General features: G+C 39.8%; 5 protein-coding genes across 8 annotated transcripts in view; 2 read left to right on the plus strand and 3 right to left on the minus strand.

The window, feature by feature from the left end:
- Positions 1–5,865, minus strand: part of apmap (adipocyte plasma membrane associated protein) — a 9,971-nt gene extending 4,106 nt beyond the window's left edge. The window contains exons 1-7 of the mRNA XM_026937407.3: positions 5,627–5,865; positions 4,929–5,045; positions 3,772–3,887; positions 3,371–3,463; positions 2,049–2,165; positions 1,330–1,504; positions 1,014–1,148 (exon numbers count right to left, since the gene is read on the minus strand). Coding sequence (XP_026793208.1) covers positions 1,014–1,148; positions 1,330–1,504; positions 2,049–2,165; positions 3,371–3,463; positions 3,772–3,887; positions 4,929–5,045; positions 5,627–5,718 — 845 coding nt within the window. The 5' untranslated portion in view covers positions 5,719–5,865. The remainder of the gene's footprint in view (positions 1–1,013; positions 1,149–1,329; positions 1,505–2,048; positions 2,166–3,370; positions 3,464–3,771; positions 3,888–4,928; positions 5,046–5,626) is intronic.
- Positions 5,866–6,604: 739 nt separating this feature from the next.
- On the plus strand, positions 6,605–9,650 carry si:zfos-1056e6.1 (uncharacterized protein LOC107988029 homolog). The gene is made up of 9 exons (XM_034302932.2): positions 6,605–6,784; positions 7,258–7,325; positions 7,579–7,626; positions 7,766–7,830; positions 8,067–8,104; positions 8,200–8,279; positions 8,416–8,478; positions 8,583–8,633; positions 8,748–9,650. Exons 1-9 carry the CDS (start codon positions 6,709–6,711, stop codon positions 8,799–8,801), a joined length of 543 nt encoding a protein of 180 aa, XP_034158823.1. The 5' UTR covers positions 6,605–6,708; the 3' UTR covers positions 8,802–9,650.
- Positions 9,651–9,790: 140 nt separating this feature from the next.
- ppm1g (protein phosphatase, Mg2+/Mn2+ dependent, 1G) lies at positions 9,791–16,963 on the minus strand. Its single transcript, XM_026937357.3, has 10 exons — positions 16,363–16,963; positions 15,963–16,032; positions 15,620–15,705; positions 14,462–14,591; positions 13,913–14,370; positions 13,524–13,661; positions 12,120–12,354; positions 11,893–12,022; positions 11,291–11,387; positions 9,791–10,877 (listed from the first exon to the last, which is right to left on the minus strand). Exons 1-10 carry the CDS (start codon positions 16,471–16,473, stop codon positions 10,689–10,691), a joined length of 1,644 nt encoding a protein of 547 aa, XP_026793158.3. The 5' UTR covers positions 16,474–16,963; the 3' UTR covers positions 9,791–10,688.
- Positions 16,964–46,870: 29,907 nt separating this feature from the next.
- fam120b (family with sequence similarity 120B) lies at positions 46,871–59,912 on the minus strand. 4 transcript variants are annotated; one of them, XM_026937353.3, is made up of 11 exons: positions 59,720–59,847; positions 56,316–57,343; positions 56,072–56,183; positions 55,442–55,543; positions 54,321–54,493; positions 53,993–54,085; positions 51,134–51,340; positions 49,047–49,149; positions 47,580–47,687; positions 47,424–47,490; positions 46,871–47,324 (listed from the first exon to the last, which is right to left on the minus strand). In XM_026937353.3, exons 2-11 carry the CDS (start codon positions 57,309–57,311, stop codon positions 47,312–47,314), a joined length of 1,974 nt encoding a protein of 657 aa, XP_026793154.3. In that variant the 5' UTR covers positions 57,312–57,343; positions 59,720–59,847; the 3' UTR covers positions 46,871–47,311. The 4 variants fall into 4 exon arrangements, with proteins under 4 accessions (XP_026793154.3, XP_026793153.3, XP_053088787.1 ...); XM_026937352.3 differs by having other exon boundaries at positions 56,072–56,240; XM_053232812.1 differs by lacking the exon at positions 53,993–54,085 and having other exon boundaries at positions 56,072–56,240.
- A 3,827-nt stretch (positions 59,913–63,739) lies between these two features.
- Positions 63,740–68,936, plus strand: dld (deltaD). Its single transcript, XM_026937324.3, has 11 exons — positions 63,740–64,215; positions 64,320–64,619; positions 65,014–65,074; positions 65,166–65,423; positions 66,068–66,128; positions 66,213–66,343; positions 66,460–66,629; positions 66,767–66,983; positions 67,095–67,899; positions 68,007–68,109; positions 68,218–68,936. Exons 1-11 carry the CDS (start codon positions 64,168–64,170, stop codon positions 68,221–68,223), a joined length of 2,160 nt encoding a protein of 719 aa, XP_026793125.1. The 5' UTR covers positions 63,740–64,167; the 3' UTR covers positions 68,224–68,936.
- Positions 68,937–70,950: the final 2,014 nt, after the last annotated feature.

The following is a 70,950-nucleotide window of genomic DNA, read 5'->3' on the forward strand; positions in this document are numbered from 1 at the left end:
ATCATTCAAGCATTTGCCACAAACTGCAGATTAAAAAAAAAAAAAAAAAAAACATTTAAAATGTCCTGTTACTCCTGAGTGTTGATCACACATCAAGTGACTTAAGTGGCATCAGTGCCTTTTTTCTACCTTTCCAGCTCAAAGACAGTTTTCCATGACACTCCCCATTAATTAATGTTCATACAGCAGACCCCAAATGTTCATTAGTTTGCTTTGCATATTGCAAAGCATTCTGTATGTAAAACACTTAGAGATGCCTGTTTTGAAATCAGTACTTTGCGAACTGTTGCTGTATCAAACCTATGCAGGAATATAATGATTTATTCTTTAAGGTTATTAAGCCCCAAGCTAAGTCAGCTGTGTGCGGTCATACTGACCTGTAAGCTGTCCTGATTGAATTGAGCCGTGTTGTGAACATAAGGAGTTGGAAGAGCACTTGGTGAATAACTGAAAATTGATTTAACCCAATGGTAATTGAGGTTTGCATTTGGGAAGATTAATATGCTGCTTTGCAGGAGCAATGGTACATTTCTCCAGGCTTGTTTCACTCATCATTTGGAGATTTGGAGTGTAATTGCACACACTAATCACAGAGCAGGGTGTATTGTCCCAAATCACATGCTAGAATACTAAATACGATACTGAAATACTATATGTATCACCTGCTAGTGGAACAGCCTACTATTTAGTATTCGGTTTCAGGACATAATCTGTTTGTTGATTGCACTGTATATGTTGGTCAGGGATCAATTACAGCGAGTTATTCAAAAGTATCATGTGAAATATTTGCTTGCACTGTTCGTTAATTTCAGCCATTGGCTAATCACAGTTATTCAAATGAATCCCTTCACGTGACATAGATAAAGTCAGTGAGTTAAATGACATGGTAACATAGTGAGGCTTTTGTCACTGTTGAACAAAAGAAATGGCATTAAGTAGAGTTCGCATTTTCAGTGAAGTCCATTTTTACAATATAGCCCAGATACCTACCAAACAATAAGACTGAAACCTACCTCCTTATTCTTGCCATCGTAGTTTCAGCAACAAGAACAGACTCTTCATCGGGAAGGAGTTGAATACCGTTAGGAAAGCGCAAGTTCTCCATCATGACTGCAACCTCTTTAGTCTCAGTATCATACTCCAGAACCCTGAAATACCAAATCAGTATCAGCAGCCATAGCATTAAGTGAACTGCTTTAATACATAGACATTATTATTGTTGTTTATTGTTGCAGCAACCCGCATTTAAAACAATATTACCTGAAACTACAGTAAAAGCAAAACCATAAACTCACTGGAGTCAGTAGGGAATTTTTAAGCCCCACTTACCGGCCATCAGCTGTTGCCTCCATGATGAGTTTCATGAAGTCCCTACGCTGCCATCTGCTGCTAGAATCAGTGAAATACACCTTCTTCCCATCCTGTGTCACATCCAGGTCATTGACAAAGGAGAGACGTCGACCCCCGATCATCTTCTTTGTGCTCACTAGAAGTGTTGTCTCACCTGAAGGCCAAAGACAGAGGAGTGGGTCACTGAGACATTAATGCAGTATGACAATTTGAGAGAAGGGAGAAAGAAGTTTCTATTATATATTCTTCAGAATAAAGTGAGGCTCGGACAGAATGTTCTCTGTATATGGTTGGGCTCATATTAAAATGATGCGTGTCAGTGCACAGTGCGGCACCTATCCAGTTTGTGTGATATCGGCTATTAAGACTAAAAACTTAGGGGATTGTTTGCAGGTATAGATTAATATATACAGTATACTGTACATTTGTTAAAGTGCAATATAAACAGAATGTTGGCTGTCTCTTTAGGGGCGTTTGGCTGATATAATTGTCACATTTGAGTTTGTTTAGTGATGATCAGACTATGGCTATTATTTCCCCTGTAAAATATCAGTAGAAATGTCTTTCTTTGGCCTGGTTGGTAGTGGTCAGAATCAAAGAGCATTTAGATCCAAAATATTAAGCTTGATTAAAGCTCTAGGGAAATGGAATGGAAAAAGAGAAAGACTATGAAAGGAAGATGTTTTTCTTTATCTAACCTGTGACAGGATTAACCTCAAACAGCCCCAGGTAGGCATCAGCCACAAACAAGGTGCCATTCGGACCCACTCTGATTCCCAGCGGCCGTCCACAAACATGCTCCTGCTCAGGAGACCCTTTACAGAGAGGAAAGAAAAGTCAAACAACTGTTGGCACCCTGTTTACTGTATATCACATGCCAAAAATGTTTTCTAATGGATTTATTTGGTTTATTTCCTGTAACATAACCAAGCTAGTAGCCCAATTTAAACCACCATGACCCTGACCAGGCAGTTACCAAGGACCACTGGGTCTTAATTTGAGCTTCATACCAGACAGCCCACATGAAATTACACCAACACACCCATATGTGAGTCTTCCCCAAGCTGTTGCCACAAAGTTAGTAGCACACAATTGTACAGAATATCTTTGTGTGCTGTAGCGTTACACTTTCCCTTCACTGGAACTAAGGGGCCCAAACCTGTTCCAGTGTTTCAGGTGAGGTCCATAAAGACATGGTTTGCCAAGGTTGATGTGGATGAACTTGAGTGGCCTGAACTGACCTCAACCCCTCTGAACACCTTTGGGATGAATTTAAACGCCAACTGCACACCAGGCCTCCTCGCCTGACATCGGGGAGCAACCTCACTAATGCTTTTGTGGCAGAATGGGCAAATCCCCACAGCCATGCTCCAAAATCTAGTGGAAAGCCTTGGGACAAAATCTGGGATGGGATGTTCAAAAAGCACATATGGGGGTTATGATGAGGTGTCCACAAACTTTTGGACATATAGTGTATGTGTGATACACACCCCTGTGATCCTTTCTGTGACGCTTTGTACAAAAAAAAAAAAAAAAAAAAGCACTTCCTAATTATATCAGCATTTGTTTCTATTTAAAAACATTATCTGTTTAGTTTGTGTAATGTATTCATATTTGGTTATACTCCTTGTGTGTTGGTAAGGATCTCCTATCAGAGGGATCACAATATTTTAAAATATTTATAATAGTTTATAATAGCTCTCAATCTCACATGACATGACAGCTATGACTTGGCTGCTCACGCCACATTTCACATAAATATATGAGAAAACAGACATGCATCATCGGGTTCAGGACAAACCTAACAAACAACCTACAACCCTATTCACTCAAGAGCTCTTCAGTGATTCACTCTAGGAGAACGCTGAGTGAGAAATCTAATTATGACAGAGAATGACAAATCATTGTCCATTCTCTCATATCTCTCTGTCCTCAGATCTATTGACAAAGACTTGCGCCATGGCAAAATATTGCAACACGGTCAGTGAGGAAACAGTTAAGTTTTGTCCTTTTCGCTTACCACATGGAGGCTTGCCCAGAGTTGCCACAACACTGATTTTCCTCCCATCAATTTTCACAATCCTTCCATCTGCAGTACCTGTGTACAGAATATCTGCAAGGGGAAAAAAAACTGTTGTAACAAAGTTAAACACTAATAATGTCCATTTAGTAAAAAAAATATATATTTTTAAAGATATGATAAAGACAAAATAAAGACATGAACATATGACTGAATAGAGGCAGTAAAAATAAAGACGAAAGAGCCTGCCACAGACATTACAGTTTAACCAGAGAGATATGACAGGCACGTGACCTTTGTCCCACTTGGCTGTTACTACTAATGTAGCACTGCTTCTTACACAAGGACAAAATGGGTGTAAGAAATGAATGACAGAGATCACGCTGGCTGCATGTACTGACCTCCAATATTAGCGATGGATTCAGGCCCAACGAGCTGGTCCTCAAATAGTCTTTCTGCCTGTCTAAGCTTTAGGTTGGGTTCAAAGCAACCAGTCATGAGCGGTGGTTCATTGAGACTATTAACAAACAACAAGAAAAAAACAAAACTTAAACTGCATAAAAAGGAGATAACATTAGTTAAGGCTTGGGTTCTTGGGGAAAACTATTCCCAGCACAGGCAATAACATTGGTGGAGGCATACTGCAGTGTCCAACAGGAGCAGCAACGAGATCAATCATTAAGCATTGACACAGAACTGAGAAATGAATATAAATGAGATGTCTTAGCAGATCAGTTTGACATTAGTGCCAAGGGTACTTAAATATGCAGCAGTGCTTCTGGAGTTCACCCAGAAAAAAAGCAATATGAGGTAGTGAATGCAGGGAAAGCTACACTATCACAGAAAAAAGAAATAGACTCATCTACTACATTAACATCATCCATTAAAACAAAGATCTATACACCTAAGCTCTTAAATGCATGGGTAGGGAAAATGTGTACTCAGTACTTCAGTGATCTATAGAAAATCCTGTTAGACAACTTTACCAATGGTGGATAATAAAATAGAGGAAATACTATGAAACTGTACAGTTTGACATTTTGAAACGTCTATGACAGTGCACTAATGAAAACTTTAAACCATTGATTCAGTCTTTTGTAAAATGAGAAAAGCTCTACACTAAACGCCCACAAAGAACTGTTCAAAACTCAAGGAAAGATGGGAAGCTGTTGCTTACGTGACATTTCTGAACAAGACTGATCATGTCAAGTCCTACAGGTTGGAGCACATAACAGAACCAAATGACAGCATGATAAATAAGGCTGAGTACAGCACAATTTGATGATTTCTGTGCTTTATTTTTAACCTAATTCCTCCTCAATTTTTTTCATTTCACAATAATCTCCAATTAGCTAGCTCTTAACTACCATATGACAGCTAATGTCCAGCATGTCCTTCCATGTGAAGCCAAAAACATACATACAAATATACACACTTTTATGTGTATGTATGTATGTATGTATGTGTATTTATGTGTATATATATATATATATATATATATATATATATATATATGTGTGTGTTTTCTGATTTCATCTCTGTTAGCTTCACAGCATACCTGAATGCTTCTGGCTGAATGGGGGACTCCAGGAGAAAAGTGACCACCAGTACTGGGAGAATCAGGAACGCAGCCAGAGACAGCAGAGTGACCCGGAACACCTTCCCACTGTACGTGCTGAAAGTTACATGATGTATGCACTTAAACAATTACAATAATATAGAATATGATATATGACCTAGATTGAAAAAAAAACCACACAATCAGATCTCCTAGCAATGACCTAGCAGCTGACATGAGCTGCAGGAACAGCTTCAATGTGCCTTTGGCAAGATATTCTCTCAGTTTGTGTGTGATGATGGTGATGAAGAGAGGTAACACAGAGCTCCAAAATCTCAGCAGTAAGTGCAGTGTACCTCACTAATGATGGCAGATGCAGTAAAAGAAACAGGATAAGACAGTCAAGCAACTGGGAAAGAGATTTGCTAATGAGGTTAAATGATGTGAAACATTTTATATTCTGTATAAATACATGCAGGGGGTAAGTGCAGTGCACCTGTGCAATAATAAACATACACAGCTAGTAAATGCAGACTTTGAACTGTGTGTGTGTGTGTGTGTGTGTATGTCCAAGTTGCACATGTAAACATATAACATATGTACAATAATTCTTATCACCTTCAGGGTTTTAGGCTTATCCTAAGACAGAGGAGAAATAGATGGAACTAGTGGAGTGGTGGAGCTAGCAGATGGCTCACCTCGTGCTTTTGTATTGGGGTTCATGCGATTCGTCAGTTACAATCTGCGGTCTGTTGAGCTTCCTGAAGCGCAGTCCTTCTGGCTCATTCATACTGAAATGGCTGATCTTTCACTTCTTCCTGCTGTGCTGAAGAGCAGTGCAGTCTTTACATCACACACACCACAGCCGTGTGGAAGTGCTCCCTTTGCTTCTCCTTTTCACGTTACAGCACTGGGGTGTGTGTGTGTGTGTGTGTGTGTGTGTGTGTGTGTGAACAGTGAAGTCAGCAGCAAGCCACTGCATTCAGTCATTTAACGAAACCGTTATAAAATATTTTCTGAGTGACATTTTGTTGGTTATGAATTGTTCTAATTTGGACATATTAATATTTGGTACAATTATTCTACAATTATTCTGAAATGTAGCCAAACATTATGAGCTTACACTGGCCAAGGGCTTGTCCTTTCCTAATAAAATAAATTCCCTTTCAAGACATCTATCTATCTATCTATCTATCTTTTTTTAACCGACCCAATATCCTAATTTTTTTTTTGCTTAGTTTAAAAAGTCATTTTTACATTTTTTTTTTTTTTTTACATGAAGAGCACTGTGTAATATGATTATAGATGTTGTAAGTGAATGTCTAAAGACAGCAGAATGATGCCAGAGACATATCTAACTTACTGACAGTAGAGGATTTTTTTTTTTTTTTTTTTAACATTTTTTCTGAATTTCCGTATTTTCTAGGAGTCTGTAAATGAATTCCTTGGGCTTCCAGACCCTTTTCCAGAATTTTCGGAAGCTAAGTCTTTTTCTGTTTTCACTACATACTACATATATACATGTGCTACATATGCATTTCCCCCAATATAAACTGTATATATATATATATATATATATATATATATATATATATATATATATATATATATATATATATATATATATATATATATTTTTTTTTTTTTTTTTTTTTTTTTTTTTTTAAATATATATATTAGGCTTTTATTTGAGAGAACCTTTACTTCCGCCCCCGAGTTCTCGCGTGAAGTGGCTGAAATCACGCGCTGCTGCAGTCAGTGAGCTCAGGCTGCAGCAGAGATGAGTGGTCCAGTGGCTCATGCGGAAAATGCTCATGTGGCTGTATGGATTGCGTTGAAGAGGCTTGACCTTAATGGTTTGTAATGCTTTCCAGTAATTGTGCTATTTATTACTGTTATTATAATGTTTTTAAACATGTATCTCAGTTTGATTTATAAGGGAGGACGCTTGTGCCTGGGCATCTTGGTTACCATAGCAACAGCCTATGCATGGTACAAGTTCAGTATCTCTCTTTTGTTTCTGTCTCAGTGCTGTAATGACTCACTTCAATAAGTGGCTGAGCTATAAAAAAAAAATATATATATATATTCTTGGTGCTTGGACACTAGCAGTGGCTGAAAGAAGGCTGAAAGAGCACTCAGCTAGTGACAGGTGCAGCTGACAGAGAGGCATGAACACGAGTGAACTGTGCAGCTGCAGTTAGCTTCAGTTTCTTTTCTCTCTTCTTTTTCATCTAATGGCATTGAATTAATGCTACGCAGGAATCAGTGCAATGAAGGTAGATACTGAGTCTTCTGCAGTAGTGAGTGATGACTGGTTGTTTTGTAGATGACAGAGTGATAGCTCTGAGAGAAGTTCACATTCCCAGAGGGACAAAAATGACCACAGTGAGACAGGTATGCTTCTTCTTCTTATTATTATTCTTATTTGTCTTCTTCATCTTCTTTTTTCTCTGTCTTCTTCATCATCATCTTCTTCTTCTTTTTCATCTTCTTCTTCTTCTTCTTTTTCTTCTTCATCTTCTTCTGCTTCTTCTTTTCTTCTTCTTCTTTTTCTTCTTCTGCTTCATCATCATCATCTTCATCTTCTTTGTCTTCTTCTTCGGTGTCTGAGACTGCTGAGGTAATCCGTTTTTCCATTTCTTCACAGATTGTAGCTCATTCTTTCAGACTGGACGTTGCTAAAGTCACCTTCAAGGTATTTATAAAAATGTGTCTGATGAGCACTCATTAATATCAACTGGTTTAAATGCCTTTTTTTTTAAATTAGTATTGTTTTAGCTCACAAAGTAATTGTGTATGAAATTCTGCTGAAAGAATAAAATGTCTCATCACAGTTACGAAACAGTCAAGGCTTTTTAATCCCTTTGAATGGCTGTATACCAGTGAACACCAAACAAATGTAAGTTTTTTTCCATTTGCATTTTATCTATTAGGATTTAAACATTTATAGTCTTAAAGAATGTAGAATTTCTCTCATTCAGGTACACAACCCCATTGTACTAACAGTAACAGTGCTTAGTCTGTGTGCAAGGTAAAGAATATGACTTTTCCTGTTTTAAATGTTTTCCTGTATTAAATGACCAGTAATGTACAAGGTCATTTATCATTTTCATTTATTAAGATTTTGTCTCTTAGGCCTTATGTCTTGGAGGTGGCCAGATATTTTCAGCATGGTATGATTTCTCATAAAGGTTTTGCTGCATCTGAGTTATGATAAGTTACATCCTAAATGTTTTTGTAATACCTGTTTGTCTCTGTATAAATGAAGTTAATGCAAAACCCAGAAACATTGCCCTGACGGTCATAAACAGAAGCTTGAAGTCAAGACTACAGAGTATTGTGAGAAGGGTAAGAGTGCCATTGTCACATTTAATTAATAATAATTACCTCTTACTAACCCAATCTCCATTCAGTCTATGTAAGTACATATGGTGCAGTACAGATATTTTACAGCCTGATTATATCAAGCCTGCTTTCATTTTAGATTGAAAGACTAGAAGAGCTCCTGCCTCAAGTCAAGCAAAAGCAGAATGAGAAAATGGTCAAGGTAAAAGAGAAATTTAAAGAAGCTCAGCACTGGACATGTCTGAATTAACCTGCACTTGTTGATTTCAATGACTGTTTTAATACCAGTCTAACGTTTCTTTGCAGGACATTGAACTGTTAAACCAGAAGCTGATATTCCTACACAAAAGAATGCAGGTGAGGGGTTGGTTCCTGTACAAGCATACTAAACCTATTTTAATAGTTCACATGTGATTCAGCACATCTACACCAAACACCATTTTCTATGTAATGTCTTATATGTTTCAACAGATGGCAGAGTCATACTGCTGGGAGGGAATGTTTAAACGAGCACCACTCTGGTGATCTTTTTTTCTGTACTCCACTCCAACCTCCTGTGTAAAAGGAGGAAATTTGGGTGTTTTTAAAACAGCTAAACTATGTGCTCAACTAGTTTACCTAGTGAAATAGTAATGCCTAATAACACTTACCAAAGCATTGTACCACTGGCCATTCATCCGATTCATAAATTTATTCATTGTGTTACTGCATAATGAACAACCTCTCTATACTTTCAGAAATAAGCAAGTTCAATTCAAGTTGACAAGTGTTAATGATGACATTGACAAAATGACGTAATAAGGACTTTCTTTCACCTGTACTGAAAATGGGTTCACTGTGTAAGGTCTTTCAATACTTGGCACTTTCGTGGCACATAAGTGCATTACGATTTCTTAAAACAGATTCTAATATTAAAGTTTAAAAAAAAACAAAAAACAAAAAAAACTGCATCATAGTAAGGCGTTGGGCCACCAGACCACCTTGGCTTTACACCATTTCATACTCGTCAAACCATTCAGTGAGTCCTTGTGCCCTTGGCAGAGACCGTTCCCATCAGGATTGAAATGTTCAGCATAGGCCCGATCACTTTGTACTGATTTGCAGTGTCCCTTCCACCCAAGGGGAAAAGTGGACCATGTCAGCCAAATGACATTCACAACATAACCGCCACAATCTTTTCCTTTAATTTGTTTCCCGTTTATATACTGTGATAGTGGAGACTGAAGCAGGCTTTCTAGAGTAGCTTTTTCGGATTATAAAGTGTAACTGCTGAGACACACACACACACACACACACACACACACAGTCCTTCTTTTTCACCTGTTATATCATAAGGAAGAATTTTGTAGGTTCCATTATTTCCACTAGGAGGTTTGACCGTGTTTAAAACAAGAAACAGATCAGTAGAATACTATCTAGGTCTATATTCAGTAGTCTCACACCCGATTTTTTATTTTTTTTTAAACTTTAACATCTGCCCAGTCTTTTTGATAGAGTAAAGAAAAGCATGTGACTAGTTTGTCTCCACTTGTTTATTGGTTCAGGAAAATGTCATCCTAAGCAATGTTCACTGTTCTCAGAGAACTCCCAAAGATGCTAAAAAGTACCAAAATATATTTTCCAAAATACCTTGTATAGAAACCTTATTGAGCTGCATGAGGGAGACAGAAGACATATGTACAGATGACTGGCTCTCACTGAGGGCTCCCACCTTACAGCTGCACTACTGAACCTCTGCAGACATCAAGTCACTCTCATTCATGGCATGTAGTTTGCACGTCCACTCAGCAACCGAAGACCCACTCATTACACTTTGAGCCTCAAGAGGACGGAGAAAATACAGTGATTATTGTTGACACATAGCAAAAACAAAGGAATGATAGTAATGTTTCAAATTTAGATTGCGTTTCTTTGAATCAGGAAAGTTAAATGGATTTTGCACATCTGCTTGTTTTTACCTCCAAATTTAAAACAATTGCATCAATAACATAATTTACAAAAAAAATGTATTTGAATACAATTACATGGGTGTTCAGAGCGTCACAGATACTCACAATGAAAAAAAAAATTATGACAAATTCCTGGAAAAATTATGTACAGTACAAGGGAATGAGCACATAAAAGTTCACAAATTTTAATTGATGTAACTGCTGTCCTTTGAGTGACAGCTCCACTCGTTCATGTGGATATGTTGATAAGGGCCTCTAAACAAATTCTTTACAAAAAATGAGGACAAATGGCTGGTGTACAGTTCAATTTTCTTGCACCTTCAAATTATTTCAAACTAAAACATTTTCTTGGGGAGTCATCCATAAAAAAAAGTCCAGTAGAGTTGTGTTGCGAGAAAAACAGTGTCTGATTTGACTTCATCAGAAGAGCGTTAAGAGTGTATAGCGAGCACTGATGGTAGCTCTATTCCGTTTTGGATTTTTTGCTGTCGTTGCCATTCTCCTCAGATGCCTGCTCCTCTGGCTTGCGTTTCTTGGTGTTCTCATCCATGTTGGTACCGGTGTGGGGGCTGAATGTGACAATCATACAAGTCATGTTGTCACAGCCTGTGCCATCCCCAGATGTGTCTGGTGCCAAGCAGTGGTCAAGCAGCTGGAACACCAACACATTTCAGTCAGTTAATGTGTAATTTTGGACACTTGCAGTGGAAAAACATTCCCAAGCAAGTGTTTCAACCAGGTACGACTGCATGAACACAAAGTTTCTTGGTTGTACTGATGAATTAAAAGCATCATTTATATATGCATTTATTTCTAAATGTAATAGCTGACTTGAGTTCTAAATAAGATTGATTGATCCTATCACTTGAGTGATAAATAGGATGAAGCTGCAAATGATCGACAGCTTAAAAAATAGAATCCAATATCAACTGACCTGCAGAGAATTAATTTCTGAAAATAAATTTCATGACTTAGTTTCTCCAGCTGTAAAATTAGCTCTTCCAATTATTGTATTCTCTTCACTATTTTGAGAATAAGCTATACAATAAAGCAAATCATGCCCACCTCTTCAATAACAGCAGACAGCGGCTTGGTTTTATTTCCTTCTGCTTTCAATTTTTCGTTTACAAAGTCCACAACCTCCTGGCTACTCATTACATTCCTGTAATAAACAGATATATTAGTGGCAAATGATAGCATCCTGATTAGCACAAATACCATGTTTTACAGGGGAAGTAACATGCTTGCAGTATGACCCACTAACGTGACGTCACTGCCAGGACATCTGGCCTTCACTGTGGATGCCAACAAGTGTTGACCTTGAGTTTGACCCCATGCTTATTAATACTAAAAAGGCTTATATGTTTTAATAAGGGAAGGAATGAAGTGGAAGCTGCTGTCCATTTATAGCACTAGTGAGAGAAATAGTGAAAGGGATTGGTGCAGGTTTATCAGGTTGCAAATAATGGCAGACATTCAATCAAATTTCAGAACCGAAAAGCTAACTTGGCTTCTGTAACTTGCTTTAATGCACAGAATAGATCTCTTACATACCAGGGCATATTACACCCATGATAATCCAAGACCTGAAATAATTAAACAAAGAAAAACCTTTATGCAGAATGTGACCACTTAAAGGGCTATGAAGTTTCATTTGTTATCCTCACCAGATTCCATCACAAGCAACCACCATGAATTCATGCTCTTCATTGAGAGTCAGTACTTTGACATCTGGTAAAGCAGAAATCATCTGCTCCTCAGGCGGGAGGTTCTTATTCCTCTTGTAAAAGTGGTCCCCTAAACCAGAGAAAACAGTCACATGAGTCCTTTATTCCATACAGATATCTAAAATCGAAAAATCGAAAAAGAAAGAAGCAGTAGTGAGTGTACACACCAATGGCCCTGGAGAGGTTTAGACCTCCGTTGACACGGCCGTCCATGGTCACTTTGCCTCCTGCGTTCTTTATTCTGGCCAGCTCCAGTTCATCTTCTGGTTTGTGATCGTAGGACATGTCCACTGCTTTGCCCCTCTCTGAGACGACACAGCGAGAGTCTCCAGCATTAGCCACTATTAACTGTTTACCGCGGATCAGAGCCACTACAGCTGTAGTCCCGCTGTCTGAGCCAGGCTGAAAATCAAGCAAAAGAAAATTGAAAACTTAATGAGCCAATCCTGGTTTAGGTCCTATTTTCAATACAATGCAGGTATCAAAGCTCTATACATCTGTCAATACTACAATAAAACAGAACACCCTCACCATAATCAGGCCAAACTGCCCACGCACTCTGTCGTTCAGTCACATTTACAACCTTACATACGTCAGTGAATCGGATTGGGAAATCTAATCTGAGACTGATCCAGCATTCAGTTGGTGCAACCATATTTATAATCATACATCAATAAAAACAACTGCATTAATAATCAAAAAACCTCAAATGTTCAGATGGTTTCATTCACATAATAGCTATGAAATAAAGAAAGTACTTGTGCATTCCTTGCAACTTTTAACTTAAACTAGCTGCCTAGTAGTTACTCTGTGTGCCTAAAAGGGACATAGCCGACTTTTTAAAAAAACTGTCTGAAAAACTTCAAGCCTTTATCAGCTGAAGTCTGTCAAGAGGAAGAGTGACACTTCATTCACTACAGCAGGTAACCTCCCACTACTACACTGTGTGTCATGTACCAATACATGCTATCAGATTTTGCATTCCAGGCAACAGCCAGCGATTTCACAACATCCGTTTAAGTTAGCAATTTAGTATACAGCTACTGTCAACACTTTGCTATCACACTATCCTCTGCCAACTAGGCTGAATGCCACAGTAGCATTCTTTCAGTGATAATCATAGACCTCTGACAATGGGTTATAAAAATGATAGTAACCATGGTCGACAATTAAGAAGTTCTTACAATTAATAAGTAATTATAAGATAACTTGCTGTAGCCATACATGCAGTATTACTAGTACCAAATTCTTTGCAAACAGATCTGCTGAAAGAAAAACATACAACACCCTCAACCCCCACATGCTTTGATTAGCAGTTGAGTTCAATCAGATTAAAGAAGGCAGCACTGCCTTCTACAAACTGTACTTTTTAACCAGATAGGACCAAAACAAACAAACAAAAAAAACTAAAATGTCAAGATACCTAGACTAAGTCTTTGTGTCCCTATGCTAAGCTGGAAAGTAAAATATTTGGTTCCAACTTCGCATGTGCAGTTAGAAAAACTATTTTTTTTTTCTTACATCTGTATTAACATATAACATTAGATCCACCCAAACACTGGTGCACTTACCTCTTCTTTCCCATCCATCCCTGGCAAACACATTTCTTCTTCTTCATCAGTGTCCTCTTCCTCCTCCTCCTCTTCTTCTTCTTCTGTGTCATCCTCTTCATTTTCACTGCTGTCCTCACCGTCCTGCTCGCTGCAGTCCTAGCGGACCATGAATACAAAATAAAATTTTACTGATAACTTGTCCGTGTCTTTTTGTGCTCTGTTCTGGCATGTGGTAGACGCTGCTGAGTTCTTTTCAATTAATGCTGTCCAGCAGCAAAATGGGCACAGGAGTTCATAAAAAATTGAACTATTACTCCAACAAATTTATATCACACGCATCATCAAAGACTAGACAAAATAAATCTAGTTTCTTTTATGCATCCACTCAAACATACCCTCCTTCTCACCTCTTCATCACTGCCCTCCTCTTCTTCCTCCCCTTCATCTGACTCGTCACTGTCCTCAAAGAACTTGGATTTGGCACTTCCTGGTGCGGGTGCTGCAGAGGAGGAACAGGATGGCCCAGCGTCCGCTGTGGCTCCTGCTTTCTCCCCCTCAGGGGCGTCTCCGGCTGCAGAGCTCCCCCCACAGGAGGCTGCCGCTCTCCTGCATGCCCTCATTTTAGAGCCTCCAGCTGTCTCTTCCAACTTTGCTTTTCCATTGCTGTCTGCTTCTGATGCCCCGCATTCTGTCTCACCGTTGATGCCTTTATCTGTGTGAGTGTTGTCTCTGTCTTCCAGCTCTTTGGGGGCATCCTGTCCAAGCTTTTTGGCCGATTTATTCAGGTTCTGCCCATAGCGGACAAGCAGCTCCTCGATTGTCATTGTGGCCTCTTCATGCAGAAGAGCTGTTTCCTCATTATCCACTAAAGGGAGAGAAGAAACAAAGCACAATGAGCTACATCTCAAGCTTTAATCTTGCATTCAGTAAGGTGATTTATAAAACATTTCTCTCACCATCATCTTCATCTGCTACTTTTTCTGGTGCTACCTCCTCTTGTGGGCGGCCAGCTATCTGAACAAGTTCCTTGATAACCTCCTCTGAGGTGATGTGGCTGTCTATAGCCAGGAAAGCGTCTTCCAGAGCCTGCAACCATGCAATCCATGAGTACAGAAATTAGACAGGCAATGTATTTTTAAGGTTCGACATGACCATTTGATGACCTCTAGGAAGTGGTCGTTCACCCTTCTCCTGCAGCATGCAGTTCTCATCTCTTATAGCACTTTTCCATCAGACAATTACAAATCTGGATATAGAACTATCTGTACCCTAGTCAAGTAGCACCGTCTGATTGTGTAATTATACCAGGGCTTTGGAGGTTGTGGGGTGGTTAGTGATGCTCCTATTGAGCCTGAGAAGTCTGAAATCTGCAGTGCACCCAAACAAAGCCTTATGATAAAAATGTCATATTGCCCTGTGTCCTGTGAAAAAGCCGTGAGTTTTAACAGAAGTGGAACTTTTCCACAGGCATCATGATCTTAATGTTATAACTGAATGATACAATGCCACAACAACTCATGGTACATGAACCAATAACTAGGGTACATGAAATTACTGATGAATCTTTAAATTTTATAAATTAAACTGAGATGTCAGAAGACCTGATGTTCAACCCACTGCAATAGCCAAGCAAACACAAAAAGGTGAAAGTAGCGGTGTTAAAATGCACGAAATGTGGTGAGAGGGCTAGGGACTCCACAGCTGGAGGGCAAATTCTAAATTTCCAATAGGATGTCTGAATATATTTAACGCTTATGACAGAGAGTTTTGGGGTCCAAAGAAATCATCATAGGTGGCGTAGAATTCCTAGCTATATAGCTAGTTAGGATTATAGATCAGTCAGGTCTATAGTGGCTTTATTGTCTTTTGAAGCATATACAGCTGGTACAGTACAGAGTGAAACAAAACAACCTTCCTCCAGGACCATGGTGCTACATAAAACAATACAGACCTACGCGAGACCTACGCGGATCGACACGAGACCTAGCCGTGACCTACACAGAACTACACGAGACCTACACACGTCTACACAGAACTACATGAGGACTACAAAGACTATAGATGTAAAGAAGTTTGCTTAGTTGTTTGTGTGTGTAAAGTGCAGTCCTGCTTACCTTTTGCAGTTTGCCATCTTTATATGCTTTCTGCTCTTTTATGATGTCTGGTAGATATTTGGAGCAGTACAAAGCAACTTCTTCACCTGGCAGTAAACACACATTCACACTCACATTCTCAGTATGTATATATATACATATACATATATATATATATATACATATACATACATACATATATACACACACACACACACACTTCTCTGTTGTGTTTAATCTTTAAGTAAAGTCTCACTAATACAGAAGCTCTGAAAGATTTTAGACCAGTTTAGTGCCAGTTCTCCAGAAGCAAATGAAAGTGGCTATGGCTGCTGTTTAAAGCCTGTTTAACTGTCGGGTTTACCTCCATGGCCATCATAAACGGCGAACATTGCCGTCTCTTCATCCAGCTCCGGGATGCAGTTGTGAGCGTCCTGAAAACATAAGAGAAAAATAAGGAGGAGATGTCGAGCTAAAGGCCACAGAACACCGCCATGACCCCTGCCGTAAAGCAGCGAGCTAATGGCGCGAAAAGCTGCACACTGGTGGCGCAGACCTCCTGCCAACAACCTTCTGCTAAAACACATCCATCCTTCTCCTTTTCCCAAAGCACACAATCACTCACTCGCTTCACTCAACACAACACAACACAAAACAACAACACAACATTCACGTGGCATGTAAACGTCTGCGTGCTAAGGTTATCCAGCCAGCAGCAAGCGTCTGTGAACAGCTAGCAGCAGATAGCTAAGCTACAGCTTTACCTCCATTGAGACGCGCCATCCCTGCATGGCCGCTAGTCCATAGCTCAGCTTCTGGTTTCCCCCGTCGGCTGTGGTTTTCTCCGTATTGGGCTTGGATAGGTACGCCCCCATGCTGTCCTGTAGCCGCCGATCGGGTTAATGTTTAAAAAACAGCGAGCAGCACAAATAAAACCCGTTAATGGGTGATGAGAGAGTATTTAAAAAGTCTCAGAGGCGTGCTGGGTATCCGTGCACAGCGGATCTTTCACACATTTCACTCTGATCTCTGCTGCTCGCTAAGTGAAAGCAGCGAAACCTGGCTACAGAGCCGCGCTACTTGGCTACCCGGTACTTTTAGCCGGCTAGCTCACCGCTCGCTAACACAAGAGATGCTGCGGGACTTTTTAGCAAGAGAGCCCCGACCTGTAAACCGTCAGAAATGAGCTGTCCAACAACCGAGCAGAACCCAAACCGCGCTTCAGTTCAAACGCCGATGCAAATGAGCTCTCCCGTAAAATACGCAAGTACACTAACACGTGTGAGAGCTAACATAATCAACAGCCCATCAGATCCATTTTAGAGAGGGCTGACTGAGATTCTGCCCGGAAGCGGAAGCGCGAGCTTTTGCGCATGACACATAGGCTCAGGGGAGAGTCGCGCTCGTGAAAACACTGGCTGCGTCACATTTGCGCAGGACGGCAAGACTGGAGCAGTGAGAGAGAGAAGCACCAGGATACCTTATTGTGCGCGTGCGAACTCATGCCGAGTCCTTCCAACAACGTCACCAAGTGACGTAGACGCACTATTTGCAATAAATATTGCTGCTACACTGCCATCTTTCCCTTTCTTCTTACAGCCTCTTTTACATGTTAGAGGACATGTACACCACTATCTGTCTGGGTACTATGGAGGAATTTCCTGTTATCTATATCAATATCATTTGTTAGTCAGTATTATATCACTCAGTATCTTTGCAACAGTATTGAAAAGTGACCTTAAATCACCTCATGTATTAACTTTCAGAGCTTCATTTATATACTACACTGTACCATTTCAAGTACATTTAGAAGGGTGACTTTATGCCTATCATCCTACAAGGATGTTTCTGTGAGAACGGACTGGTGTAACCTTGTAGGTGGTGTTTTTAAGGTGAAGGCTAATGTTTTTGAAACATAAACTGACTGAACTCTCGCCACGGTTAAAACTAAGATAAGGGGAAAGTGAAATAATTAGGATGAGAAGCAGGTGTGTGATTAAAAGAAAGAAGAGAAAACTCCATCCAATGAGATTGTTGTTTTAGAATTGTATAAAAGCATGAGCCACGACTATATAAATCAGTTGCTCTGCAGACCATCTCGGTTTTGTTGTTTGATTCAATAAAGTCTATAGATTTTTGGCATCCAGATCCCCTTGACTTTGTAACTCATTTTCTTATTCTGATTTGCCACGACAGTACCAGCTTGTGACTAGTGAGGAACATCCACCATCATCAAAACTCCAACAGAGCGAATATGACTGTAGGAGAATGATGTTCTTTTTCTACAGTACAGGTCTAGATACTTGTAGAGTGTATGATAAGGAGCACTGAAGCTGTTCTTGGGGCTAATGGTGGTCCAACACTATGCTGTGTTCAACTAAAGCATGTAACTCTGAATTTCTGACCTTCCACCAGTCAGGCAGGTCGTTTTTTTTTTAATTCTTAAAAGATTAATCAGAAAGTTTTTTTCGGAAAGTAACAGCGTGGGGGCAATTCCAAAATAGATCTGAAACGGTTTCTCTATCAGCATCACAAACTGAACAATTGCTGTCAATAACTTTTAATTCTGTTCATTTTATTTGTAATCAAATATTTTAGAGGAATGGCCCAAACCTTTGTTTTTCATTTAATATTTGTAACAAAATTCTCACATCAGATAATAAAGATATTATATATGGAAGGGTTATAATTTCATTTTGAAAGAGATCGGATTTTTCTATTTCAGGCCATAGGATGAGAGAGGAAGCACAATTTCCCTACTACACTGTTGAGTGGTTCTAAAGAGCAAATATGAGTTGATATGAATAGTAAATACTACTATCTCTGAAAAGCATAATAACACCCTGAGAGATAATGCTTCCTTCAAGCAATACTCAGAATTAAATCAACCTCATCTGAAGAAGAAAAAAAAGGAGGGTGTGAGAAAATATCTTTTGCCTTCATTAGGTCCCAAGCACCAAGGGTACGAAGGGCACTATTGTTTCTGTTAGGATTATTATTATTATTATTATTATTATTATTAACTTTTTGGCATTTCTGAGGTGTTTGCCATGCTCAAAAACTCACAAAACTTGGCACACACATCAGAAATGCTGGTCATCAGGGCCTCACAAAAGTTCAATAATACTTTTTGCATCCACTTTTAATTACAGTCCCCAAAAGTATTGGAAGGGCAAGGGCAATTCTTTTGTTTTTGCTATACACTCAAGACATTTGGGTTTGAGATTAAAAGATGATTAGAATGAAAGACGATAGATCAGAATTTCAGCTTTTATTTCCTGTTTTACATCTAGATGTGTTAAACAACTTACAACATGGCATGTGATAAAAATATTGGAACATGTGAGTAACAGGTGTTTCTGGTTGCCCAGGTGTGCCCTGTTAGATTGACTGTTTAAACAGTTAATAGCTCTGAATGTCTATTCTTGGTTTGAGTCCTGGGTCAAATTGACTGTGACTTTTTTTGTTTTTTGTTTTTTTGGCATTTGTTGTTAAAAAGGATAAACCAATGTGAAGACCAGAGAGCTGTATATGGGAGAAAAGTAAGCCATTTTGAAGCTGAGAAAAGAAGGAGATCAGAGATGCATTGCATAAGCATTGGGGACATTGCACAACAATGTGGAAAAAACCCAAAAACAAGTGATTGGCCAAGCAAGTGATTGGCCAAGCCAATCACCAAATCTTAACCCAATTGAGCATGCATTTCACCTCCTGAAGAGGAGACTGAAGGAAGAACCCTCCAGAACAAACAACTGAAAGAAGCTGTGGAACAAGCCTGGAAAAGCATCACAAAAGAAGAATGCAACAGTTTGGTGATGTCAGTGGGTCGCTGGCTTGATGCAGTTATTGCAAGCAAGGAATATGCAACCAAATATTAAGTGTTATTTACTTTAATTTCCTTTAAGACTATCTGCTCATCTAAATATTGGGTGGGGTGCCACTGAAGGAAAGCTGAAATTATGATCTATCTTCTCATATTCATTTTTTTTATCTTAAACCCAAATGTCTTCGGTGTATAGCAATACAGATACAGTTTTATATCTGTGATACAGCATGTTTGATATCATGAATTGTGTTGCCATGGTGAGAGTGTCAAATAATGTAATGTCATGTAATCAAGGAGCGTGGCATAATTCCAAAATACAGCATTGAATATGTCAAAACTTCAGAGATATATTAAATCACAGGGTACATTCAAGTACACATATATATATAGTAAGTCATTGTCATAGTGCCCCCAACTGGCAACAGAAAGTAGGCTAATAAACATACCTTTTTAATACTTCTCTTACAGGATGGATAAGAGTAATAGCACATATAGTCATAATCTTCTCAATATATTCATGATACTAAATCGGTAACAATTGGGAATTGTTGAAATCTGGAACAGCATTGCCATGGTCAATTAACATGTCACTCAGTGCAAACAGGAAGTGTGGCATAATTGCACTGTACATCATGGAGCATAATGACATCCACATGCTAAAACTGGCTGTTGTAACAGACATTGCTGTGCCCTTGGTGCTTGGGCCTATCAATCTCTGCTTGCAGCTATATATATTTTTAATTTTTGTATCATTAACAACAAGAATTTTATTTTGCATTACTGAAACAAAATGAAGAACTGAACAGCTAACATGCAAAATTATCATTTAACTTCATTAATCTTACCATCTGCTGTAAGCATCACATTCATATTGGTGGTCACCTTGAATTTTTGTTACTGGCACACCCCCAACTTGGAAAGTCAGAACTCACAGAAGAATATGGGGGTTGTAATTACGATATTGTGTTGGCGTTCACATGTACTCAGCTCTGACAGAATCTCCAGCGCCATAAATCGGGAAGGTCACCTTAATCCCAAGTTCACCATATGACATCACGTCATCATGGCTATTCACACTGTAAATATCACTTTACTATTTTAAATGAGTTTAGTATTATTTACTTTAGATCAGGGGTGTCCAAAGTTTTCATAGGGGGTCTGATTAGACCACATCAAAATACCCAAGAGCCGATCACCAATACGTTATTTTAGAGCTCCAGTATAGTGAATTTATTTTTAGTGGAATAACTGCAGCAGGATATCACTTGACAACTGTAGCTGTGACACATACGATGATATTCATAAATTTATACTTTTTTTTGGGACAAATGACATCATGATCATTTTAGCCAACGACTCTTTAAAGGTTTTTTAGTGGTAATATTTTTGGTTATTAAAAAGTTGCTTCTTTAGTTTCTGTTCCCTCTCCTTCTTTGAATATTTTTTGTAATGCCCATTATTTGTTTTATAAAGTCTCATGATATTAAATACCCTTAATTACCACAACAGTCACCTGACATACGAGGCACACACATTTGCTATGGCTCTTCTTGTAAAAGTAGGCTTGTTTCCAGCCCTTTTGAAATTTCCCCTTCTCACTGTTAACTTTGTGCTTTTTTTTCTGTAGCCATGACTAAATAGCATTCAGTAAATTAATTTTGCAAGTGTGGTCAGGGAAAAAAGGCTCTTATAATTTAGCTAAATCTGCTGCCACAGTCAGGTAAAAGGAAAAGTTTTTGCAATTAGCCAGTGGGCCATCTATCATACATTTTACGAGAGAAGCCGCATGGGCCACATTTGGCCCTGGGGCCAGACTTTGGACCCCCATATGCCTTTTGGAGAGAAGTGTCCATCTGGGGCTGGTGGGGCTTGGACGATACAGAGCAGTCCCACTCATTGAATGACCATTATTTAGTGGTGGAGTGGGTGGCGACACCATGAGCTGCTGGGAGCTGATTTTTCACTTCGGAAGAATTTTTCTCTGCAGCCTTTAGTGAAAATGTGTGAGTATGCGTGTGCACTTCTCATCAAATCTGCTTACAGCAGGAGTGTGAAGCTCATTTTAGGTACATTACACAGTCTAATGTCAAGTCAGCTAGACCAAAAAATAAGTTAATGACCAATAACATATTACCAATTACCATTACCATGCACAAACAGATTAAATATATATTACCTGCAAAACACAGCAACACTGCAATTCATTAAAAAAAATCCAAATTATGGTGTTGACATGTACATACATAGATTTGCATAAGTATTCACCCCCTTCAATTGCGATTATGTACTATCATGAATCATCTACACAATATTGAAGTGGGGAAAAATAAATATAGTAAAATAAATGGTTTACCAAAAAAAAAAAAACCCTAATAAAACCAAAAAAAAAAGAGTGTGACTCCACAAGTATTCACCCCCGTTACTCTGAAACTCCTTATCTGTTTCTTCTGGAAGGAGATGTGGTTACAGGGTCATATTTTCAGCTTGCCAGTGAAATTAAGTTTATTGCTCTATTTTGCCACCTACTGGAATAACAGACAAGTTCTTTTTCCACCAAATGCTGTCCACCAGTGTTTTTACGCATTTCTGTTTTGAAATAGAGCATGTGCCACATTTTTTTTTAAACATTTGTCAGTGTAAGATGGTGAAAAACGTTCGTGAGACAGCGACTTGTCCTTCAGATTTCTCTAACACCATCAAAATATCTGTCTACCTAAAGGTATTTAAGCCAGAACATTTTCAACAAATGAAGAAATGTTCTGAGCATTGCTGTGTCCTTTTTGCACAGCATCTTCAAAATTGGCACTGTTGCCTCACACTTCCAGGGTTGGGGGTTCGAATTCTACCTCTGCCCTGTCTGTGTGGAGTTTGCATGTTCTCCCCGTGCTTTGGGGGTTTCCTCCAGGTACTCGGGTTTCCTTCCCCAGTCCAAAGACATGTGCTAGAGGCTGACTGGCATCTCTAAATTGTCTGTTACCCTGCAACCCTGTGTAGGATAAGTAGTTTGTGTTAATAGTTGTTGTTTTTTTTTTTTTTTTTTTTTTTTTTTTACATATCTTGCAAGTATTCTTACTTACATACTTCAGGAGCAGTTGCAGACACCAAATGTAAAATACCACATTTGGGAATGTAGTGAAAGAACCGGAAACACAAGAGCAGTACTGTAAATGTAGAAGTGTTTGTGCACTGTGTCCATTACAGTCCACAAGACAATTTTAATTTACAACACAAATTCCAAAATCATTTGGTGGTCCGGATTAGAACCTTTATTTGGTCAGTTCTGACCCTACAATGTGATAAAATTGAGGTTTTTGGGGTCACACATAGCATGATGCTGTAGCCCCAGTGAACAGAGAGTAGAAACCCATGTGTGATGTCCTCAGCGATTAAGAGTTTTCGTTTTTTTGTTTTTTTTTTTGCAGGGGAAGTAAACCTCAAACATGTCCATTGGGCTGGCCACGTGAGACCTCCTTCTTTTGGGGCCATTGCGGGTGTAATTGGGGGATTTATATGCTGCAGTGGAGACAAAAGGCGAGGGGCCAGGCTGCTGGTTGGGTTGGGCTTGTTAGAGAGCTTCGGCCTGCCAGAGCCTTGAGGCACATGACCAATAGGGGTGGAGGACCCATGAGAGCCAGGGGATGTAGAGTAAACAGAAGGTAAATACCTTGTGCTCCATCACATTGTCATCACATCACTGCTGCAAAAGGGCTTCTGCTGGGCTGAAGCCTGGCTTGTCTCTACAGGTGCACCTGTACCATCTCACTGTTGGAAGACCAGAGAGATTGAGTCAGAGAGCACATTCACCCAGAATAGACTCTGCCCACTGGCCTGGACAGTCTGGTGTGCATTGCAGAAGATGAAGTCAGTAACAGTAACATTCTGTACTGGAATTAGTTCACCTGTTTCGACTCTCTTTTGATAATTTTATGATAATTCCTAAATGAAGTGAAGTGAAGTGAAGTGAGGTGACCCATACTAGGAATTTGTGCTCTGCATTTAACCCATCCAAGTGCACACACACAGTAGTGAACACAAACACACACACCGTGAACACACACCTGGAGCAGTGGGCAGTCTTTTTTGCTGCGGCGCCCGGGGAGCAGTTGGGGGTTAGGTGCCTTGCTCAAGGGTCTCACCTCAGTCGTGGTATTGAAGGTGGGAGAGTGCGCTGGTTATTCACTCCCCCCACCTACAATCCCTGCCGGACCCGAGACTCCAATATGATCCAACATACAAAAAATACAGTTTTACGTCATAGTATTACTAACTGAGGTACTGATCCGGGAAGTGGTCACGTGACAAAAGAACGAACGACTCGAAAGACTCGAGAGATGAACTAGTCAATTCTCTTTCCAGCTCAGACTGCATTGGTTAAGCTTATGGGGCTGTCACGTGATGAACGAACGACTCAAACCCGAAGACTTGTCAGATAAGAGGTGAGGTGAGCTAATCATAGACTAAAGATCCAGCTAAACAATGAATTAATGTTTTCTGTTTCTTATAGCATTATAGTTTTGTCTTGTTTATAGTGTGATCAACGTTTGCGTAAGTAGTAGATGTGTTAGGGAAGTAACACGTAACATTTTAATTATATTTTGCTAAAATGAACGAAATGAACGAAACGACTCGAAAAAAGATTTGCTCATTTTGCTGAACGAGACTCAAAGGTCCGAGTCGGTAAAATGATCTGAACTTCCCATCACTAGTAACAATGTCTTTCCACGGTGTGGGGGACAAGGCACCCTTATCCAGTTATCTTTCCATATCCTTCGGAGCAGGGCAGCTCATTGTAAAGAGAAGGGGAGGGGGGTCTAAACATGTCTGAGTCAACCGGGTAAGTCAAAATAAGCTTTGGGAGCATCCAGATTAGTTGTTTCCCCCTGTCAGGGTTGTGCTGTTCAGGGTTGAGGTTCTGGGAGGCAGCAATTTTGAGGATGTAGTTTGGGCACTAGATTCCTTGGTGTATTTTAGCTCCATATAAGCAATGCAGAAAGGATGTGAATCACTCACTGTGAGAAGGACACTGCAGACAGCCTGGCAGTCTCACAACTGCTGGATCTCAGAGACCTCAGGTGCAAAGGCTTTAGACGGCGGTATGTTAAGCGTCAGCGTGGAAAAGTTGTGAATGATATGGCAAAGTAGGCAGGTAGTCTGAAGTTACTAGCTTAATCAGCTTGCATGGCTGACTAGCAGGCTAAGTGATATTGCTAAACTGACTGTATTTCTAGGACAGTCTGACATGCTGGAGACCTATCCAAAGCGATGTGTTCTCTTATGGACAGTATCACAGTTGAGCGATAAGTCGAGTGTAATACTGAGGTTGCAAGAAGCAAATGTTTTCTGAGAAGGGGGCACATGGCCAGGTTCTGTATGCCTTCTGGCAGGTAGGGGCCTTCCTCAGCATTATTTGCATGCTGCTGTCTGTCATGCCAAACTTGGTGCAGATGTATACTTCTACAGAGGTCGGGTTTGGATGTATCTCCATAGGAGCCTAGAGGCGGTTTGACAGATTTTGATGAAGTGCTCAGACTGCCAGGCACTGTAAAACTAGAAACAGTACAGTTAGGACTGTTACATTTTAAATCTAGCATATTGGCGTGACTACAATTGTCCACAGACACTGCTGGAGACATTTTATAGCAGATTAAAGCTGTATATATTTGTTTCTACCTATATGTAGTTGTTTAGGGCCCCAACCCATCTTGCATGGCTCAAGCCACCTCACAGCTGAGAACTGGAACACTGGTGAGCACAAAGCAAGCAGAAGGAGCCAAAGTAACTGAAGCTTTTATACTAAATTATAGTAATGAATTCAGAAATGACCATGAGACAAAGGACCACAAGGGCCATATGGCTATTGTAGTGGCTGACATATTTGAATACTTATTCGAATATATACAGTATATGCAAGAAAGTGTAGCTGAGTTGGAAGATAAAAAGAAATTAAAATCAGATTGGAGAGAATTAGCATTATAAAAGTCTAATGCATTGTGTAAAAAGGGCAATGACTCATGAACCTTGTTTTTAATGAACTATCTCAATAAGGGGCTCAGGATTTAGGCCTGGTTTATATTTCTGCATTAACACATCTTTGCATCGCAATACAGAGGGGGATCATGGGTAAACATGGCACGCAGAGACATGCTAGCATACAGTCCTCAGACAAGCTAACTATGCGTTGTGCATCTCTGCAGTGCTATGCGTTGGGTGAAGGCTGAAGGTCGGTGGTGAGGTGGGTCAGTTGTGTACTTGGAAACAGTTTTATGAGACGTTGTGACATTTCTTCCGTGGGTTTAATTAATATTGTTTAAATCAGAGTAATACTGTTCAAAGTACATCTTAAGTGTAAACAATAAAGTGTAAACAAAAAATTTTCCTCACCACATCCAGCACTTTCTACCTTCTAGAGCCCCGAAACTGCTTGTGAATGTGTAGTCCATTAAAAACCTTAAATAAGCTTGCTCTGTAAAAATCTCATTTTAAATATATTCTCTCTGTTTCTCTCTGTGTCTTTAACAAAATTTTCTCCTCTGTGATAAAACCCTCACACTGAACAGCTAGTATAAATGGACACAAGCGAGTTTTCCCCCCTGAGTTTCATGTTTGCTGCACACACGGTGATATGATCACATTATTGTATAATGGAATTATTAACGGAAAATTACAGTCATGATATTGATATAATATATATACTCTATTTAGCCAAAAGTTTGTGGACACCTGACCATTACACCATTTAGTCCCCCTTTGTTGTTATAATAACCTCCACTCTTCTGGGAAGGCTTTCTACTAGATTTTGGAGCGTGACTATGGGGATTTGCTCATTCAGCCACAAGAGCATTAGTGAGGTCAGACGCTGATGTCGGGTAAGGAGGCCTGGGGTGCAGTCAGAGTTCCAATTAATTCCAGGTCTGGGCTCTGTGCAGGTTACTCGAGTTCTTCTGCTCCAACCTTGGCAAACCATGTCTTAATGGACCTCACTTTATGCACAGGGGCATTGTCATGCTGGTACAGGTTTGGGCTTCTTAGTTCCAGTGAAGGGAAAATATAATGCTACAGTGTACAAAGACATCCTATACAATTATATGCTTCCAGATTTGGGGCAACAATTTGGGGAAGAACTACATATGGGTGTGATGGTCAGGTGTCCACATACCTATGGCCATATAGTGTATATTATATAAAGTGTGAGACTATAACATCTGTAGATCTTTATAATGGCACTTTAATTTTGCAGGATCACACACTTTACTTTCTTTGGACTCCCAATAAAGATAAAATGTAGGTGAGGTAAACTACAGCAACTCAATAAATATTCATACTAAAGCATCGTCATTCCATGATTGATAGAATTGTGGATTTAAACACTAGTTAAACTGAAGTACATCGATACAAGAGCTACTCATACTGCTGAATACAGATGAGTTTAAACACATCAGAAATGCTTTTAGTGAGAATGAAATTTGTTTATAATTAATCACGCATGGTTTCTTTTCCCCCAGCACTATTCAAAACAAAATGATGTCCGTGTTATCTTCTATTTATTATTCCTACAGTGAAATATGGAAGTTGCTTTCTGGCTCTTCTTCGCTGTGTAATTCAGTAAATATGAGAGGATTATTGGTGCTCCCCTGCCCACTCTACAGGACCTATACTCATCCAGAGTGAAGAAATGGGCAGGTAAAATCAGTTCAGGAACCTCTCACCCAGGCCACAATCTGTTTGAACTGTTGCCCTCCGGCCGGCGCCTCAGAGCACTGACCACTAGAACAACCAGGCACAAGAACAGCTTTTTTCCTCAAGCCATTTCCCTCATGAACAGTTTACTACTTCTAGGTCCTTCTTAGTGTCTTACCTCTCTGTTGATACAGTTTTTTGAGCAATATGTAAATTCATTCTTTACTATACTACCGTTTACTATACTATCCTTAATGCTTCTGCCATTGCCTTCACCTTGCACATAGCTGTATTATATCTGTACATATATCTATTCCATTTAATTCTATTATGTTTACTGTTCAGACATTCTCTCTTATTATTATTTGTAAATTTTGTTATTATATGTCTTGCCATCTTATTGGTATGTGTGTTCTGGAAGCTTCATACCAAGTCAAATTCCTTGTGTGTGTGTGAGCACACTTGGCAATAAAAGCTTATTCTGATTCTTTTTCTGAAAAATTCTGGTGTGGTTTATGTGACAGCCCTCCAAGAGGACATGCTCATGTTACATGCAAGTATGGAGGCTTATAAATCAGCCCTTATTTACGGTGACCAAAAGGGCCCAATATGCTGCAAATACAGAAAACACATACAAATGCTGAAAATGGTTGCATCAAACTGGCAACACACACATGGTAGTTCAGAAACAGCTACAATGTGTGTAAACACATTCACCAATTTGAGAACACACAGGCTGCATGTAGAGACATGCTACAAACAGAGAAAACACATACAAAATCAGAAGCACTGCAATAAGCTGAAAACACAACAGAAATGGTTTACAACAAAATGGAAATATTTCAAAGGGACGTGTGACAAAAACACCCGGGAGGACAATTCGAAAAAGAAGCAGAACTCATTAGTTAAGATAGAGTTATCACATTAGCTAACATTTAACATTAGTTATTCATCTGACCAAAGTGTTTATATTAGCCTCCTCTGTCATTTTCACTCTAAGTAATACAATTTAATCACATGAAATCAACTTACATGAACACACTAAGATCAGGACACTCGTTCCCATTAAGATAAAACCAGAAAAATGTAATTTCACAGTTAAAATTGAAGTAAAATTAAGAGTTCTGCTTCCATTCGAATGGTCCTCCTTGTTTGTCATGTGTCCTTTGACACATTTCCATTTGTTTTCAGCTTATTGCAGTGTTTCTGATTTTGCATGTTTTTTCTACATGCAGCCTGTGTGTTCTCAAATTAGTGAATGTGTTTACAGTTTTGCAGCTGTTTCTAAACTTCTGTGTGTCTGTGTGTGTGTAGTCAGTTTATTAATACATCCATTTTCTGTATTTGCAGTGCGTTGGCCCCTGTCGGCCACCGTACTATTTCACCAGCTCTGTCATTACCTCATATATCCGGCAGTGGGCACTACACTATACCTCACGCCATGCTTGACTGTGTAGTGTAGAGGAATGAGAAAGAGCTATGTGGAAATCTATTTACAGATCACTAGGGGGCGCTCAAACACTAGTGCCATTAGATTTAGACATGTATTTTTATTGAAAAACAGCTAGGGGGCTACAGCTGTATGTTTGGAACTAGAAAAGCTGCTTCTGCACCAGACTGCTGTTCATGAAAACTGAACCAACTTTATGGTAATAAGTTCATCATGAACCCTTTGTTCTGTCTTGTTTAATGTTATTTATTCTGAATCATATTTCATAAGATATGCACTCATTACTGGAATATTCTGTTTATTTTGAATGGATATCTTTATTATTGCCTGCATTCTAATGCTTTTAATTAGATTTTTTCCCACATGAATAATACTCTCAGGCTAAAGCTCTTGTAATGCAGTGTAAAATTTGTGCAGATTAACTCAAGAAATGTAGTGGCATGTATGTAGTGGCACAGAATAGGCAGGCCTGTTTCTGAGCCTTTCATCAAGCCCTCAGAAAGCATGGCAGAACAGACGGCAGTGTGATCTTCTCAAAGACCCTCAGCAGAAATCAACCATCACTGACTTTCCACCAGATCGCCCAGAGAGGGTCATCCCCCAGTGCGGGCAGAAAAATGGGAGTCCCTGCTGTGATTGACGTTTCGAAAGGAGCCCGTCCAGATGGAGAGGTGTGAGAAAGTCTCTCTCAGCAATAGAGCCTAAGGGGGCATTGGGGGAAGCTGCTGAGTCACATGAGTCCCCTTTGTTTGGACTGGAGCAGCTGATATGTACAAACACACACACAGCTAGAGCGTGGGATCACTGTGGCACTCGCCCACCTAAACAAACAATGAGCAAAATGAGCGGTCATGTATGAAATGAAAGATAATGGCACTACTAAGCACAAGCTACTCACGAGCAATAAAGTAGCCTGAAGAGAACCACTCTTTCAACCACTTATCTCTTGTATGATGCTGAATGATACAGGATGCACAGAAATATTAATTAGGAATCGTATAATATAGAGCCTGTATAGTAGAACTTGTATAGCATAGGTAATATTATTGGCGACTCCCAGAAGCCCTTACACTGATGGGATAAACATTTAATTAGGCTTTTTCCAGGCGTATGTGTGCCTTCTTTCTCCAGAGCTGAAATGAAACGTATTTGCTTAATTTAGGGAGGGGGATTATGGGTGGAGGGATGTAGCCTCTTCTCTGTGGCCTACTCTTTCCCCTTTTTTGTATTTGATGTGAACAACTGATGACCCGGGAATGCAAGATCCCCCGGGGATTAAGGCGTGCGTGAGTCTATGGGTATGGGACACTGCCATCTGCCACTGGGCACATTCATATCCTCGGCAGAAGGCTGCATCGTTTGTTGATTTAAATGGAGAACTTAACTTTCCCAGGACAGTATGACCCCAGCAGCGCCACCTTTAAAGCAATACTGTCTGTGAAGGAGTGGGCCATGTAGAAGAATGAAGCGTATGTTAAGGCATCCCCAATTCCAAGCCGATGATGGATCTTCGCACTTCACAATATGGCAGTGTAGCTATGGGTGGAGGGGCTGCGTGGGGATTCTGGGGGGTTTGACTGGTAGTTGCTAATACTGCTGTGGATGGGGATGATCTGTGGTAACCATGGCAAGACCTAGGCTGTCAGGAGGGTGCCATTCTAGCACCATATCAAATCATACACCCAAATATCATCCAATATAGAAGGACACTGAAAGGTTAATTAAGGCATTTCTCACATATGGCTAAACAGATCAACAGAATGTTTATTAACCTGTTGATGTTAAAAGAGAAAAGCACACATACAGATATGAAAAAAATCACAATAATATTGTTCTTGTTATGATAAATGGTTTAACCAAATTCTGAATTATGACAAAAACAGTACAAATACAGAATGTCTGGGGTTAATGATTTGTTCTAAATGTTAAAAAATAAGTACAAATCTAAATACACTATAGATGCCAAAATACACTATAGATGGTCTAGACTTAGACTTATTGTCCCAGTCATAATGCTGACTGTGTAAAGGCTGAGAACTACTCATTTGGGAAACATACAGTTTTGCTCTTTAAACAAATATGAATAGTTAAGTGTTCTTTGTCTATCACATTCACCTAAAATAGTTGGGCTTCGACTAGTTCCCATGCAGGAAGACCTCAGGTTTAAAGTTCAGAGCGCACAGTATGTCTGGAATTTTAACATGTGAATTATTTCTATGAGAAGTCTTAAAATGGAGATCTCTAAGAGACTTAAAGTCTAGCTAAATGTCAGTGACAGAAAGACACTGTTCAGAGTAAATAAATAAAAAAATGAAACAGAAAAAAGATTCTCTGCTTTTATACAGTATGAACACAGTTGGAAATACTTGATTTGTTGGTTGTTTGCTCTGATCTGTTGGGTGCAGTATAACACAGATTTTAGTATTATAATGCATCACTATGCTAATGCACTACATACTAAATATTTTAAGGAATTTAAATTTGAAATTTAAAGGAATATTTAAACCAATGTGACAGCTATAGACTATAGTGTTGATTTCTCATCAGATATACGGTATTTGCTTTACATTATTTTATTTAGAAAGCTACTCTAGAAAGCCTGTGTTTATAAGTCAGATGATTTTGTGCATCAGTGCAGAATCGTACAAATGAGTCGATGAAACAAGTTTTTTTTTTTTTTTTACACTGAACACCTCAAAAGATATCTCTCTACATCCTTTATATGTCCACTATCAGAACATAATTTCCATACGCTATTTTGCCAACTAACCATATTTATCCCATTCCACCTGTGCTAATTGCATAACTCTATCTCATACTCTATATATGTATTAAATAACTTTAGAGAGCTATTCAAATATTGGGCTTTTTCAAACCAACATAAAGTTTGTCTTCAAACATCCTTTTCTAGTTTTTTATTTATTTATTTATTTTTATTATACACCTAAGTTGCATCATGGCATGCGATAGCCCATAAAGCTGAGCTCCAAATAATAATGTTTGTTTGGCAGTAGAGTGTCTATTGTTCCTCGGTCCACAGCTCTGTTCTCGCCTGGTGTAGCTCTTTAACTAACGTGACAAATGAGAGTTTCTTTAACTTTGTGAAAACTTTACCAAGGGGTGTGAGACCATTTGGGACAGGGAGAGAGTTTATATGACCCAAGATTCCATCACCGGACTGGGAGACAGATTCTGAAGCATTAGTTTGTTTTTTCACCTCTAAGTGTTGTTGCTGGTTGTGAAAAGTGTCAGGTCAGGCATTTTCCTCCAGTCCAAACAGTGGCCCTTTTCGTCCATTTGCCACAGAAATCCACGTGACTTTACCTTTCTTCAAAATCACCATCAAAGACTTTTCTGACATTATTGCATGACTCTAACAGTCTTTTACATGATTATATGCAATATGTACATATTTACTATATCAGCATGACAAATATCACCATGTGAAATTTTATATGATTATGATAACATTCCTGAAGAGTTGTGTAGCATCTGTAGCATGGAAAGCACTAAGGGGGAAGGACTTGAAAACACACATGGAGAATTTATGAGCATCCACAAGACCTATTTGTTTTTTTCCACCCCTGATGTTGTTTAGACGTTTCTCTCGTCTTCATTCATTACTCGACAAAGAAAGCTGCCACAATTAGACATTTACAAATATAAATTGGTGAAGCTTTGTATAAGTGAAGGGCAAATATTTACAAAGGTAAGGTTTAGGAGTGACTAGAGGATTAATGCTTATATAACAAAACGAGACAGGGTGATTGATATTTTTAACAGAGTTGAGCACACATGTAATTCTGTTTATTCTTGTCGTCTTCAATGCAGTTGAGAAATTTTCCTTTTCATTAGCCCTCACTTGTAAAGGTAATTACATTTAAGGCCTAAGTGGTCCTTGAAGATGTCATGCTGCACAAATGTACTTGGACCTTTTGAAAAATTTCCAACAATAATTAATGACTAAATGATGGACATGTGTTAAGAGCATTTGTGTGTGTAACATGAACTGTTAATTTAAGAACAATCTAAGAGCTTACCAGAATGTAAAACATTTCATCTGAAAACATTTCATTGAGTAGGTTACTCTGGATAAGTTAGTCTGCTGTAAATGTGAATGTACTACATTTTGCTGTAGCCTCATAAATGACCAACAACCATTTCATCCTTTAAGACATGCCTTAAAGTAGCTGCTGTGAGAGACATGGATAGGAAAAACTTGAAAGAAAGATAACAATCTTTGTAAGCTACTGAAACAAGTGATTCATATTTGTTTTAGCTTTTCAATGTAATCAAGGGCTTGTCATTGTGATTAAACCATTCAGGCAACCCCGGCCTTAGCGTCTCCTCAGCTAGACTAACAGGTAGGTGCTAATTCTAATCAAACCCCTGAAGAGTGCTCTTTGATCTGCAATAATTGTGCATGAAACAAACACACACACACTTCTCATACTCAACTTCCTCTGCTTCAGAGTCAGATCTTAATTTTCATCCTAGTTTTCACACTAAACCCCATTAAAGACACAGGATGTAGCAGAGAAGGGGGCAGATACACACAGAGACACACACATGGAAAGAGGCTTGCGGAGAGGCATTGCCATTGGGGTGTGAGATTGCAGTTCAGTTCCGGTCTATGTGGTCTCATGGTATGTCTCAGCAGTGTGCTGGTTGTTATGTGTCCTGCCCTACATCTCAGACATCTCCACTCCTCGTAACTGACACATGGTGACATCCGTCAGCATGTGGGGCTCCACGCTGCAGAGATAAGCAAAGGTCTGTGCAAATGCAGAAACCCTAATCCAAAAGATTGATTGATCACTATAATTCTTCACCATGACAGGCCTGGTTTCTCACACTGAACTCTAAGGAAGCGGGGAAGACCTTTACAAGCTCTCACAACATTTCTCACAACAACCGCTTGTTGTCATCTCTGCTATGACGAATTCACTCAGTGAACTTCTTTGTGCTGCATGTTAGCTGAAAGCCATTCACATTGTGTTCATACTGTGCAAATCCATATATACCACACAAAGCAAACATGAGAGGAAGAACAAAAGGATATTTTGGATCACTTTTCCAGTTTCTGTTGTTTTTGCAGATTTCTGCATATTAGGCAGACTCATTGACTGTAAAAGTAAAAGATTGCACTTGCTGACACACATTTCTTTTAGCTAATTTTGAATGACAAAGCTGTTTGCCCTAGGATGTGAACTGCTATCTGGACCAGGCCATGATCTTTTTTCATTATCAGGTGGCGTATTGTTGTCTGCTGCACTTGTGCTTAACATCACCAAAACCCTTTCCATCAAGCTGACCCCATTCATGCACTCAACTCGCTGGACTTTTTTTTTTTTTTTTTTAAACATGCCAAAAGGCACATGAGCCATGAAAGGCTGCTTAGTGGACCCCTTTCTATGTCTTTACATGCCCCTGCACTCTCTATTGTACAACATACATCCACGGTGTAAAATTAAATTACCTGTTACAAAGCATGCTATACACTGCAATCAGGATGTCTTTCTTTTCCCACAGAGTGGCATGAGGAGGGGTGTCACGGGGAGAAAGCAGACACCAGCTTGTGGGAAAAAGATATAATTCAATCTCATTACAAAATAGACAAGGCTGGTTTTGTTCGCTCATGGGGTGCTGCGTGGAATTCAAAGTAGCTGATATGTTGAAAGAAAGGGCACAACGCAGATGGGTGATAAAATGAACCCCTCTTTCTGTTTGCTGATGGCGTAAAAAAGTAAAAAAAAAATTCATAGTTTCCCTATCACGCTTAAAAGGTTCTCTCCCGTATATGGAGAAAGTAGTAATAGTTATGTACTTTAACCAATAAAAACAGTAAAACTAAATAACACAGATTACACAAGACAATTATATATTCTTAAAGAGTTCAGCTGGCCACTGAATGTATGTCCAGTATTTGCGTATGTGAATTTCAGTGTGTGTAAATCAGTTACAGACAGAGATAAGTGAGAGAAGATAGGGTGTGACAGGGAGCTGTGAAATACGCAAGGCCATCGTCAGGGAAAGACTTTGTTACTCCTCTCAGCATCAGCAGCTCCCAATGTCTTATCAGCTTCATACACTGCTCATTATTAGCTTAACATCTTAGGCGCTGCATCTTACAGTGAGCAGAGCGAAGGAGTTATCAGCGTTGAAATAGGTGGGGGACTAGAAGCAGGACGGGGAGTTTCTAAAACCAGCCTTTAATCAGCTGATTGGAGATACCAGTGCCTACTAATGCTTCCTCTCTGACACCGTCACAGGCTGCTGCTGTCTGCCAGACTTCCACTAACAGCCTCATCCATGGGCTTGTGTATTGGATTACCCAAATAGTCCAAATCAAAGTTCTTCCCAAAGACTCTTCGCATGATGAGTTTTTATGTTATTTTTGAAATGGCAAATTTTATCTTTCTTTTTTTTTTTGTTGCTGTGCATTTATTTTAGAATGAATATTCAATTTCACATCTCTCAAAATAGTTAGATTTGAAAATGTATTAGGCGATTCCAAGATACAACAGTAGTAATTGCACATGAAATGAAGTCTCTGGTCTCCGTTACTCACGTCTAACTCTTTCCCAAGCCAATGTGAAAGGGCGGCTCTTTGGGCCATTTGCGTGTAGGAACTGAGCATGGTGAGAATAGAGGTTATTCACACCTTGCTGGCAGTAGGGGCTTATGGGACATATCCCACTTTACACTGGGGTTAGGACACAGCCACTGCTATGACAATTGAACAACCCTTAAACCCACTAAAACTATGTACCTCTTTGCCATTCCTACTTTATCTGGATAATATTAGCAGCAATGAGACTTCTTATGATTATAATAAAAGAACACAACCCCATCACCCACATAAACTGGCTGCATTCACACCACTCTGGCTACAGTGGGTCTATTATCACCTTTCTGCTTAATTAGACTCTCTATTAGAGCAACTTGCAGAACAACATGCAAGCTGGCGGCTCCTCTTTGGGAAGAGTGAAGAGTGGCAGGCCGCTGTTTGACACTGTTCTGTGAAAGGGAAGCCCTGGCACTTATCAAAGAGAACCGTGCTGTGACACTTACCTGCCTGCAGAGCAGGGAGTCCATTTTACTGCTCAATTAACTGGCTCATCAGGAGGATACACCTTGTGCTTGTGTTACAGGAGCTCTCTGTACAGGGAGGAGATAAAATTTTGTTTGGTTAAGGGGAGGCAAGCTGGGCCTAATAGTTCATACCTGTGTAGACATCTAGAGTTGCGAGACTGAGAACTGCTGTTACTTCCTGAGTCAAGCGACCACTAAATTTTCCACATTTCACCCTGATAGATTGTGGTCCACTCTAATGCAACTGTATAACACTCACTGTACAGAAAGAAAGCAATGCAATCATAGTCTTTGAGATTTGGCAACCAAATTATATGAATTTCATTATTTCCATTAAATGATGCCAGGAAGGAATTAAGATAATCAAAAGTATTCATCCCATACAACACTCACACACTGTGTAGAGGACGCATGGAAGTGTTACTTCTTTTGAAGTGATGCCGACACAGACGTCTGCCTACTTTCTGCAGCTGTAGTACAAGAGGTGTTTGCCTTTGTCTTATTGCAAAGACGTTGTTCTTGGTCCAGAAAAATTAGTCACTGAAATTTGCATGACAGTAGAGAAAAGTTAAGCAGCTTTTGCTGATCCCTGCACTCACACTTCCCATTCTCACCTCTTGCCATTTTCTCCAGTGTCGCTGTAAGATCAAGGTAACACCTCTATTCAGTCCAGACCCACAGAGCCTGGCTTTGTGAAACATGGACAGCGCTAATGTGGCATCAAAGCTATTTACTGCTTCTGAGGACAGGATCAAAGAGGTGCTCTTTGGTAAAACAGCGTCCTCAAGATTTATCGCAAGCCCCAGGAGAGGGTTACCTGAGTGAGGCCCAGGCAACTCATAGAGAGACAGAACAGAAACGTTACCCTCCCACTCCCCAGCCTTAACATGCATGTGATTGACATCAGATCAGAGGAAGTGCATGGCTTTTCCAGGTACCATCTGTGGTACATTAGTGTGTTTGCTGCAAACTTTTGCCAAGTCAAGCATGGAGAGAACTGAACTTTCCAAAGGAGGATTGAGGGACACCTGCAGATGGTGGGAAAACCATACAGAGTACTGAAGAAGACCTACGCACTGGATTGGTCTTTAAAATGTACATGTAATTTGCTGTAATTGGACACTGCTGAGATGGTTGTTGCTTGGTCCAGGAGGGGGTGACTCCTGAGCTAACTACAAAGCCATATGCTGTCTCACAGTTCTTCTACATGGCTGCTTAAGATGTGCTAAATGATCACAGGACCTGCTGGACCCGCCACAGTTTCAGCAGGTTCCAGATGTCTCCTGAAGTCCATGCAATAAGTCAGTTCCCAAATCATACTGAAAAAGAGCATAACAAGAGCTAATGGTCCAGCAACTCCAGTTCAGAGTAGTATAAATCTTTCACAGATAAAAGCCCCTGAATTTTATCTGTCTCCATATGTTATCATGGGTAATTGGGGATTCAGAAAGGTAAAGGAGGTCACATTCTAAATCTCTGCCAAGTTTTCCATAAAACAGAACTGTTTTGTGTGCTATTAGTTGAGATCTACTTTATGTCAGGCCATTACAAGAGCAAAAACATTTACTTTTTACAAACAGTTACTTTGCTAAGGTTAATTCAGAGGCATGTACAGAGTAGCAGTTCAGCCTTAGAAAAACACAACCAAACAAAAATGTTAAAAATAAATGAGCACATGATATGATCATATGACTAAAAAAACAATAATAATATATATTTAGATGAAATGACACTGAAGAAATCTAAGAAGCATTTCTAGTGCCTCTGAAGACAATCAGTGCCATGTCCAGTGAAAGGAACAACATGAATTCTTGCCATCTGCTCCAATTTCAGAGTGGATACCAAAACAAATTTTCTACAAGAAGTCAATCTTTAAATAGTAGTGCTTTATTTTTAACAGCAGGAATTGAGCCTGTGCCTGAGTTGTCAGGAATAACGCAACCCAAATGTCAGTGCACTGATGCGAGAGGGGCGGTGCCGAAAAGAGACGATAATAAGAGGCTGTCGAGGTTTCAACACCATTTTTCCCTTCTTGTTCCTTTTTTATTGTCTTTTATTGTCCTGTTGGTTGCCTTTAGAGGCTCACAGTAAAATATATTTGGATCATCAGCAACAGCCTCTTTCAAATGTGGGAAAAAATAAAACTGGTTTTGATTTGCTGCTCTAGTAGGGCGTTGTAGACGGTGGTGGTAGCGGTGGTGGTGGGCTGGGGGGTGGTGTGTATGCTGGTTGGCCACTGCATGCAATATGTGAGGTTTCTCTCTCTCTCCTTTTGTTTTCTGAGACACCACTTTTTCAGCTGTGACTGGACTCACAGGCTCCAGTAAATCACAACTCAGCTAAATTTAATTCTAAGCTTGTGTGGGGATTCATGTTTGCTATTTTGGCAGTGTTTGAATCATTTCTAGAAGAGGGGAGTGGGATTTTTCCTACTAGCAAAAGACACCCACGAGACAACCCTGAACTATTAAAGTATTAAAGTGAAGCTACTGAGAATGTCTAGATTACTTACGCCAGTTAAATAAATACAGATGTGTGTGTGTCAGTGGAAATATAAGGATGATTATATATAAGGATGATTAAGTCATAAAATGATCAAATATTTTTTAAAGGAATAAATTGTTAAAAAGAAGATTTTACACTAAATACGCATACTTGTGGTAAATTGTCTAATAAAATAAAAATAATTTAGTGTAATTTAATAGTTAAGTTTGAGGTGTAATTTGCTGTGAATACTGGATATTAAGTAAGAAGTCCCCAGACTATCATCATTCTGGGGACTGTTATTCTGTTATTAGAGATCCATAGCACAATGCTACGAGCATACCTGTGCCATAAGCTTCCCATTTTAGAGGAAATTGTTGCTGACCACACACACTTGTGGCAGCGGATGTCAATCACAGCTACTGTTTCAATCACCCAAAGTACAGGAATTGTACAAAGTACATCAGGAATTGAGACCCAGCCTGGAGCTGTGAGCATCCAATCCAGAATTTTGTCAATTTCACAATAACACTCATTACAGTTCACAGTGAAGAAGAGTGGTGTAAATTCCTCAGTGTTGTGAAGGCATCAAATTCCACCAACCAGTCTTTTCCATTAAAAAGCTGGAATTCCTGGTTCACTTAGCCCACGTGCACATAGACACAGACTACGACAGCTCCAGCCACAATTTACACAATATACACAAAATGAATAAACCAAAGAAATATCACATTACACTAGACTTTGTGAGAGATCTAATTACATTATAACAGAAATCATTAAAAAACTAACAAAATTCCCCCCAAAAACCTGACAGTTACCCAGTTTCTATCCAACACGAATTGGAGCAGGAACCTTCAATCTTTTAACCAGTTGAATTACCACCAAATGTAAAAGTCAGAAGCTGAAACTGTTTTTGTGTATGGTGATGACTTAAAAGAAAGGTTATGCTCTGAGAGTGCCCTATGAAATATTACTGTTACACTGCTTACAAGGTTACATTACTACATGGAACTTTGAAACTGATAACATATATTGTAGTCATGAGGAGCAAAGGACTAATGAAGCAAAATCCAACCAGAAATGTCCAACAAGCATTCTATCTGCCTGAGCGGAGCAGGCAGGAAGTGCACTCCCTTCCTCTACATCCTTTCACATCTGACTTCCACTTCCACACACTCCCTCCATCCCCCTTTTGGCCTGTGGGTGCCTTCCTGATGTGGACGATTTGCACATTATGTTAGCAAATCCTGACAGCTTTCCTCCATATCGTTACAGATGTCGAGTGAACCTACTACAGTGCAGCCTGCAAATTTAACACATCATCCATTTCTATTTGAACATTCATTTTATTTATCACACAATAAACCCACCATGTTGATTAGTACTGATGTTAGTGTACGTACTTGGAGATAAACTCTATCTACTGAAGACCTCGTGTCAAAACTTTGTAGGCTGTATATTCTATTGTGTAGTAGCACTGTCCGAGTTTATGACGCCATTTTTCAATGTCACTTTGAAGTCTGACATATGGCTAACAGGTCCAATAAAGAAGTATGGCTCCTTCAATCATTATCTTGCTTCTGTCAGACGAGAGTTGGTTAGATAGAGTTGAGTTGAAAAGAAGCAGACAGGTTGCAAGCATAGGCTTTGGGGTTGGATTTCCACAGTCGTTGGCTTCTCTCTTGGCTCTTTTGTCTGGCATTGCTGTTTCCCCTCATTTGTGGCCTGGATTTAACAGAAAAGTGGCAGTTATGAGCAAAGACATCAGACACCATCACCCTCAGAGCCATGTACAGTAGCCACACAAAGAGCCAGCTGCTGAGGCCTCTGTCCTCTGGGAGGTCTGCCGTTGGTCGATACTCCTGGGAATCATTCAGATGTAAACAATGATGTCATAAACTTCTGAATAAACTCTGAAAAACAGTAATTTGCTGCTTATTTGTTGATTTTAGATTGTTAGAAGCAGATTGGAAAATAATAATTAAACATATACAATAAATCTTGTATTTCAGTTAAACCTATTTCTGTTGTACTTTTTGATTATTTGTTCTTTTATTTTATTTTTTTAACTTTTATATTACTCTTTAATTTAATTTCACTTCAACTCACATACCTTTATTCATATACAATGATGTTTGGAAGTTTGTTTATCATTCCTTTGCAACCACAATGTAAATGGAAAAAAAAAAGATCTCTGACATGTAATAAAGTTGTAGGGAAACTTATGGAATCACTTGAAACTGAAGAAGGGTTAACTGAGATCAACACAATAACATGAGTCAACAGCAAATTGATGTGGCCCTCCTTTAGCTTCCTCTGCTGGTCAGAATTGTATGAATCGTTTCTGTACAACACAAAGAGAGACGTTAAAAAAAGAAGAAAAAAAAAAGAAAAAAAAAGGGGGAAGCTCCTGCGGGAAACGTTTCCAAGGCCAGTTCACTGAATGGCCTGATCTCCATGGCAACAGGATCACTTCATCAGTTAGGAGGGAACAGATGGCGGCTGTGCAACAGGCAGCATATGTTGCAATGAGCACGGGCCATTCCTACAGATGGAGGGTGGGGAGGAGGTCGCCTCTGAAACATAACCTGACATTTCCTCCTCATTTGGAGTTATATTGTTACGAATCACAAAGAGAGATTATCCTGCACCAGTGAATGGCTGTGCAAAAATCTCTTTAAAGGTAAATTACTAACAACCCCTGGCATTTCTTCACTAGCTTCACTTAACCAGGCGGTGTGGACAGGCTGTATTTTATCTCACAGGCTGGGAAAGAGGTGGATTGCTTGCTCTGACTGATATATGTCTTGCTCCCTGAGGAATAGTTCCATGACATCCTCGAGGAGGTGGGGCTCAGTTTTTGAATGTTGCATAGCTGCACACACAGCAACAGGTCACTGGAGACTTGGCATTATAAGTAAGTTTATTTAGATTTTAGATTTTAGTAGCTAAAAGAAATTGGGTTCAAGAGCAAATTTAGGTGAGAGTCGTAAAGGAGTGATAGCTTATCAGTTGGGGTTCTAAACTAATGAAGACAGCATTGTGAGTTCAATGCCCAGAACTGCCAGATAACCACTGCTGGACTACTGAATAAGGTCCTTTAACCCTAAGTGCTCAGCTCAGTGCTTCGATTTCATCCTGTCCCAATTGTAAGTTACTCTGGTAAAAAGTGTCTAGGATTTAAAGTGTAAACTTATGAACGATGAAGAAATCAAGGTAATCAGATCTAATCAATATTATAATTTTATGGACATGTTAACAACAACAATACTACTACTACTACTACTACTAATAATAATAATAATAATAATAATAATAATAATAATGTAACACTATACTGCTTTATAAATAAATGCTTCCATTCTGAAATTAAAAAAATTATTGTAAAATGTCCATCTTCAGACAAGGATGTTATTAACTGTTACATATGTATGTATGTACATGTACATCCAAGTGAGCAGAATTTCTGTGAGCAGAAAGGTCTTGTTGATGAGAGAGGTGAGAAGAGAATGGCCAGACTGTTTTAAACTTACAGGAAGTCTACAGAAACTCAAATAACCACTCTTTACAACCATGGTGAGCAGTTAAGCATCTCAGTACGCACAAGACCCGGAACGGAGAGATGCAGTGGAAGATTGCATCGGGTTCCACTCCTGTCAGGAATCTGAGGCTACAGTTGGCACAGACTCACTGAAACGGGACAGTTTAAGATTGAGAAAAGACCAGGTGATGTTTTTCCAATCTTCAACCTTATATTCCTGCTCTCAGATTCTTCACAGGAGTGGAACACTGTGGACTTCTGCTATTGTAGTACATCCAACACCAGTTCAGTTCCATATGTTGTGTGTTTTGAGATGCTCTACTGCTCACCATGTTTTTAAAGAGTGGTTATTTGAGTTATTGTAGACTTTCTGTCAGCTTGAACCAGTCTGGCCATTCTCCTCTGACCTCTCTCATCAACAAGGCTCGTCTACCCACAGAGCTGCTGCTTACTAGATTTTTTTTTTGGTGCAGAGTCTAGAGATTGTTGTGAAAATCCCAGAAGAACAGCAATTTCTGAAATACTCCAACCAGCCAATCTGGCAGTGGCTGGTGATTGAACATTTAAATTATAGCAACATGATCAATTAGCTAGGCTTTACTGTATGGTATACAACATTGTACAAAAGTCTTCGGCACATGCAAAAGAAATGCTGTGAAGCAAAGATGCCTTCAAAAACAATGGAATTAAACATTTCTGCATTTAAAAAATAATATAAATAATATAAATAGCAGATAACAGTAATAAACTAAACAACTCCTATATTTGGTGGGACAGCCAGTAGCCTTCATTATGCTTTTTGTCTGAAAAGTGGTGTGTTATGTAATATGTTGCTTTCTATACTGACATGCACACATTTTTTTCTGTACCGTTTAATTTTTTGGCTAGAAAAATAATGTTTGGAAATATAAAAGGTATATGTGCAGACTCAATAAAGCACTAATCTAAAATAAACAACTATAAAAAAAATTGTGCAAAAAAAAACAAAAAAAAAACTACTGTATTTTTACTAAAAACAATCAGAAGATATTCTGATACGTTCCCAGATGTTTGCACGTGTTAATATTATCTCTTAAATCCCAGTTTAACCAGTGTAACAGACTGTATATTCTTTATAAAGTAATATTCAACCAACTCCATTACTGAAAAGAAGCAGACAAGCTCTCAAAGAAATACAGAGTAATAGAGGAATGGCCTGAGCTGAAGCCCAGCCCTGCTTATGATCAGTGATCTGCTGGGAGCAAAACATTAAACAGCAATGTTTAAGTGATGTGATTTTTACATAAAGCTTTTCACCAGCTAGAGCACTAGGCACTACTGAAACAGTCAAGTTATTTTTGCCCTCAGTTGTTTTCCTCGGTCATGTTTTGTGTAATTTTGAGAATCCACATACAATTATGGCAGAGGCAGAAATGGGCCCAGTTCCTGGGTTTAACAGTCCTCTATTTATAGCTGCAACCATAAATATCAGGGGCTCTATGTATTCACAACAGTCCTGTATTTTTAGAGGTTTTGTAAAGTGACAAAAATATCCTTGATAATATGCAAAACTGCTTCAAAATCAGAACAATGGATTATACTGCATCCCTACCTGATACTAATTTTAAACAAGCTTTTCTTGGCATGAGGAAACAATTACAGTTCTTTCAAGACACAGAGCATAATTTTATACTATGGAATGACTTTGTGTTTTGCTCATAAGACCAAGTCTTTGGAAGGAGGTTATTATTATAGAAACAGATCAGACTATCTATAATTACCCTCATTACATCAAGTAAACCCTTCTATACCCTTATGTTGTTTGTGAATGCCCTATCTGTACACCCTCTGTTGAATTTCTGAGATGCACCAGCCAACTGACCATTGTAGGGTACTTAGCTTGATTAAAAAAAAAAAAAAAAAAAGACCTAAAAGAATAAGGCCCAGCTTGTATTTGTGGCTTCTTTGAGCCAACTATTCTATCCCTCTATAAAGGAAACAGAGATGAGTATGTGCCAAAGGCTAGGTTCCTGTGGCAGAGCCCACCCCACCCCAACTGCACAAAGCCTGCTGCACAACAAACTCTCAGATCCCCACTAGAGCTATGGTGATGACTACCTCTCACCACTGATCCCCCAGCACCAGATCCCCCACTCACGCCAACTCCAGCCACAAGCCACTAGGCTATGACCACAGCGCCATGGGCACGGAGTCTATATTTACCATAAGAGCACACGTACACGCGCAAGCACGCACGCACACACACACTAAAACTGAACCGATAAAAAGAAGATTATGGTTCTGGGTTGCTAATTTTGACCCATATAAACTATAATTAAGCTGACATTCTATTGTTGTATTGCTAATTTTGCCTTGTGCTTCTGAAAAAGACACAAACTCCATGCAAGGCCACCAGGAAATGATTAAATAGAGCAAAACAGCAAATGATCAGGATTTATTTGGAAAATAGGATTGTACTGGCCCTGACAGTGAAATGTAAAACTCACACCACTGCAAGAGATCGATCTGTTAGATTAGTCATACACATACTTAACCCTAGTGGGAGGATCATATCATCTATTATCATCTTTATTAGCAAAGACTTCAATTACTTTTGTTCCACTTTTGTTCCTCATATTAGACCAAAATGGCTTTCTGTTATGTACTATAATTTCTGTTGATCTCCTACATTTTACTAAGCTTGTCAAAGTAGATCCAAAAATCTGCTCTTTTGTCATGGATAAATCCATCGACTCCACTTCCTGCTATTCCTACATGCTTCACACATGCCAAGGTCAAGGAGTGTGTTTGTATAGCTCTGTTTTTCATTCCAGCATGGGCTTCATTTTCTGTAGATGGGAGGAAGAACTGTGGAACTTTCTCCATATCCTATTTCCTCTCTGGACTGTTTAAGAAATCCCAGCAGTGCCACTGTTTCATGGCCTCATGGGCAGAGGGAAGAGCAGCCCAGACTTGCTCGTGTACTGAGTAATAAACTGCATTCTAGTAATGATATTTTGGTCAATGGACCATGTGCTGGAGGTATGTTTACAATCTTTGATCATACTTAACATGTATTACATGCAGTGCTTGACTTTGTGTACTTTGTGACTTTGTGTCATGAATGCTTAAAAAATGGTTTATGCATAGATAAATGAAAATCCATCACCGCATCCTGTGTTTTATGCTTAAAAATCTGAAACAGTTAAAAATTTGTCAGGAATGGGACCCATGAGCATACTGCTTCTACTTACAGTGATGAAGATGTCGAGTGTGGGAATTGTTTAGTGGATTCCTAGAATCAAAATAAACTATTGAAAATCCATTAGCATAAAATGTTCATGGAAAAATTATTCATTTAATGCAGTGCATTCAAAAAGTATTACAATCTCTTCACTTTTTCCTCATTTTGTTACATCTCAGCCATAGGCTAAAATGGATTAAAGTGTCTTCCCTTTATCAATCAAAAAAGTCCATAAGGTTTTGTAAAAAAACAAAATCCTATAAAACTATAACACTCAAAACTGAGTTTAGGTGCACCTTGTTTCTATTGACATTTTCCACAAATTAAAGTTCACCTCTGGTAGATTCAGTTGAATGGACATGATTTAGGGACACATCTGTTTCTAAAAACCCCATAGCTAACAGTGCATATCAGAGCAAGCCATAAGGTCAAAGGAATTGTCCAATGATGTCAAAGACAAGTTTGTGTCAAGACACATGTCTGGGGAAAGAGACCGAAAGATTTCTGCAGTTTTATAGGTCATGCGGAATACAGAAGGCTTCCGTCATTCTTCAGTGTAAGAAGTCAGGAACCATCAGGACTCTTCCTAGAGCTAGCCACTCAGCCAAACTGAGCAAATGAGGGAGATAGGCTTTAATCAGGGAGGTGACCAAGAACCAGAAAGTCACTCTGACAGAGTCGTGTTGGAACTGGGAGAGCCTTCCAGAAGCACCTCTGCAGCACTTCATCAAGCAGGGCTTTCTAATAGAGTGGCCAGATGGAGTTTAACAAAAGATACCTAAAAGACTTTCAGACCATGAGAAACATCTGTGGCACAATGAAATACTGAAATCTTTCACCTCAATGCCAAGCATTACTGGAGGAAACCAGGAACCACTCATCATTGGCCAGTTCCATCCCTATAGCACAGTGAAGCACAGTGGTCACATCATCACACTGAGGGGATGTTTTTCAGCAGCAGGCATTGAGAGGCTTCTTAGCATTAAGAGAAAGATGAACAGATCAAGCTACAGATACATCATTGAATATAACCTGCTCAAGAGCACTCAAGTTCTTATATCAGGGCAAAACACAACAGTGACCTGATATATGTCCCGTATGTATATGTAGCATCAAACTCACAAAGAATACAGACTGTTATTGGTGCCAGGTTGGTTCAACAAAATACAGAGTAAAGGGTCTAAATCCTTGTGTTAATGTGATGTTTCAATATTTTTTGCAGATTGATGAGAAACATTTATTTTACTGTACTTTGTGTGGCTATATTTAAAAACGATTACAAACTGGCCTCAACAAAGACTATGAGGTGTTTTCCAAGAATCCTTCTTTAGAAAAATTAGATGTCAATAAATGTGTTTTGTTTTTGTTGCTGCTAAATGTAACTGTACAATATTTTATGTAAAACACTTGTAAAAAACACTTGTAATGGAAAACACTAATATGGTTGGGTGGACAGAGGTTTAGCTACACAGAAACAACTCCCACCGATTTTTCTATGTACTTCTCCATCCAAGGAAGACCTAGACATAGTGATAAGACATTTGGGTGATTAAATTCCCCCCCAAACGACAGGGGCTGTAAAATAAGAAATCGCCTAAGGCTAATTAGGGTTACAGCTAATATTCATCATGGTTGTTTTTTTGGCACATACTTGAGGAAGGTTATGTTTCCGTCTCTGATTCATATCCTTTACAAAGTGGTTCTCTATCCTGGTCCTGGAGTACCACCGTTCTGCACATTTTGTTAATCTTGCTAATTAGTTGAATCAGGTGAGATGGGAGCCAGGAAATCACCAAAATGTGCAGGGCACTGGTACTTTAGGACCAGGATGAAGAAATATGCCTTTAAATAAAAGAGGAAAAAGCCCATAACCAATACTTAGTGCAGCTTAGGACATCACATGGAAGGATAAAGAAGAAGGATGTTGGTATCCCTCTCTACACTGGAAGCCCTCTTCAATAATAGACTTTGAATACATCTTGATTCATCTTTTTATTGTGCTTTTTTTCTTTTGTTGACTACATGTACACTGTGCAAACAAATGGCATACTGTATGTGCCAGTAGCAAGGACAGGTGCTTATTATTGTTCAGTTTTGTTTTCATAAGTATCTTTGGAAAATACTGGCACTGGTTTTCATTCAGTGAGCATCCCCTCACTGATAGCAAGACAATGTGTGGAGGAGTGTGTTATAAAACTACCACACCCTATTCAGTCATCAAAGCCAGACAGTTAAAGCCACAGTAGACAATGCCTTGTGAACAGCCATCTGCATTGCAGGATGGGCAAGGAGTCAAAAGAATCCATGAAGATCAGTGAAGTTTCATTTCACCAGAATGAATGATCCATCAAATACCTCCATGATCTCTTTTCTTGAGCATTTTTGGGTCAAGGGAAAGCTGGTCTTTAGCTTTGCTACCGAGGCCATCTGTAACAGAGTGAGTAATGGAGTGCAAAAAATGCTTTAGTACAATATGACTTTACAATAAGACCATTCAGACTACACAATTTCAGTTAGCAAATTTACCTTGGGGCAAGGTAATTCCTTCTTCTGTTAGGATGTCTTGTTCTTGATCTTGGTCTATAGCCATGTCCTATGGGTTAAAGAAAAACATTCTACCTACTGATAAACAAGCCAACACCACTAATGAAATGGAGTGTTTCTGGTCTGTGTGCAATGTACCTTGCATGTGGAAGGCTGGACCCCTGGGTTGCTGTCTATAGTAGCAGTCTGAGGTGCTAAGGAGTTGGGGTTCACATTCTCTGTGAGACTCTGCATCCATGGGCCTCCCTGAGGAAATGACAGTATCATTGAAACGTGATTTTAATTATGGGGCTCAGTCCCTAATTTACTAAGGAATAGAGAAATTGCAAATCACTGGAAACATAAACCATATAATTCTCCAAAGCCTGAACTCCACCACCACCTCCCCACAAGCCTGAGGCAGTGATTACCAGCTCAAATGCAGACATAAATTAGAGACAGACTTTTTTTTTTTTTTTTTCTTTTCTTATAAGTATACATGAATATCATATTTCTACTGACAGAATACACAATCGGAAGGGCAAAATAATCCCCTTCTAAGAAAAACAAGAGAAATGAACCAACCCAGAAACACCAGTGAATATTCTCTTTTGTCTTGCAGTTATGTAGGCAATTGTATTTATTATGAATGATCACTTGGTATTTTCATCCAGAAAAGGAATATTACTACAGTGACATAGTAATGTTTCTTAATTAAAACCAACATATAATAAATACAGCCAGATAAATATTGCAACTAGCGGTCGGCTGTGGATGACACTACAAATAAACGAAGAAACGCGGCAAACATGATATAGTGTTAGCATAAACAAAAACAAGGCTCACCACTGAGACACAACATGCGTTTCATGCACTGTTCAACATCAATAGAAAAACCAGATGGAGACGATTTCACCACAAGGTCTCTTTTAATCTCGGGAAGGAGCCACAGTATGCTGGATGCCAGTGAAAAGAAACAGGGCTCCAGGAGTTTCTAACAGCCCCCATGTTATAATTTTGTTGTCTTGTTATGTTACTTAATATAGCTCACATCCTATAAAAAACTATTCTTGTTATGACAAAGCAGTGGCCGTATCTAAAGTTGGCTGCAGAGTGTGTCATTGCCACAGAGCAGATGGAGTGTATTATGCACAGAAAAGGATATTGTTTGTCTGCAAGAGGCACCAGAACTGAATTACTCTCTACAGTACAGTACACGCTCTCCCCTATCAGTTCATTCTTATATTCATTTATTCTTATCATGCAGTCTCTAAAAATGAACTGAGTATAGCATGTTCAAACCTACATAGTAGAAAAACAGCATCTCAGCAGTGAATTATTGGATAATATAATAATATGCAGCCTCCCAATGTTCAGTTCATTTTTTTCCATGAGGCTGTGGTAGCTCAGTGGTTAAGGTTCTGTGCTTGTGCATGCTGTGTTCCAGGCCTGCCACTGAGCTCCTTTTGGGCCTTCATGCAAGACCTTATTTGCTGCAAGTCACTTTAGATAAAAGTGTTTACCGCACAAATAATTTACCTATAAAGCAAAATGTTTTTGTAGTTCTTTGTGGTTGGAAATTCAGATTTACATGTGGATAAACTTGTACAAAAGTAAAACTCTCACCATGCTGAAGTCTGCATGGAAAACTAAGGAGAGTAGAGCCATGTCTTCTGCAGGCTTTGAGCACCAGATCTCGAAGGGTGAGAAAGAGTGATATCCACGCAGGCTGGAAGGAAAACAACACACTGCATGTTACTCAAAAGACTGAACAACGTAATATTTAACAAACAATAATTACTCTGTCAACAGTGTTAATGTTTTATTTTTTACTACTTGGGATGCTGCTCAGTGTTCAATATTAGAGCCAGCTCATTTCCAAGCAGTTTCCTCATTTATACCACACGAGGCTATGCTCAGTATTTAATTCAACTTAACGAATGTTATTCTTCATCCTTTGAATTTCCTTCGAACGGTCATATGGAATGAAATCAGAGTCAGCAGAACATGAACCTAAATATGTAATGGTTGAGAAAAAAAAAACCATGCAAATATGTAATGGTTGAAAAAAAAAAAAACAAACATGCAAATATGTAATGGTTGAGAAAAAAACATCTAATGTGATGTTTTTGAAAATTTTTGATTAAAGAAATGCAGTTAATAAAAATTCATATTAAAAAATTCAAGCTGTGGGAAATTCGGGTAGAAAAAAATTAATTTCTTTATATTAAATTAATTCAAGAAGTCAAAAATTCAAGAAGTGAAAAATTGGGGTCTAATAATTTAAAGAAAAAACTGGGATCCTGAGAAAGAACAAACAAGCCAGGCTCTAATCGTACTCAATCTTGGCCAATCACAACACATCTGTGAGCTAATGAAGGGGGGGCTTCTTTTCTTTCTGTCATATTTTATGCATGGTGGCAGGTGGAGCAGCGCCACTGTGGGCTTATAGAATTTAATTTGCTTTCATAGAAAAGATATACAAGACATAAAATACTTGATATCTAGCCAACTTATTTTTCAAATTCAATTATGTCTTCAAATCCAGCCATGCTTTAGCATATAACCACCACAGAAAGCTGTGTGCATGTACTGTATATGGTATCCACTAGAGGCTTGCCGGAAAAACTGCTGCTAGTCTGGTTCAAAGCTAAAGCAGCGTGTCAGATATATGGACTGCTGGCTGGGAGAGGCTTGACCCATTAAAGGACATACAGTGGGCACTGGATAAACAATGTTACTCATCCACAGCCTTTTGCCAGTTATTGCTGAATACATACAGTGGGGTCCAAAAGTTCGAGATCACTAGTGAAAATCTGAGTGAAACACAGAGTCTTTTAAATATTTACATGAATTTCAGAGTTTCTTAGTATTTGGTATGTCCCCTTTTTGTTTTAATGACAGTGTGCTTTCGAGCTGGCATGGACTCCATAAGTTTGTGCAAAACCTTATGATCCATTTTAGATCAAATCCATCGGAGTGTCGTCTGAACTCGTGCTTCAGTACAGAGATGAGGCATGAGGAAAATCTTACCTTTTGTACAAAGCAGTTATCATAGTCAATATCACAAATTTGCTTATACTTAAATAGGGTACAGGATGTCCCAAAAGTCTCAATACATAGGGGACTATGTATGCCAGCACCACGTCGGTTGTGCCTTCATCAGTGGATGTTCGTGGGCATCCACTTCTTGGTTGCTGCGCAGCACTAGCAGGCTTTTTGAATTTGTTAATAAGTTTGGCGACAGTGTCGTGTGTGATGTGCTTGCCATGTTTCCTGTTAAAATCCAACGAACCTTGCGACTGCTTCCTGATCCAGCCATCAGAGTGATTTCAATATATTCTTCTTTTGTCAAAGGCAATCTTAAAGGCTATCTGAAAAAATATATATTATATAAACTAAGTGTGAAAAATTTTGGAAGACATTTTGCTAAAAAGTGTTCATTTCTCCATGTATGGAGACTTCTGGGACACCCTGTAGTGCAGAATCTTGAACATTTAATATTCAACATATTGAACATTTCCTTTTTTTGTTTAAATATTTCAATATTTTAATACTTGTTTATTTCCAATTTTAATAAAAAAAATCCCAGATTTTCAGTGTGGTCTCAGACTTTTGGACTCCACTGTATGTTAATATATTGCATCTCTTCCTCACATCTTATAACACATTTTAACATCACCAATATTCAGAAAAAGTTCTCCTCTACTCACGTTGCCCTCTAGAAGCTCCTCTTTAGCGCAACCAGAGTGTGCTTGTAGGTACTTAGAATGGAACAGCAAGCCATCAAATATTTTCCAAGGCATGATCTCATTCATGGCAAAAGGAAATCCACAGGCACTATTGGCAGCAATCAGGTAGGTTAAGCCCCGTACAAAGAGGGAACCAAGGTGAACAGCCCTTGGGTCCACCTGAGGAACCTGCCAAATCAGTTATGCAAAGGATTAGTTTAATATTGTAATGTGGTTAATAAATAAACAGAAATCTATCCATAAAGTAAAACCTAAAATTTCCAATGATGAGCAATTAATTCAACACACCAAAGTCCATTATCTATGTGACTACATTGAGGCTAGGGCACTTGGAATGTAACCTGAAGAAAAAGCAGAGGTAAGGGGATGTGCATGGGGGTGGGGGCAGATGTTTCCCCCTCAACTGTCTGCTGCTCACCTGGCTACCTCCCCCCAGCCAAGGGAGATAAGAGAAGGACTGACTGATTAGCTCCTGTGACACCAAAATGAAAGACTTGCCTAACACCTGCTCTGCTCTCAAACACAGCTTAAACTAAAGTAAACAAAAGGTGGTCAGTACATGAAGTCAAAAGCTTCAGCTATGGTTGACGGCCCAAGCTGTTGTCATCAATTGTAATATTACACTGACTAAGGGCTAGATTTTCTCTCCAAGAGTGTAATTCAGAGCATTTTTTTTTGTGTACTGGCTTAATATAATTTACAACTCAATTTATTTCCTTGCTGAGTCATTATTGTATTAATTTAATAATTTGATTTCTTTTGATTAAAAAACAACTTCAAGAAAACCAAAACAAAAAACAAATAGTGGACATGCTTGGATGCCTGCCAGCGAATATCTAGGCAATGATTACCAATGGTAGCTTGCTGTTAGGCACAGAGATAGAGCGCAGAGCTTTACTCTTAAAGCAAGAGCAGCAGCTGTTCTTCCAGCATTTGACAACAGAAACAATGAAAGCTGCTCCAGCCAGATGTCTGTGAAACTAAGGCAAGGCCTGGGGGCACAGATTAACATTAATGGCAACTCTTAACCTTGTGAGCAGATCATTCACCTGTGTGATGATGCATCTGTGCCATTTCATGTCCTGAAACATTCATGTATGAAGAAGAATGATGAACAACAGAATCCAGTATACATGGGGGAAACAAAATGTGTAATATTTTCCATATGAAGCAACTGGAGTATTTCACTGCTGGGTGAAATTTTATAAAGTTTCTCCAAAACATAAACTGCCTGTAGTGCTCTTGATTCCTGTCTTGTTCAATGTGTGTCGTTGTTGGTGCTTTCGGCACACAGAGGCATCCGTGTGTGTATTCACATTCCCTCACTGTCACAAAGCAGCACAGGGGGAGCGAGAGATTGAGGGGGGTATCAAGCAGCCCCAGGAGACTCTCCTGCCATCTGTCTGGCTCTTAAAGCTTGCCTCGTCTCTCCCCCCGCCTCTTCCCCTGTGATCCTCCTTTCACATTTCAGGCAGATGTGACAGTGTTGCTCCTGATGGGACAAAACAATAGCGTGTGCAACAGGTGCTCCTGCCTCCCTCCGGCACATGGGAGGCAGGAGAGCTTCACACACTTTCATCTGGCCAGCGGCAAGCTGTCGCCACACTGACTTAAACACACACACACACGCTTGCCTGAGTCGCTCAGCAACTCAACACCTGCTGCTTGGTGCCCCCAAAACACATAAACCCTGAATACAATCATTCACCACCCTACATATTGCTGGAAATATAAAGTCCCCTATCTCACTTAACCTTTACTGAAATGTACACACAGAAACAATGATGTGTTGTTGACAACAAACAACCATCAAGCCACAAAAAAGGTAGACTATCTGCTTACTGTAGATGCTTGAAATGCTTACAGAATTTCTCGTTATCCCTCAAAAATGATAAAAGATGGAAAGAATATGAATGAAAAGAACTCTATCTATAAATAACTTGATATTGATATAGATTATAGTTACCTTAGCTCTCTGGGTTAAATGCATGATTTATTTTTTACCGTGCAAACACTGACTGTGGACATGTTTGGAGGTGAAGGGAATTGGTATAAGCACCGAAGCAGCAAAATATGTAAATCAAGCAGTAACTTCTTGGATAGTTCCTGTGAGGATCTTATTAGTCCCACATCTTCACTGTAAAGAGAACATTCAATATGGCCACCCGAAAACCATGGGCGCCCGTGGAGGCAATGTCTTAAATAGTGTGTGTAGTAGGTTTAAATTAGGGAGGCAGCTGAAATAGGCCTGTGGTCAACAGCAGGGACGTCTCGGAGCCTGTCACCAGAGCACTGCTCTCAGGTTCAGACCACAATTAGAGCAGTTTTTGGGAGGAATGTCACAAAGCGACCAAAAATTATCCCCCCGGTCTCTCTTTTCTCTTTATTCTCGAATAGTGAGAGAATCCAATACATCGTTCAAGACAACTTGCTGTTTTGGGAGAAAAACGATGGTCTCATGAAGTGTTGGTTTGGCAAGAGAGAGAAGTATTTACCCTGAGTTGCAGAACTAAGGAAATCAGCCTGCAGTCTCCTTGAGAATACATGATATAATTGTGCTTTAATCATTCACCAACACCCAAAACACTGCACTGTTTCTGTTTATGTGGAGATTTCGAGTTAAAAAAAAAACAAAGTGCCCATGGCTGGAGGGCACCTTTGGAAAAGATTACATATTTAAGCTAATGTTGAAGGAAAGACCTAACTGTAGACCAATTTTAACACTTTCAAAACTCAGACCAACAGAAAACAGAATCCTCTCCCTTCATTAAGCTGCCTATAAGTTCCAAAGGAGGAAAAACACACACACACACTGCTTACCCTCATGTGTTGCAGGTCTGTGTAAGACTTATATCTGATACAGACAGCTTGGCTTAGATATGCATCTATGTCTTCTACCGAAAAGTGTTTAGCCTAAAATAAGAACAAATATTCCTCTTTAGTTTGCAAGCAGGGAAAGTTATAATCTAGTGTACAAAACAAACAATTAGAGGACAGAATATAAAGAAAGGCCTTTTCAGTTGAAACAAGCAAGAAAGTGTTTTGTAAACCAACAGGCTAGACTGAATAATCAATCAGTGTGTGATCAGGTTGCAAACATTATGCAGTACATTCAAGTATAACACAGACACATATAAGTTAAACGCACCTGAATAGCTATGTACGTTACAAGACAAATCACAGCTACCAAAGGAGTGTCAAAAGATTTCAGATCTTCAGTAAAGTCCTGTAGGTCAAAAACAGCCAGGAAAGTAGACACTCGAACACTTGTCATCTCTGAGTCGTTCCCAAACCACAGAGTCTGAAGGTCAGGCGTTCCCTCTGTTAATTGACCAATACAGTAAGTGATTAATGGAATGGCTGTGGGGAGGACAGAGCTAGCAGAAAAATGTATGCTTTGTACTTTTGATACTATTATTCATATTGTTAACATGTGGGCTTCTTCTTAACAATTTGAAGAACTCTTATTGAACCAAAAAAAAAAGAAAAAAAAGAAGTAGTATGATGTCTGGTTCTTAAAAGCCATGAATCATACTGTCTGGCTGTGGACTGATAAAAATGTTGTGAAATTCTTTCTGAAGGTACATCCACCCTATAAATGCCATTTCATCTTGTTGCACTACTGACTATTTCAACATAATCCATCAGACCACTAATATATTTTAGACACCACTAGATATTTTAGAGTGTTGTAATAAACAAAACTGCATAGCATTTTTGGCCACAAATCTAAATGTTTAGTCAACTGCTTAAAGAACATGATCAAATATGAAGCAGCTTTACTGAGGACACAAGATATAGTTGTATACACTACTTCATGTATCCTCTTGTCTAAAATTGTCATTGGAAACACTGTTAACCTTTCAGTGTTGATATGTCAATAACCATAAACACAAAGCAACATCTGAGTGGCTTAAAAACATAGTAGAAGTGTGTGGAGGGAGCAGAGCTTTACTATGAGGAGATCTGCACTTTTTTTTTTTTTTTTTAACTTTTATAGAATGTTCAATACGTGTCTATCACTCACATTTACATGTACTTTTACTTCATTTGGCTGACGCTTTTTAAAGGGACTTACACCTGAGACAGGATACAGTTGAGCAGCTGAGGGTTAAGGGCCTTCCAATCAGTAGCCCAATGCCTTAATCTCTGAGCTACCACTGCCTTGGACTGAGTTTAATTTCTATCAAACTGGGGGGTGGGGGGAACAAATGTCAGACAATCATGCTCGTTTTTAGATTTTAGTTGGAAAAAAAAAAAATAAAGCACCTGGAAGGTTTAGAGGTGTTGGAGCCACTATTTTTGGCTCTTCAAGTGGATTTCTGGGAAAAACAAACCATTCCTTCACAGACAAGGTTTCGCCGTAAGATCCTACAGAAGAGATGGAGAAATGAGAAGAAATATATTAAATAATATGAAATTCTGTGATCAAACTCAACATTATGAAGATAAACACTGGTTCATCTTTTAAATTTTATGAATGACAGCAAAGAAAATGGAGAGTGTGTACAAACACCTAAATGTTTAAATTAATTGGTGGTGCAGTGAGTAGCAAACTGCCTCACAGTTCCAACGTCCCTGGTTCGACCCTGAGCTACTGTCTGTGTGGCATTTCACATGTTTTCCCCATGTCCGTTTGGGGTTCCTCCAGGTTCTCTGGTTTTCTCCTACTTCCAAAAACATGACAGATTGTCTATGCTAAATTGAGTATGCCTGTGTGTGTCTATCGTGGTCTGCAATGGACTGCTGTCACATCCAGTGTGTATATCCGCATCACACACAGTGTGTGTGTAATTATACAGTATGTCTCTAAGAGAATTGTCACTACTTGTTGTGGATGAAGTGATGACTAATTCTGAAAGCATGCCAAGTTTACTATATTTAACAGAAGAAACTTACTAGGGAGGAGAATACTGTAGATATGTTCTCTAAGTGGTTGGTATAAAATAGCCTGAGGTGGCAGTCCAAGTTCCTCGTCTTCCAGCGTATTGCTGCATTCCACCACTCCATCCTGGAGGACATTATAGATCATAAAACACTCTGCTCGTATGTGCTTCTCTTTTGCTGCCTGCAGGACACAAAATTCTAATTACTCAAATGTTTTTTGACTTTAAAATAGTGCCAGTGTTCAGTTATACAATACCTGCAATATGTCTTTGTTCAGGTACTTTCCCATCACACACACCAGCTCTGGGAAAGGTAGGCTTCGATCTAACCAAGGTGATGTTTGTCCTGGGAGAAGATATGACTGGATTCCCTTTTCAACAACCTCCACATCAACTTTGGATAAAGGTAGTGAGGAGATGCCACAAGTTTCATCACTGTTTGGACGATGGCTTTTTATGAACTCCGCTGCTGCTTGGACTTTGTCACCCTGGTGTTTTTTCCCATACAAGGTCAAAGCATTTTTACGGAGATTCTGCAGTTGATGCTCTGGAACAATATCATTACCCAGAATGCATGCCAGGAAAGGAAGATCCGACTTCTGAAGCTTCAGGATGTCACACAGCTTTTCTCTGGAGTACTGCACTGTGGTCATATTTTCTAATCTGAGTTTAGCAATGGACATATATGGAACTGTGTCATAAATGACAAAGTCTGTATCCTGACCAAGGATACCTATGCAGTTGTTACGGAGTGCGTATTCCGAGATCTCGTAGTCACCTTCACGAACAGAGCAACGTGTTTCTTGACCAAGAGATTTTAGCGCAAACCTGGAGAAGGTGGCCAGTCCTGAGGGGAGGCAGAACAGTTCTCTATCTGGTTGCTGGTGGCGATTCTTAATGTAGTTAAATATTCTGGCTATGTCCTGGTTGACTCTCAGGCGTCTCTTCACCCATTCTGCTCTCTTCTGTTCCTCTATGGTCCCATCAAAGAAGAAGACCAATCTTATGCCTGTCACTGTGAATGCCTCCACAAATTTGTTTAAAAAATGCATGTACTCCTTCCACTGACCACCATGGACCCAGGCTTGACACTGATACCAGTACCTCAAACAGGCCATTCCATCCACCACTACAGTAGGCATTATGTCAGGATGGGCTTCGGCATGAGCTGCAGCCAACTGTCTCAAGTCCACATGTATGCAAGTCTCTGGATAACAAGTCTCCATAAAGTACTGTAAGCCTTTCACCCCCATGTCTGCACACTTTTTTTTTTGCAGGTTCAGAACTTAAGAGAAGAAGCATAATTTTTGGATATTAATTTCAAAAGCAACACAGGATTCAGATTGACATTAGTGAACAGTATGGATATACTCCTCATCTATTTGTGCAAATCAATTAATTATGTCTTGTATTACTTTTAATTGGTGATATGTGCATTTTGATTCACAGCTGTTTTATTTGCTTTTGCATAAAGGAAGATTGAACTTCAGGTAAAGTGGAATTTTTTGTGGGTTTGTGATTTTTTGTTGTTGTTTTTTCTTACAGTGGTGGAAATCACAACCCACCATTATCAAAGATGCACTTATAATTGATTTCTTATAGTTATTAGCCTACTTGACTGGTCACTTGAATTCAACGGGTTTAATCCAAACCTCAGTAACTGAAAAACAATTAAGCCTATACATTTTGACTTTGGTTGAATGTCAACTTTGGATATTTGTTCAGGAATAAAAAGCTGCAATAAATAGAGCCTCATTATTCAAATGAGCCTATTATTTGCATACTTCTGTAAAATAAATCTTTACTAAGGCGGTCTGTGATTATTTATTTATCCATCTATCTATCTATCTATCTACACTATATTACCAAAAGTATTCGGTCACCTGCCTTGACTCACATATGAACTTAAGTGCCATCCCATTCCTAACCCATAGGGTTCAATATGATGTCGGTCCACCTTTTGCAGCTATTACAGCTTCAACTCTTCTGGGAAGGCTGTCCACAAGGTTGAGGAGTGTGTTTATAGGAATTTTTGACCATTCTTCCAAAAGCGCATTGGTGAGGTCACACTGATGTTGGTCGAGAAGGCCTGGCTCTCAGTCTCCTCTCTAATTCATCCCAAAGGTGTTCTATCGGGTTCAGGTCAGGACTCTGTGCAGGCCAGTCAAGTTCATCCACACCAGACTCTGTCATCCATGTCTTTATGGACCTTGCTTTGTGCACTGGTGCACAGTCATGTTGGAAGAGGAAGGGGCCCGCTCCAAACTGTTCCCACAAGGTTGGGAGCGTGGAATTGTCCAAAATGTTTTGGTATCCTGAAGCATTCAAAGTTCCTTTCACTGGAACTAAGGGGCCAAGCCCAACTCCTGAAAAACAACCCCACACCATAATTCCTCCTCCACCAAATTTCACACTCGGCACAATGCAGTCCGAAATGTACCGTTCTCCTGGCAACCTCCAAACCCAGACTCGTCCATCAGATTGCCAGATGGAAAAGCGTGATTCATCACTCCAGAGAACGCGTCTCCACTGCTCTAGAGTCCAGTGGCGGCGTGCTTTACACCACTGCATCCGAAGCTTTGCATTGCACTTGGTGATGTGTGGCTTGGATGCAGCTGCTCGGCCATGGAAACCCATTCCATGAAGCTCTCTGCGTACTGTACTTGGGCTAATCTGAAGGTCACAAGAAGTTTGGAGCTCTGTAGCAATTGACTGTGAAGAAAGTCGACGACCTCTTTGCACTATGCGCTTCAGCATCCGCTGACCCCTCTCCGTCAGTTTACGTGGCCTACCACTTCGTGGCCGAGTTGCTGTTGTTCCCAAACTCTTCCATTTTGTTATGATAAAGCTGACAGTTGACTGTGGAATATTTAGGAGCGAGGAAATTTCATGACAGGATTTGTTGCACAGGTGGCATCCTATGACAGTTCCACGCTGGAATTCACTGAGCTCCTGAGAGCGGCCCATTCTTTCACAAATGTTTGTAAAAACAGTCTGCATGCCTAAGTGCTTGATTTTATACACCTGTGGCCAGGCCAAGTGATTAGGACACCTGATTCTGATCATTTGGATGGGTGACCGAATACTTTTGGTTATATAGTGTATCTATTTTACAGCTAAAGGGCTTCCTGGCTGTAAAAAGTTTGCGAATCCCTGCTTTAAGTTCATGCACAGGTTGCCAAGTCATTTTGTGGAAATATTGTCAAAGATGCAAAACATAGTTTAAGCAATCCCACAGACTATCCTAAAACTGCATTATAACTATAAGTGTTACCTAAAGACTGTTTAACTGTTATTAACCTTATTTGTCATTTGGTCAACAGTTTGTACTACAAATATAAGTGCCTGAGGCAACAGAACATGGAGAAATGGTGCCAGTAAATCAGTACTCAAAATGTATATATCGTCTTTACAGCAAACGTATAATTACATATTTCATTAAATATGTTTTCTAATTAATTACATGCAACGTTTTTTCCAAACATAGATTCCACAGGACAAAAAAGTCGTAGCAGTGTAACGTATAAAAAAATGTCAGTACAAGTCTAAGTCCTACTTCTGCTAAGCTAATGCTAAAGTTATCACGAAATCAAAAGATACAGCATTAATATATCCATCTGATAACATGAAACACATTGCAAACCAAGCTCAGAAAGCCTACCAATAAATCTGATGATAAGCAACAAACTGTCACATTGCCTGCCAGGCACTACGCAGTGGTTAGCTCAATGTTTACAATGAATATCTGCATACACTTCCGCTTCCGGAAAACCGCACACAGTCCACAGCGCGTTAAAGGCGCAGTACGTAGCATACTGCGCACACACACACACACACACACACACACACACTGAAATACAGAGAAGAAAGAGAGAAAAATGTTGTGGAAAACAATTGTAGGCTATGCTTTAATGAGAATACTAAGAAAATACTAAGAAAATGCAAAGAAAAAGTTTGTCTTACTGAAAACTGTTGAAATGAAGGAATGTTCAAGTCGAGGTGTGTGCAGATATGAATTCAGAAGTCATAAGATTTTTGTCTTTGTCTTTGCCACCCACTTGTCTTTGATTTGGGGGCTTCTAACAAGATGTTATGTAAGATCTATTGGTAAATACTATAAGCAGAAGAACAGTAATTAATATAAAAGGCCTTTAATAACTGGACTCGTTTTATAACTTGTCACTTAGCTACTTTTAAAAACAGACTAGTTGTAACACAGCAAATCAGAGTAATTCACAACATCAGCCTATTGGGTAATTACACACAAAAACAAAACAAAACAAAACAAAAGCATCCCAAAAGCAGCGCTCTAATCATCAGCTTTGCACACAATGCTTTTGTAATGAGGGCTTTAATCTTCAGCTTATTATTTCGCCATCAATTGAAATCACTCCTACATTTTTGCTTAATTTTTGCTTGTGGGCTTGACATCTTTTGAATGTTTATTTTTAATAGCTTACCAAAGTGTTACAGTAGCCTCATTATGGTAGACCTACCATAAATAAATATCCATAGCACAGGCCTACTGATTTATATCACAGTCTATAACCACCTATAACGAGCAGTTTGTTCCTCTGTGGGTTATTGATTTTTTTTCTCTTTCATTTGAAGTTTTTCAAATGAACAAAACCACCCTGGGGAAAAGGGGCAGATGTTCTCTAAGGGGCATCGGCACGCGACTCTCCTCAGCCGAAGAATTCAAGCCGCACGCGCGCGCTTACACACACACACACACACACACACACACACCACCCCAAAGCCCGCTGCAACAGGCAGGGCACTGAGAGGACTACCTGCTGCAGCAGCTGGTAAAATTAATCGGACTTAAGATACAAAGACCTGCCCGGAATCAGTACTAATCTGTTAATCTGGTCGCTGGACTGTTAGTATACAAAGAGCAAACACGCAGAGGCCACAGATGGTCGTTTGCCATTAGCTAGACCTGAGTGCTGGATGTTTTCATCCTCCGTGTTGCTTCTTATCAATCATATGCGCATGCTCGGGCCACGCGACTGCTCCTTTGTCATTGTAATCGGCGCGCGACTTCTGCTGCGTCACGTTGCTGCAGCTTGTGTCTTGTCTCCACTCCAGCATCAGCAGTCCACAGAGCTCATAAAGGAGCTGTGCGCTATGCGTCAATGCATATAATAAACTCATCTGACAATATCTGAGCAGGTCGGTGACGGTATTATCAGGGAAGTGTGTGGCTATATTGTTCTCTGCATTTGATAAGACGACTATAATCCATCCTGTTTAACTGGACTGATCTAGAGGCAGCAGGTCCAGCCCTGAAGTCTAGCCCTGTTTGTTGTAGGTAGTACATCAGAGTTCCCACGGGCCACTTTTACTCTCTTCCAGCTTCCCTAACCATATGGCCAGTGGCCTGCCATTCACTTGCGGCTTCTTTGCCATGCTTCCAGTCCAATTTAGAGGAGGACTCTGTGCTGTGCGCAGGAACAGTGGAGACATGCAGTTGAAATGTGGGGAAGGAAGAAGAAGAAGAAGAAGAAAAAAAACACGCCATTTGGTTGGGAGCAGATGGTTGGCTTGGGAGGGGGGTGCTGAGCGCGTCTAAAGGCGTGTCGTGGCCTTCAGAGAGAATCCCCAAAGGGCTCCCCTTGTATTCAAAATCAATGAAAATTAAAGCGCAGAGAAAAGATGAATAGTGGAACCTCGAGTCCCGGGCTTTGTTCAGCACAGCTACTGGTGGGCAGGAGTTAAAGTACAACAGCCCCCTATAGAAACACTTAAGTTAAACAGTCTCTCCATAGTCCAGCTCCAGAAAGGAGGGAGAAGGGCAGAAAGAAGAGGGGCTTTCTGCTTGATTTAACCAAGACAGAATCGCGTGGCATAAATTATTCTTGAAAAGAATAAACGAAGTGGGCATAAATCCAAGAGGTTTCACTTTGCCTTTCAGTTAGGCTTTGCTGTGGTAATCGCGAAATGTGGGCTGCGTCCGGATAAAGAATTGGCCAGTGTGATGTGATGAGAGATGCTGGGGATGTTTTCACTGCTCAGCTGGAAGGAGGAGAGATGGATTTCTTCAGAATAAAAAGCATCGTCATTTCTGAAGGCATGATGGGTTGGCTTTGACATCTCTGGGCAGTAGTTTTAGAGGAGTTGCTGGGAACTGCAAGCATCAGTTTTATCAGCTCTCTTAATATAGACTATGCTGTTTCTAACAATCAGACTATACTATCACCTTCACAACAACCCATCTGCATTCCATAACAACCTGCAAATACTCTCACTTTCACACTAATCTTCCTTCTACACGGAGGTTTCTGTACAGTAGGCTATCTGCACCTTACTGTCTGCTATGAAAACAGACTGACAAAAATATATTCAAATGCAGTTGCATTCCTGCAGGATAAAAACGGCTAGTCTTTTCAATTAACGCCCTAATGAAGACCACCCTCATACACACACACACACACACACACACACACACACAGAGAGAGAGAGAGTGAGAGAGAGAGGGGGGCGCGCGCGTGGGCATGCGCACATCGGCAGACAATAAGGACGGCTGTGTAATTTAATTTCATAATCACGGCGAATGAACGTGTTTTCTGTTGTTGTTGTTGTTGTTGTTGTTGAGAGAATACACTTCCATAAAAGGGGGCAGTTATTTAGGCGATGTTTCTGCTCAGCGTGGTGCTCTCTCTCTCTCTCTCTCTCTCTCTCTCTGCACTACATTGTGAAGGGAGCAGGTGCTGGCCGCATTACCATACAGCTGAGAGCACAAAGAACAAACTTATTCTTCCCTCACACAATAACAAAGTGCTTTAATGACAGCCACGCGAGCGACACACAGCCGCTCTGCTTTACTGCCCACAAGAGTTAAAAAAATAAGCTTTAAAGCAACTCTGTCCTCACTAAAATGTCTACATCTAAGACTAATCGAGCTGTAAAAAAGTTTCCTGTGCAGCCTGATTAAATATCTGCTGGCTGATCTGTACCTCAGACTGATTTCCCTTCAGATCATGTTCTTTACTGCTCGACTTTCAAAAAAGAAAAAAAATGACTTGAAAATTGCAACTTTTGCAAATTGCAAAGCTCTACATTAGGTTTTGCAACAGGTGGAAACGTTTCAAGCTCTGAGTATGACCCTGAGTATGAACCAGGCTATTGTTTATCCTCTTAAAATGATCAATGATATAATAATCAAGACAAATCGTGGGTTCAGCATCTACTGACCAAATCCAATTCTACTTAATGCTCTGTTAGGAGATGTAATGCATCACATTCTCCGTGATCAGTGGTGAGATTTCACATTTAGAGAATATAGTAATATAGGGGATCTCATTTAATAGCAGTTATATTTTAAATCTTTGAACTTTGGAGAGGTTTAAACAGAGGCTGAGCAATGTCCACATGGATATGTGATGCAATTTGAAGCTTTGTGCCCGGATGTGTAGGATTGTTGGGGTTGAATTTTTTTCCTTTATGTAAATGAGACTTTTCCCCCACTCCTTTCTGCAGTGGGGAAAGGTTGCCCATTTTACAGCTCAGTGACCATTTGGCGAGCTTTGGGAGTGTGTGTGTGTGTGTGTGTGTGTGTGTGTGTGGGGAAGGGGGTGGATGGGGTGGAAAAGTGTCCCTTTGTGACAACTCGAGGCAGATTGGGGAGTAGCTCTCATTTGCATCTCATTACCCTAGAAGGCACACTCTGTATATAACGGGCAGCAGGCGGACTGGGACATCAGACACTCACACACTCACACACTCCTTCTCTCTCTCCAATGGAATCACGAGCGTCGGAGTAAACGCGTTTGGAAAGCCTACAAATCAGCGCAAAGTAAACAGTCGCGACCTGCTGCCTCTGCTGCAGCTTTGTGTGGAAAGTGCAAGTGATCCGGACGCACTGACAACTTGGAGTTATCACTCTTTTTTTCTGTGACTTTTGGGATTTACTTGTCTGTTTTTTTTTTGTTTTTTGTTTTTTGCAAGACATGACCTGTAGAAGAAGAAGATAAAGCGAATTAAAGAGTGCATCAACCCTCTGGCTGAAGATTTCACCTCTTCAGCGTGTGGTAGTTGTAGGTTACATGACTTCTTGAGCGAGCTCACCCGTGGACGTGTAACATCTCCCTGAAGATCTTCACCACCATGGGGCGACTCATGATAGCTGCCATCCTTTGTGCCATGCTAAACCAGGTAATGAAAAGTGTGGCTCTCGTTTGCTCAAGCTTAAAGAGCCTAAAATATAACCTTATAGCTTTGAATTATTAACTGTATTATTTTTTTCTTTTCTTTTTCAGATTTTATGCTCTGGGGTTTTTGAGTTGAAGTTGCAAGAGTTTCTCAATAAGAAAGGAATAACAGCCAACTCTAACTGCTGTAAAGGAGGATCCTCTTCAGCCATCCAGCAGTGCGAATGCAAAACCTTTTTCAGGATTTGCCTGAAGCATTACCAGGCTAACGTGTCCCCAGAGCCTCCGTGCACGTATGGAGGAATTACTACTCCAGTTCTCGGATCAAACTCATTTCAAGTTCCTGAAACTCTTTCAGACAGCACCTTCACCAACCCTGTTCGTTTCCCTTTTGGATTTACGTGGCCGGTGAGTAGGTTCACATACATACATATATATATATATATTTTGCATTTCTCTGCTTTGGATGCTTAATAGCACAAAGGTGATGAAGCATCATTAGTCTGATGATGCAAGGTAAATTTACAGCAATCTGATAAGCGCTGAAGGCATGGAAATGTGATAGCTCTAGAGGTGGTATATTATTGGCAGCTCAGCGTGAAATTCCGAAAGCTTTCATTTCATGCACTTAAGGAAGTGTGAACCTGGGAAACGGCGCGTGAACCCCAGAGTTCTCACACCTCCATTTCTCCTCCACTTCCGTTACACACACACCACGATTCCGACTGTAAGAATGTGTGCATGGCATAAACAAGGCATTTTTCATTTCACTTCACTTACATGCTGCTTTCTCACCTCACAGGGCACGTTTTCACTAATTATTGAAGCACTGCATACAGAGTCTACTGAGGATTTATCAACCGGTAAGACCAGCTGAAAAAAGTTACAAAACAATAACAGTGTTCATCTTTTCCTAACTGGATGGAAGAATGAATGGCTCATTTTCTGTTAAAGAAAACCCAGAACGTCTGATCAGTCGCATGACCACCCAGAGGCACCTGACGGTCGGAGAAGAATGGTCCCAGGATCTCCAGGTGGCTGGGAGAACCGAGCTGAAGTACGCCTACAGATTCGTGTGTGATGAGCATTACTATGGAGACGGCTGCTCGGTCTTCTGCCGGCCGCGAGACGACGCCTTCGGCCACTTCACGTGCGGAGAGCGCGGAGAGATCATCTGTAACTCCGGGTGGAAAGGCCAGTACTGCACAGAGCGTAAGTAGCCTGGGAACTCTCACTTAGAACACCTGTTTATCACGTGAGAAGTGCTCTAAAGGTAGTACATGCTAGAATGACAATATCTTGCATAAAACTATTTACCTCTGTGCGGAAGTGCGCCTTTGCAACACGCATTCAAGTAATTCAAAACAGAGCCGTTAGCTAAATAATGACACGCGTGCCGTAGACTAAAGGCTTCTCCTGATTGGCTGGTTGGCAGAGCGCTCACCGCTGATTGGCTCAGCGCGGTTATGTATTGTTAGAGCGGGCAGCTGCTGAGTGAGAGAAGACAATACAGCAGCTGTCCTGCACTAGCAGCGTGTCCACCAGCTGTCCACCCTTATCTCTGCGACATTATAGGGAGGGGGCTGTATGAACAAAGTGAAAAAAGGGACTTCTGACCCATCGGTAGAAGAAAAGGAGGCTTTTGTTTGTAAATCTTTTGTACGAGTGAGAGTGTGTTAAGCAGGGTCTTTTTCCCAGGGTGATGACAGGAGCATGTTTTTCTAGACACCTACACATGGGGCATCTTCAGCCCAGAGCAGCATGAATTTGTTTGGGAAATGTTTGGGAAATCATAACTTGCTTCAAAGATGTTACTAGTTGCCAAAATTAATGTATCAATTTTCTTCTCTCTGTAGCAATCTGTCTCCCGGGGTGTGATGAGGAGCATGGATTTTGTGACAAACCTGGTGAATGCAAGTAAGTATAAAAGTTTTACAGGGGGAAAAAATTGTTTTATTATACAACAGGATGAATTCTAATCTGTTTTGTGTGTTGCTTTAGATGCAGAGTGGGCTTCAGTGGGAAATACTGTGATGACTGTATCCGCTACCCTGGTTGCTTACATGGAACCTGCCAGCAACCATGGCAGTGCAACTGTCAAGAGGGCTGGGGTGGCCTCTTCTGCAACCAAGGTTAATCTTGTTTAAAAATGTTTTCAACACTGTATTTATGCATCAGCAACATGAGGTACCTGGTACCTTTTGCTGAATATGGAACTGGAGGAGTAATACTTTGCATTGTGTTTCAGATCTTAATTACTGCACACACCACAAACCATGCCAGAATGGAGCCACTTGCACTAACACTGGTCAAGGCAGCTACACATGCAGCTGCAAGCCTGGTTTCACCGGGGCGAGCTGTGAGATTGAGGTTAACGAGTGCTCTGACAGCCCCTGCAGAAATGGAGGAAGCTGCACTGTAAGTATTATTGTGCTCAAGCTGACATATTTGGTGTTCGACCACAAAGACAATTCGAAACCAAGCAACTAAGCTCTTCAAACCTGGAACCCCTTTCCTCTAAACACCTTTTCCATATAATTCCTTTGGTTTCACAGGATCTTGAGAACACATATAGCTGCACCTGCCCTCCTGGCTTCTATGGAAGAAACTGTGAGCTGAGTGCCATGACTTGTGCTGATGGCCCCTGCCTCAATGGTGGACGGTGTGCTGACAATCCTGATGGAGGATACTTCTGTCAGTGTCTCATGGGCTACGCCGGCTTTAATTGTGAAAAGAAGATTGATCATTGTAGTTCAAATCCATGCTCAAATGGTAAACTAATACTAAATTTGATTTGAAATGATTCAAAAATTGATTTCAGTTTTGGACGTTCAGTGGAGTTAATCAGTTTATCTAACATCTGCTATTTCAAATCTATCTCAGGTGCCCAGTGTCTAGACCTTGTGGACTCCTATCTCTGCCAGTGTCCAGAGGGTTTTACAGGCACACACTGTGATGACAATATTGATGAGTGTGCTGCCTACCCCTGTCAGAATGGTGGAACATGTCAAGACGGAGTCAACGACTACACCTGTACCTGCCCACCTGGATACACTGGCAAGAACTGCAGCCTGCCTGTCAATAAGTGTGTACATAACCCTTGCCACAATGGAGCTACTTGTTATGAAAGGGATAACCGCTATGTGTGTGCCTGCATTCCTGGGTACGGAGGACGTAACTGCCAATTCTTGCTCCCTGAAAACCCTCAAGGACAGCCTGTTGTAGAGGGAGCCGATAAAAGGTACTCTGACGATGAGGAGGACAACGTATTTCCATGGACAGCAGTCTGTGCTGGGATTATTTTGGTGCTTTTGCTCCTGCTTGGGTGCGCTCTTCTGGTCGTGTACATCCGCATAAAACTGCAGCAGAGAAGCCAGCAAGCCGACAGTCACATTGAAAGTGAGACCATGAACAACTTGACCAACAACTGCAGTCGAGAGAAGGACCTGAGCGTCAGCATTATAGGCACTACGCAGGTGAAGAATACCAACAAGAAGGTGGACTTTCAGAGTGACGCCACAGGTGTAGAAAAGAAAGGTTACAAGTCTCGCTATTCATTAGTGGATTACAATCTTGTTCATGAGCTTAAGCAGGAGGACTTCGGGAAAGAGGACTTGGAGAAAAACGATGTAAGATGCGAAGCTCTTGACTCTGACACAGAAGAAAAACACAGAAAACATTTAAGAAGGTGAATAATCTTGAAACATTGTCAGAGAAACCAGTTGTGTTTGACTGGAATCTTTCTGTCAATTGGGTTTTCAAATCTGTACCTAATTTCTAATCTTTGTATTTTAGTGAGACATCAGAGAAAAGTCCAGAAGCTGCATGCAAAGACACAAAGTACCAGTCTGTCTTTGTAATATCAGATGAAAAGGATGAATGTATTATTGCAACTGAGGTGAGTTTATCTCTGAATAACCCTATAAATATATAAGTCACCTATAAATATATGTTTGCACTGCTTCTTGCAACTAAAAGAAAACTGAATTTATCTCTTGTTTTGCAGGTATAATGCCACAACAGAGCTGTAGCTCGTCTTGCTCTACAGGAGGTTTTACTCCAGTATATGCTGCTCAAACCAGAGGGAAGGTTTCCTTCTTATGACTGCTGCTGTGGGTCTTATGTTCATGGTGAAGTTCAGAATGAGCTGGTTCTCAACTGAAGTAAGCACAGTGACTGCAGAAAAAGGATGTTGAGCCATACTGGCTCGCACTCTCAAAGTTTATTTCCCAGGAATGTGTCAGATGGACTTGTTGCACTTCCTGTAGGGATTTCTTTTTTACCTCATTGCACTATGGAGGGTTGCTTTTATAAAAAAAAATGTATTTAACATTCAAACATAATTACTGCATATAAGTATGCACTGACTGCAGTGTCTATCTCTGACCCGTTACACAGGTCAGGAGAGGAAAAACACCGCCAACAAAACTGTTCAGTTACTGATATGATTTTTAAGTTGTAATATTTTTTTATTTAAATGCTATTTGTGATTAATTTGCTTTGGGGTTTTTGTGAAGTTAACGCAGATATAATTTAATCTTTTTCTCATTTTGCAAATTTGTATATTGTATATAAGGCACTTCGGGTCATAGTGACTGTTTTCCAACAGTAATGTATTTAATTGTGTTGTTAAAACTTACAGGAATTGTTTTATAAGTGTTGTTCATGAAGAAAATCACCTTAATATTTTTCCAAATAAATCCTGTATGAAATATTTCCAAATGATTCAATCTGTTGTGAAGAATTATTCAGAGTACAGTACAATTTAGATAATAAAATATTGTTTACTTTTTTATTTTTTTAATTCTTTAGTCACTAGTCTCAGGTCTAATTCATTACCAGCTGCTCATTTTGCTCAAAATGGCTGAGGTTAATATAATATCACTTTCCAACAAAACTGATATTCTAAGTGACTTTGTTGATTGTTGTAAATTACATTTTATGTTTATGAATGAAACTTGGCTCCAAATTGGCTCCAGTGCCCCTGTGCACAAAACATTAAGACATGGTTTGCCAAGGCTGGAGTGAAAGAACTCGAGTGGCCTGCACAGAGCCCTGACGTCAATACAAAGAACACCTTTGGGATGAATTTGAATGCTGTCTGTGCCCCAGGACTCCTCACTTGACATCAGTGCCTGAGCTCACTGATGCTCTTGTGGCTGAATAGGCACATCCCTACAGCCACAATCCAAAATCTAGTGGAAAGTCTTCCAAGAAGAGTGGTGGTTATTATAACAGCAAAGTGGGGAATAAATCTGGAATGGGATGTTTAAAAAGCACATATGAGACACATATGTGAATGTCCACAACCATTGGGCCATATAGTGTATGTTGCCGTATTAAATCTCTGTGTTTAAAGAACACAAAGCACATTATTTTTGGGAAACCAGTCTAATTTTGAAATCTGAAGTCTGATTTTGATCCATACAAACTAGCAAACAGTAAGTGGACTGATGATCTAGAATTGGATTTTCTGCTTTTACTTTTGAGTACTCTTAAATTACAAGTTAATTGAAGCTCATGTTGAATTTACAAATAGACAATTATAGGACTTTTCAGTATATTATTAGTTACAAGATTCACACACCAGCAAAATGACTGTGACAGAACAGTCAGTTAAAACAGTTATGTAATATCTAGATACATTTTCTTCAGGCCTTCAGTTCAACTGTCAACACAAAACTAGCAAATTAATATGCAACTCAATTTTAAACAGTAGCATAACATTAAAGTTGATGGTACAGTCATTAATATCTGTGCTCTGCCCTGCCTGAATCATCTGCACCATCACTGTGTTTAACTTCGTAACCTTTAAAGAACATACCAATAATAGCTATATCTTAGCTTATCTGCTAAAGCTTTAATCACTTTCTTAGGCTTGTTGCTAAATGTTGCATATGTAATCACGTAGGAATGATTACATATGCAATTAGCTATGTGAATTAACACTCACTGTCAACTCAAAAAAAAAAAGAATGTGTGAAATATAGTCTAGAAAGCTTTTTAATGTAAATTATTCACTCATGATATCTTAACTGATGGGTGTAAAGTGTTCCAACTCAGCAAAAAGAAAATTCTGAAGGAAACTAATGTTATAGAAAGTAATATACATTTGGTCTTATTGCTGAACTGCCCAAGGCATTTGATTCCTTTCACACACATGCACATGCACACACACACAAAAATCACTGTGAGTGGTGGTTTATCCATAGGTGCAGGCAGGGCATTATAATTCAACAAATGTTAATCTACATAAAGTCCTCATTCACAACCCCATACATTTAAAATTCTGTTGAAATACTAATTACCTCTTTTGAGTGACCAATAATTTAAAAATGTTGCTATTTGACAGAGATACACCAATATTCCACTGATTTTGGTCACCATTCAAGATGTTCAGTGTTCAGTGCCCAATTTAGCTCTGTAGAGATATTATTGTGCCTAGTGGTCAAAATGGGACATAGTGATCAAAAACAAGCAATAACAGAGGCCTATTAAGACAGAAATCACTCTGCCCCATGCTCGCTATATAAATGTTTTGTTTACAAGTGACAGGAGACAGCATAGTTAATGATATTCAATGGGTTCATGTTTGCACACTGTGACAATGATGACAGGAACCGAACCTTTTGAAACGAACACAGCTGAATTTCTTTTAATTCATTTGAGCAGAAATTATCGAAAAGAACACTTTTTAATCCACTGTTTTCAAACCTTTCTCTGATTACTACTGATGTGA

Source organism: Pangasianodon hypophthalmus, chromosome 3 (genome assembly GCF_027358585.1).
Source record: "Pangasianodon hypophthalmus isolate fPanHyp1 chromosome 3, fPanHyp1.pri, whole genome shotgun sequence".
Taxonomy (NCBI): Eukaryota; Metazoa; Chordata; class Actinopteri; order Siluriformes; family Pangasiidae; genus Pangasianodon; species Pangasianodon hypophthalmus.

What these genes read in the sequence shown, in the direction of transcription:
- ppm1g (XM_026937357.3), bottom strand. Translation starts at nt 16,473, where the DNA reads ATGGGGGCGTACCTATCCAAGCCCAATACGGAGAAAACCACAGCCGAC. An exon ending in AGTAGCAGATGAAGATGATG is followed by an intron (nt 14,371 to 14,461) that starts GTGAGAGAAATG and finishes CTCTCCCTTTAG; the next exon opens with TGGATAATGAGGAAACAGCT. An exon ending in GTTGCTTGTGATGGAATCTG is followed by an intron (nt 11,388 to 11,892) that starts GTGAGGATAACA and finishes TGTTTATTACAG; the next exon opens with GAATGTAATGAGTAGCCAGG.
- fam120b (XM_026937352.3), bottom strand. Translation starts at nt 57,311, where the DNA reads ATGGGGGTGAAAGGCTTACAGTACTTTATGGAGACTTGTTATCCAGAG. An exon ending in CAGACCTGCAACACATGAGG is followed by an intron (nt 51,341 to 53,992) that starts GTAAGCAGTGTG and finishes CTGATTTGGCAG; the next exon opens with GTTCCTCAGGTGGACCCAAG. An exon ending in AGGAGCTTCTAGAGGGCAAC is followed by an intron (nt 49,150 to 51,133) that starts GTGAGTAGAGGA and finishes TTTTCCTTCCAG; the next exon opens with CCTGCGTGGATATCACTCTT.
- dld (XM_026937324.3), top strand. Translation starts at nt 64,168, where the DNA reads ATGGGGCGACTCATGATAGCTGCCATCCTTTGTGCCATGCTAAACCAG. An exon ending in CTTTTGGATTTACGTGGCCG is followed by an intron (nt 64,620 to 65,013) that starts GTGAGTAGGTTC and finishes CTCACCTCACAG; the next exon opens with GGCACGTTTTCACTAATTAT. An exon ending in TACTGAGGATTTATCAACCG is followed by an intron (nt 65,075 to 65,165) that starts GTAAGACCAGCT and finishes TTTCTGTTAAAG; the next exon opens with AAAACCCAGAACGTCTGATC.
- si:zfos-1056e6.1 (XM_034302932.2), top strand. Translation starts at nt 6,709, where the DNA reads ATGAGTGGTCCAGTGGCTCATGCGGAAAATGCTCATGTGGCTGTATGG. An exon ending in AAATGACCACAGTGAGACAG is followed by an intron (nt 7,326 to 7,578) that starts GTATGCTTCTTC and finishes ATTTCTTCACAG; the next exon opens with ATTGTAGCTCATTCTTTCAG. An exon ending in GGCCAGATATTTTCAGCATG is followed by an intron (nt 8,105 to 8,199) that starts GTATGATTTCTC and finishes GTATAAATGAAG; the next exon opens with TTAATGCAAAACCCAGAAAC.